General features: G+C 48.4%; 1 protein-coding gene across 1 annotated transcript; it reads left to right on the top strand.

Moving 5' to 3' along the window:
* Nucleotides 1–57,506: 57,506 nt before the first annotated feature.
* On the top strand, nucleotides 57,507–67,186 carry LOC134434141 (olfactory receptor 14J1-like; the record flags this gene model as incomplete). The annotated part of the gene is made up of 2 exons (XM_063182832.1): nucleotides 57,507–58,226; nucleotides 67,079–67,186. Coding segments are annotated over 2 exons (828 nt in total), but the record flags the coding sequence as incomplete, so codon positions are not given.
* Nucleotides 67,187–71,486: the final 4,300 nt, after the last annotated feature.

The following is a 71,486-nucleotide window of genomic DNA, read 5'->3' as shown; positions in this document are numbered from 1 at the left end:
AGTGTCGGAAGGCTCTTGTCTTGTTCCTGCCAGCAGAATTCTTGATGATCTTGTGCAATTTTCTTCAGATGTAACATGAGAGCTGACAGACATTAGAAATATCAGGTCTAAAACAGAAATGAAGGCACACCCTGAGCACACATGGAGATGAGCAAGCACATACCTACTCTACACACTGTGTATGAAGTATGGGGGACAATTCAGAACAATGTTCTCACCTCGCTGGTAACTGCCAAACAAACCTCACCAAGTCTGCAAAGCAGGACCTCTGAATGGGACCCAGTCAGGTGTCTGATGGTGAAGAGTCCCTCCTCCTTCAGCTCCCTGAAAGGCACAAGATTGATTTTTCTCTCCACCAAGGCAGCACCCTCTGAAATGACCAGGCTGGCAGCTCAGTTGAACAATGGGAGGTGCTTTTCAAGGAGTGCTTAATGAAATCATGGAATGCCTTGCCCCAGGATGCTGTGGCTGTCAAAAGCATTCACAAACCCAAGAGGCAAAGAGAGGGGTTTCAGAGTGGCCATTTGAGAAGACAGCCTTTCTGAAACCTCTGGCACATGAGGCCCCTCTGTCACTGCTTCCTAGGAGCTGTGAGACCGGGCCATGCTGCTGTTTGTTGTCACCTCCCTGTACCTGTCCCTGAGACACAGTGCCACCGGGCTGTTACTGGGGCATTTTCCTTCTTTGCCAGCCCCAGCAGGCATTCAGCAGGGAGAGTCTGCACTGGCTCTCTGGAGCTGAGTTTCCACTCTATGATCTCGGCCTCTCTGTCACCCCCTCCACTCCCCCTCACACATTCCCCAAAAAAGCAGCAGGATGTCTGCTGGGACCACCTCAGCCTGCAGAAAGGCCAAGTGGGTCCTGGCCTTTCCTGACCCACAGCACAGCTTTCTTTCATCCCAGCATGGAAATATAAAAACTGTATTATCACATCACACAGAGGGCAAGGAGCTTTTTATTTTGGCTGCAAGTGTCCACAGGGGATTGGGGAAGAGAAGAAAAAGAGTGCTTTGCAGCAAGCAACCCAGCTACTCAGGCAGGATGGTAGGAAAGTGTCTGGGAGCTGCTTTTTAGGACTTTGGTTGTTCTGCTGAAGCTTCTGACAGAGCTGGTGGGCAGATCCCAGAGCTGTGGAGAGTTCCTGGGAAATTTGTCCTTGGATATATCTACGAATGCTCTCCCAGCCATGAACTGCCATCTGTGTCCTGTCCATATGTTACTGCCTTGACTGTTGAGTGTGTGAGGTGCCTCTTGAGGCTGCTATGGACCTCCTTCACCAAGGAATGGATTGTGATACAACTTCCCTTTCTGCTTATGTTTTGGGCACTGACAGAGCCTGGACCACTCTGCCTCGAGCTTGGGCTCTGGCCAAGCAAGATTGCTGATGAGAGCAGCTCATGGTCCTCAGCTCTTCCCTGCTGCTGGGACAGACAGACATGGCCATGGGGACAGAATGGAGCTGCCCCATCTGCCAGGGCACTAAGAAGGATGTGAATTTTTCTCTGCCCTGTCACCACCAGTTCTGCCTGGGCTGCATCCTGCAGTGGGCAAAGAGAAATCCAGCGTGCCAACTCTGCAGAAGAATGATAGAAGCTGTCATGTTTTCTGAGTAGGATGAACAGGACTACATACAATTTGCCATCAGCTCCCCCAAACAATTGCTAGAGTCCAGCAGGGAGAGAGCCTGGCCACCTTGCTGAAAGCAGCCCCGCAGACCCTGTGATGGCTGCTCCATCTTCTTCACAGGGAACACTGTCCCCAGCTGAGCAGGGGGCTGCAGGGCCAGAGCCTGTGGATGGCCTCCTGCCCAAGGAGTGGGCCGAATTTTTCAAATAACAATGTCATCTGCTGGACCAAAGGTGGCCCTGGCTGCACCAGAAGCTGGAGGGAATATGCCAGCACCAGAGATGGCTGGTTAAGGAATTCATAGAGCAGCATCCTGCACGCCCTCTGTGCCTATGGTCAAGTTGCCAAAATCTTGGTGCCAGTACTGCAGCTTCTCCTCTGTAGCAGTCTGAATTGCTGCTAGCATAGCACAGGGTAAAGAAGCAAAAAGGACCTTTGCATGATCTCCACAGATGTTTCATTCAGCTGTGCAGGGAGATGTTCAGCTCCCAGCAGCCACACACAGAGGGTCTCACTTTGTCTCCACAGGGGCCTGGGGGCTGACCCTGATCTCGGGGCAGTACAAAGATAAGGAGGCCAATCAGGGAATAGGGAAGGTGTGGCTCAGGACCACAGGAACAGACATAGGAACAGGGGAAGGAGCCAATGGGGTCTAACAGCTTTTTGAGGGAAGCTTCTTGTGCCTTCCTAGACCAGGGAATGCCCCCCCAGGGTCTCCACAGTTCACCATGTTTTATATTATTAGGAAAGCTTCTCTGAAGGATCAACTGAATCAACACAAAATGACAAAAACCATCAAAAGCGCTCATAGGAAAATTGTTCAAAATGCAAACAATTCTGAGCTCCCAAAGTGCCAACAGATTTCTTGGAGTGTCTTAGATCTGGCAGGAGGGATGCAGGGTTTTCTTAGCACAGTTTATCAGGAAACTGAGTCATGCATACTGAACCTCTGGTCCATGGCCTCCTCACTGCCATCATGCAGCAAGGAGGCCCAGAGGCTGCTGTGCTCTGGTCCTGTCAGGGATGAACACAGCGGCTCTGTGGCCAGTGCCAGCTCCAGCAGCTCACAAGAGGAGACTCCTTCCAGAAGCTCTGCTGGCTCCAGTGTGGCAGACCAGCAGAGCCCACTGGAAGCCCCCCTCCATTGCAGCCACCCCCAGCTGCGCCCATCATCGCTGCAGAGCAGGAGCTGCCCCAGAGGAGCCGCGGCAGGAGCTCATGGCAGTGGCAGGTCCCTGTGCCCAGGGCAGAGCCACAGAACCTCTGCTCCTGGCTGGGACAGGGGCTGCTCACCCTGGTGTCCCACCGAGAGGAGGGATCCTGGGCCCCAAACTCTGCCCAGCCCTGCCAAAGGCCACCCCGCCAGCAGTGCCAGCAAGGTTCCTGCAGCCATTCAGCCAAATCAGTGGAAACAAATGTCTCTTCAGCTGACACAGTCTCTGCACACAGCTTTCTCCCCCTTCTCCTGGTGCCTTTCCCTGACTCCAGCAAGAGCTGCAGGAAATGCTGTGTGAGCCATGATGATGGAAGAGCTACTGATAAAAACACTGCGGTGATGCTTTCAGAGGAGTCATGAATGGAAGACTGACCAACCTTCCAGCCAATGGTATGCCAAAAGTTTCCATTCTTTAAATAATTGATTGTAATTAATGAGTAAAAAGAAAGATACGGAAACAAAATAAATCTCCCACAGCTTCTGGCTTTCCTCAGGCTCCATGGTCTATGTATTCCTAGACTTACTTCATCTAGGCAGAATATTAACTGCCCTGACTTGTTGGAGACTGACCACAAGGTCTCATCTGTGGTGGGCAGTCACTAAAATTAGCTCAGCAGAGGCATCTTCAGCTGTCCAAGTGTAGCAGAAATACATATTCTCTGCTTCATGGCTGTGTGGCAGCAGCTGCTGGTGTGGATTTGTCAGCGTTGCTTCATGGATTACTCCTGGGAAGGAATTGTGTGCACAGGCACAGTGTGATGGCTTCGATCTCCTCTAATTACTCCAACTGGATGATGGCCAGAACTTTTTGGCAAAAAGCATCATGACAGAATAATTTACAATATTCTCCAAACTACTCCTGTGGTTTTGATTTTCTTACTGGTTAGGTTCAGTGTCTGGCCTCAAGAAATCAGTCCAGAGAGAACAGGCAAACCTCAGCTTGCAAGTTAGAGTGCAAGTTTTTATTCTGCTGGTTTTGCAGCATGTACAAAAAACTCTTCAAGATATTTGCAAATAAATCTCTTAGTTTTTGCTATACCTATCCAGAACCTGACTCTCTCCTCGTTTTATTTTGATTTGAGATCCAAGCATTATTTTTTTTCTGGACAGGAAAGTAAGAACCAACTGCAAATACAGACTACAAGTGTGAATCTATACTGCAGGAACTGAGCTGTAGCTTGAAATTAAAGGCAAGAAGTGATGCTATGGTAAATGTGAACATTTAGTGCTGGCATAAGAGCCTTCTGCAATGCTCCACCAACCCATGGTTCACATTGCTACAAACTCTCATTCTGGTGTTACAAAGAGTGTTGAAGAGCTGACTGTAAGTAAAAATATAGCCAGAATGTTATTTTTGTTAATATGGCAAACAATGACTATCTAATAATTCAGAGCTCATGGAAGTGAGTATTCAGATTTCCACTTAGTATGTGATGGCAGTTTTAATTTGAAATCAACAGGTTTATCCAAATCAAGTTATCCATAGGAATTAGTTTGCTCTATGATCTACCTAAAAATGCCTCATTGTCTGATAAGTTTAGTAGAAATTTGCAAAGTCAACAGTCCACAGATTTTCATTTCTTGTTTAGTGGCTATTCTGCAGGAAAGCTTTTACAGTCTAATCAGTTTGGATGTAATTAAAATGCCAGTACATTTCATCTAGCCATTTTGGTATTAGAACAAAACTGTATGACTGCACAGCCTTTTAAAAATATTTTAAAATAAATTTTCAAATCAACAGTCTGAGTAGGACTCAGAATAAAAACTCTACCCAACCTCAACTCCACTGGAAGATTCCCTTGTCACACTGTGAATCAACTCTACATTCACAAGATTAACAGTCCCCCTTATGGTGGTTTTGGTAGGGTTAGGAATTGGGGAAGGGTCTTCTTCCTTCTCAGCTCCATGCTGCAGTGCCTTTGGGATGTGGCCTGCTGGCCGTTGTTTGTGCAGCCCTGGTGTTTCTCCATGGGGCAGAAAGTGCAATTGCATTTCCAGCCCAGAGCCCGTGAGGAGTGGGGCGTGCAGAGCTGTGCCAGACCCAGGCCAGCAGCTGTGCCGCCAGAGGGTTTTGGTTCCTGCCCAGTGCAGCTGGTGCCTCTCTGCCGTGAGTGCCTCCCCTTGCCAGGTGCCCATGGACAGCAGGTGCAGGGCTCTGCACGGGGAATGGAGCAGGGTGGGGATGTCTGCTGGCAACAGAGTGCAGCGGAGAGCAAACAGTCCAGGATGTTCCTGCAGTGTGTGACAGGGAACTCCTGACACAGCTGGTGACTGAGCCAGTGAGGGAAGGCACTGCTGGGCCTGCTGTTTGTGAGGAGAGAAGGGCTGCTGGGTGACAGGAGGGTTGGAGGCGGCCCTGGGCTCAGGGATCACAAAATGCTTGTGTTTGATTCCCAGAGAAGGAACGAGAGACATTGGGGAAGTGTTGACCTGCAACAAATTGTGAATTTGTTAAGCTTTAACAGGCAGTGCTTAGTTGTACCTTCCCTCACAGCAGTGGTTAATGTGTGCAAGTGGATGTCATAGCCTTGAGAATAAAGACAGTGGGCCTACTGAGGAGGTAGCTGCAATGCATTCAAGCAGAAGAAGGCTCTTAACCATGGAAGGAGAATTTGAGGAACAGGATGTTCACCCCATGACCACCAGAGACCCTCAAGAGACCCCTACTCTAAATGTCAGTAATTTTGGGGAAGTGATTTAAACATGTCAAACACTTTGTGAGAATGTTTAGCCTGTGAGTTTGAGCAAAGGAATGAATAAAAGTAATGAAAGTAATGTCTTAGTTCCGTGGATACTAACACGTGGGTGTGCATGTTTCAGGGAAGTGATTCCTCACGCACCCAGCACTGAAATAAAGTAATGCCTCTTTTCTCACACTGAGCTGGCAGTGTGGATTGGGCCCTGCTCGGTAACGTTCATTTTGGTCATTTCTATTGAAGCATAAGGAATGGTTGAAATGAAATCTTTTCCAGTTGTTTTCCTTTGGTTTACCTGTTTGAGGGTTAAAATTGTGTGCTGCAGCTGTGCTGGGTGTGTGCAGAGCAGTGCAGCCCCAGAAACCCCTTGGCTTGCCCACAGGTTGCCATGTCTTGTTGCCAGGTGTGCCCAGCTGTGGCAGGAGAAGGAGCCCGCAGCGCAGTGGGCACCGTGCCCTGCCCAGCCGGGGCTCTCTGGCACAGAGCAGCAGCAGCGCCAGCACCGTTCAACCCGCTCCTGCCTTGGCTTCCCCTGGCACACAGAAGCCTCTGGAAATCAGCACCGCCAGTGGCGTTCCCAGCTGGGAGCAGCTGCTGCTGGCGGGCAGATGCTGCCCATTCAACTGCTGCCAAAGGGGAAGAAAGGCAGAGATGTACCCGCACCGGAGCCCTGGGCATGTCCAATAAAGGTGCAAATATGTGGGGAGATTTGTTATGAAGCATTTCAGCTGTGATGCCAACAGTGGCTTCTCTCCTGGTTCTGTGTGTTCCAGACGAGTAATGCAATGGTTGGCTCTGACAATTAAGAAGCAGATGTTATGTGGATGTTCAAATGTGTAATGATGGCATTGTAATATATCCTCCCATAGTCCTCTTTCCAGTCCCCCTTGTAACAGCCTGGGTAGTCAGGGCATTTGGGGAGGGCTGGCTTGTGACCAGCAGGCAGGGTGTAACAACACCTGACCTCCAGTCAGGATGCAATAAAGTAATCTCCACCAATGGACAGCAGAGAAAGAGTTGACTGACAAAACTTTTGGAGGGGCTAAGGGTATAAAAGGCAGAGACCCCTTTTTGTAGATGAGAACGTGGCTGCTAGTCACAGAGACTCCCAATGCTGCAATTTTTCCTTATTCAGTCCTTTGTTAAGGTTTACTAAACCTTGAAAATGTTAAAAGTGAGAGTCATTTCTCACATGTGCAATGCTGTGGGCCATTGTCTTGGTCTGGTTTCATTTGCTTGGGTCCCATCTGAGTGCTCAGCTGGGGTACAGGCTGTAGGTGCTTGAGGCACTCTTGGAGTTCCTCTTGGATCCCCTGAACAACAGGGTTTTACACATGAGGGGAATTTGTGCTGCTTTGTGACAGAGAAGAACTTCCCAGGCTCTTTTGTGTTTGCTGTAGGGAAGGTTGATTATTGCTTTACATAAATTCACAGATCAACATGCTTTGTGATGCTTTTCTTTGTCATACTTTGCTTTGTGATGTCACGGCATGGTTGCCACATCGTTGTGGTGACATCAGAAGGTTGCCTTGGTGCACAGAAGGCCTGAGTGTCAGAGCAGCCTTGCTCACATCAGGAGAACCCTCCTGGTTGGAGCATTGGTCAGTGGGTAGTTGCACTCTGAGAGGCCATTTGTTTTTCTAGTGTTGGAGAAGACTGGCACAGCTCTGGGAATATGATCCACCATCTGGCCACAGCAGCTTTTGCTGCTTATGGTGTTTGTTTTTCCGCGTATTACGTTACACACTTTGCACGTAAGTAGAGTTTTCTATTCTACTTAGGTTAGGGTGTATCCTAACCTGGCTTTTGTATGTCTTCCTGCTGGTGGCTGAGTTTCTGATTTTGAAAGAGAAAGAGCATTAGGATGCCACTGGTTTGGTAAAGCTCCTGTCATGACATTCAGCTAAAAAGGGGGTGTCTGTAGCCACAGGGGCAGCATTTGCAGGGGAACCTGCAGGGCTTCCGTTCCCTCCAGGGGAGAGTCTGTGGCAGCAGAGTCTGTCATTTCCTCAGTTTGCTGGGACAAGCAAGACACCTTTGAGATTGTAGACTGGCAGAGCTTCTTGGAAGGCCTTCCAAAAACTCTGCAGTTGTTCCCAGAATTCAGAGAAAGCTTATTTCTTTTTAAATTTTATCATGAAAGGATTTTACTGTCTAACTTGACCTTTTTCAAAGTACTGAAATAGTGACTCCCTTTGCAAGGAAATGCAAACTCCAAAGCAGTGAGTGTCTGCCACAGCTCAGGGGGGTTTTAGGGAAGCTTTTCTGAGCAACTGTTTCAAGCAAGTTAATGAGAACCGGTGCATGCAACTGATTAAAAAAAAAAAAAAGAACCTCAAGGAGAGTATTTCAGAAGCTCTTTTATGTCTTTGGTAGAACAGGAGCACTGAGTGTTAAAGAACAATTTGCAATTTCTTGGTCATATTTGTATTCATTTACTGGCAAAACAGGCCAAATTGTACGCACAAGCAAGAATATTGTCCTGATCCCTTGCTGGCTGTGTGAATGAAATGTGTCTGCTGGAGGGATGTTGAGAAATGGGAAATCATCTCTGTTTGGGTTGACTTGTTCTGTGGGATTCAGCAGCCCAGGCAGTTTTCTGACAGCATCTGGTTCATTTTCCCTTCCCACTACAGGTCACCTGAAGCGTGTATTCAGCAGTGCTGAAGATCCTGAGGTGAGTGAAAAAGGAACATTTCAAGTTCCTGGTGTTTAAGAATTGTAGAACATGATGTGAGCTGGGCCAGTAGCAGTAGAGTGTAGAGGGCCAGCTAGGAAGGCCAAAAGAAAATCCATTTTCATGCCTGAAGAAAAATAACAAAGTGCGAAATGGATATTTTAAATTTCTATATCAGAGCTTTGAAGAACTACAAACCTAGTTTTGAAGAGAGAACCTTGCTTGCTGACGACAGATAGGGTGGAATATTTACATAGGAGCTATTTCCTGTACAGTTGAATTAGACCATTTTAATTTAGTCAGAGTCCCTTAGAATTCTATTCCTATCAAACTTTATGATATCTACTTCGAAGATGTCGTTGTAGAACAGGAAGGCCATCTTGCAATGGTGCCTGCTGTATCTGAAGTGCAATGGGCACCTTTGTGGCTGGGGAGCTGCGTGGGCCCAAAGGACGCAGGGCTGGCGGCCGTGAGCAGCTGAAGATGAGGCAGCGTGGGGCCAGGGGGCCCAGAAGGCCAAGGGCACGGTGGCTGTGCCAGCAGCAGTGGGGCAGCAGGAGCAGGGCAGGGAGCGTGGCCCTGTGCTGGGCAGCGCTGCGGCCACAGCTGGAGTGCTGTGTGCAGCTGTGGGCCCTGGGAAGCAGAAAGTCATGGAGGGGCTGCAGCGTGGGCACAGAGGGACAGGGGAGCTGGGCAAGGGGTGCAGCACAAGGCCAGGGAGGAGGTGCTGAGGGAGCTTTAGCCTGGACAATGGGGGCTCCTGAGGGACCTTCAGACAGACTTCCATAGATCCCTGCCTTAGATCCATAGAGCCAATGCTCAGCACAAGGGCTGTTTCCCTGCCAAACATCCCTTCACTGCATCCAAGTGCTTTAGACACTGGAGTAGGTAACACTTGCATATTTTGTTTATTTGTTCGTTTGCTAGAAGGAGAAGCCTTGTGCAATTTCTCCTTCTCCAGGGAGCAAGGGAGCTTTTTCTCAGTCTTTTCTGCCCTTTTCCAGCACTGGCAGAAACACATCACTTTCAGGTTAATAACTCCCGTGTCTTTTGGCAGCCCAGGGAATCAGTGTGTGTTGTGTTTGGGAATTGAGCAGGAAATCAATGCCCTTGCATTCCAGCTGGTGCTCAGAGATTAGAGGAGCTGGGAGGGGCTGGGCTGCATTTTTGATTCCAGATACTTTAGCACCATCAGTGTGGTCGAGTCCAAGAGAAGAACTTGCCCAAGCACAGATGCACAAAGAGTGCAGTTCCCAGTGCAATGCTCTGGGTCTGATTGCATTCCATAAGGACCCACATGCTCCAGATTCCCCAAGAGTGTGGGTTACTGAAGCAACAGGAGAGCAAGTTCAGGATGGCTGCTGACTGGGGCACTGCTACCGAGTGCTGATGTGTGTAGCGACAGAAAGGACAGGATTGATTCAGGGTGACCCCCACGTGGCAAAAAATGTGCTTTGACTCTATGATTTAGAAGGTTAAAGAAATGCTTTCTTAAGCTATGTTATATTACACTAGTACTATATTAAAACTACACTATAGAGATACTATACTAAAAAGCTACAAAAGAAAAACTCGTGACTGTCTCCAGACAGTCACAACACAGATTTTATCTAATTAGCTAATCAAGCTAAACAACTACCACTAAAATCCAATTAACAAATCACTTTCAGTAAACAATCACTATAACACATTCTACATGTAGTAAACAAAAAGAACAGCCAGTAGAGATAATTGTTTTCTCTTCTTCTCTAAGTTTCTCACTACCTTCCCTTAAAAAAAAACCTAGGAGAGAGAGAGGAACTATATCTCTCTGTATTCAAAGAATATAAATGCCACAGCACAGTAAAGAGAGATTTAAAAAGTGAGATCTGTCTATCTATCTTTCTATTGCATCTTCCTGGCTCAGCTCCAAACCAGTGGAAGATGCAAAGCTCACCTAAAGGCATCCCTTCAGGAGAGGAGCAGAGACAAGTTCCATTGACTGATCCTGAGCAGGCAGAGATGTTTTCCCCTCCAGAGATGGTTGTTTTTTCCCCTCATGTTTTCCTCCTCCAGCCTCTTGTGCCCTGAAGCCTTCTTTTTATCCTTTAAATTTTTGCATGTCCTGAGGGAGTGGAACTATCCCATGCTGTAGCTGGGGTCTGGTGACTTTGCTCATACATGACACATGGTTTGCATTACATGACACATGGTTTCCTTCGCTGGCATCCCCAGGGCTGTGTACGTGCATTTGTTAATGGGGCCTTATGAGAAACTCTGTTAGTGCTGGTCAGAATTCTCAGTTGACAAAAGAGGGAGAAGAAACACCTTGGTCCTCCTCCATATACTGAGGTGGCCATAGGGGTTCTCTGACTTCCATCAGAGATCTTTGCGTGCATCCTTATCTCCTGAAAGACCCGGTTTTCTAACGAGAGTGTGGATGTCAGGAGGGAGGAATGCTGGTGCAGGCCTGAAGAGAAGGTGAACTCCAGAAGTGTCTCTCACGAGGAGTGAGCTCAGCCAGGAAGCCCCTGCAGAGCCAGGATGGAGCTGTGGGACAGGGCGGGGAGTCAGTCACTACTGAGAGACAAACAGGACACGGCAGAAGCAGAGGGAGGCCCTCACCAGACACTTGAGAAATGCCACCCCTTCCCTGTCAGCTGCCTGAGAGGCTGCTGGAGCTTCAGTCCCAGATGGCCCCTGATTGTAGGGCCAGGGTCACTTTGGAATCTGTGCCTCCCCTCGGGCAGAGAACGACCCAGGAGAGCAGCAGCACAGTGCTTTGGGAATGTGTGAGCCCAGCAGCCTTTGAGTCTTGGCCCACAAAGGGCGTATGGGAAGTTGAAACCCATCTTCTCTTGCTTTCTGTGCAGGTGCTTCTAGAGAAAGAGCAGGAGCACACTGCCTCATCTGAGCTGCCATGCCAGACTCAGGGAGAGCTGTTCCCAGCCCGAGAGCAGGAAGAGCAGCTCAGGCAGCAGGTGGAAGAGCCACAGGAGAATGGCCAGGTAAGCCTGACTGGCCAGGGCACAGAGGGAAGGGCAGGGAGAGGGGCATAAACCAGAGCTCCTGGGACTGAGGAGGCCAGGAGTCCCACAGGCACTGGAAGCACAGAGCCTTGGAATCTGCAGAGATCAGCACCAGCACAGGAGGGTTACAGTGGAAGCAGAGCTGAGTGGAAAAGCAGAAAGAAGGGGCTGAATAAATGTGATTTTGAGGCTAAAAGAGGGAAAAGCTGAGCTTGATGGCAGCTCTCAGTCACTTGCTCTGCAGTTGTGTGCACAGAACATCAAGGCAGAGCCACAAACAGAGCTGCCTGAAGCTCAGAGTGCCATCATGGCAGCGAAGAGGAGGAATGAAGACATCCAAGAGGAGAAGAATCTCCCTATGCAGAGGGGCAATCAACAAAAACAGGTGAATGAAGGAATGGCAGCCACTCCACTCATGAAAGAGAGTCCTTTCCCTTGTTGTTTACAGAAAATTGACGAACAGATGGAGGCACAGCTGCAAGAAACTGAGACTAGGATAAAGACAAGGAAGAAGAGGCTAGATGAAAAAATTAAAATCATCAAAGAGAAAATGAATCACCTCCTTCAGGAGCAAAAGGCTCTAGGAAAGCAAGTGAAATAGCACTAGGCACTGCAGTCACCCAAGGGGTGGTTTCTGCCTGCCCTGCCTTTCCAGTGAAGAGCAGCAGGGGTGGGTGATGCCTCTGAGTGCCATCCTGATGAGGCCTCTGTCAGAGCTGCTCTCAAGGACACTTCCTGCTCTGCTGGATCTCAGCTGATGCTCTAGGCAGTGGCATTGCTCCTCTGGCCATTTAGCCAGCAGTCATCCGAATGAACTCCTGCTGGCTTCTTCCAGGTGGCCTTGTTTCTTGAGGTGTTTTTGCAGGTGAACATGGTCACTCACATAGATTTGGAATACGAGCTACAAGCTGTCTGTATTACTTGCTAATCTGCTCCTGTCCTTTACTTTCTTCCCAGTTGATGACTCCTGGCTGACGGGGACAAGCTGTAGTCTCTGACTGCTTTGTTCTGTTTGACTTGAGGTGGAAGTGTCGCCATCCTACCTGGCAGCCTGCAGAGAGTTCCAGCAAATGACGGGCAACCAAGAGCCCCGAGGCTGGCATGAGGCCCAGGAACTGAACCATCCAGAGATGCTGCAGGATAAGCACGTCCCGAGGAAGGTGCAGAAAAAGAGAAGTTCATGGCAGGAGGTAGAATATTAGAATGAGGAGCTGCAAATGTATCTGCAGACCTATGAGGGGGAAAGGAGTCTTTGGGAGAAGTGGAGCAGTCGTTGCTGCAGTCATCCTTCAGAACACGAAACCGGCTATGAACTCGAGTAAAACCAGCCTTTGGTTTTGACCATTTGGTTTCACAAGTGGACATCCAAAGCAATCCAGTTGATGAGCTCTGCATGTGGCTGACAGCAGCTTCCTAAGGGCTTGCATTTCAAATGGCAATCTCTCTTGCATTTCAGGGCAATCTCTGCCACACCTTCCTGACATCAACTCATTTCTTGTCTCAGATCTACACCGACTCTGACACTGAAGCTGCAGCAGAAGCAGCAGCGCTGTCCCAAGGAGCCTTTGCTCTCCAGCTGAAGAAGTGGAGCCTGAGCCCTTGGTTCACCTCCCGTGCTGACCCAGCTGCTGCTCAGCAACAGGAGACGGCGGGTGACTCCCTGGAGCAGCAGAGTACGTCTGGTATCTTTCTTATCTGAGGGACAGTGAGTTGTGTGCACGTGTCAGCACAGCTGTACCAAAGGGTTCTGCTCAGTTTCGTGTCACAGAAGTGCTGGCAGTGCTCCGAGGCAGCAAGAGAGAACTCTGGGTGTTCCTGCTGCCTCTGAGGGCAGCTTAGACTGGCTGGAGTTTGCCTGGGCTTCCCTTCTCTCTCCCGAAGGCAGAAGCAGGGATTGTTCCTGGATCAGCATAAGGCTGTGACTGCTTGAGTCCCAGCCACTGGCAGAAGCCCTGCTGAGATCAGTCTCTAGGAAAACACATCAAGCCCTTTGTGATTCTGCAGCACAACCCAATGAATCTGCTTCTTGCCCTTAACGGCTGCCAGTGCTGTGCTCTCAGATAAGATCTGGTAGGGTTGAGAAGAGAGCCCAGTGGATTCTGTGTCTACCATCACCTGTTGGGACAAAAAGGGCACTGATCTGCGCCTCGGCATGGCTGATCTCAAAGCCCATCCTGTTGTGTCCTGAATGGGGGCAACAGCTTGTCTGGGGCTCAGGCTCACTCTGGCTTCTTCCCACCAGTGCCTGTCAGTGCTAATGCTGGGGCTTTGCCAGCCTTGTTGTGGTCTCTGCCCTGCCCCTGAGGGCTGTGGGAATGCAGAGGCTGGAGCCTTCCTTAGCTGGGAGGGTCCCGCTGCTCCCCGGCTGCTGCAGCGCGGAACTGCCTGAGGCCGCAGCCCCTTCTCTGGGCCGGCTTCTGCCTCGCACGGCCTGGACTCACCAGAGGGTCAGCATCTCCTCTTGGCAGCTCTCTGTGTCACAGGGACGCCTGAGGAGCACTGCTGTCCTCTGTGCCCGTGCCCGCCGTGCCGAGTTGGGAAGATGGGGACGTGTGTGGTGCCGAGAGGGCGAGTGCAATGGGAGCGACTGATCCGCGCTGTCAGGGTGAAGAGAAGCGGCGCGGTTCTTCACGCGGGGCATGGGCAAGGGCGTCTTTGAGCTCAGCCTGCTCATAAAGGGTGAGGGTCCTGATGCTGAAAGCCCCGTGGGGATTGGTTCTAGCATGAGCTGCTCTGGTTTACAAACACAGAGGCATTCTTCTGGCAAACTGCTGCAAGGTGGAAAAGATGGGAACACTTGGCAATATTCCTCCTGTTCTGGACTCGACATCTGTTCAGAGGAATTGATTCTAGATGTCCAGGTGCATTTAATCTTAGCAAGTAGGAAACCTTTTCTAAATCTCACAGTGTTTATTCCCAAGAAAACAAAGGCACTCTTAGTTCCAGCTCTCCTTAATGTTTCTAGATGACAAACTTACTTGCCTTGCTAGGTATTCTCTTCTGGTCTCAGTGTCCTCTGAATGTATCTCCCTGTGCTTCCCTGTGTGTCTGCTGTCAAGAGGTCTCTCACTTCAAAGGATGCTAGAAATCAGTCTCTGTGCCAGCCACTTGTGCTGTGGGCCTGCTGTTCTTTTCTTGGTGTTCCAGTTGCTGTTCCTGTTGTTGTTAGCCAGCTGTCCACCAAGGGAGGCTCAGAGCCCCAGACAGTGGGGCTGCCTTTTGTATCTCCTGGAAGCTGGGATCTCTGCTTTAAAGTGAACATCTTGCATTTTGTTTCCCTCAGGGAGAATGGTGAAGATGGAAAGTCCTATTCTAAAATACATTGAACTGGAAAATATTGGCAGTGGGTGAGTCCAAGCAATGTTAATGGTACAAAACTATGCATCAGGTGTTTTGCTGGTGGAATAGGTATCAAGTGTGAAGTCAGACAAACTGCAAATGTGTTCAGGCACTGGGCTTAGATTGTCAGTGCTGATCAGAATTTCTAGGTGTGCTCAGAAGGCATTGTCAAAGACATCTTCATGCTTCCAGTGTCCTGCAGGCATTTACAGCAGAGATCTCCTGTGTGGGCTGGCTTTCACTGCAAGATCTAAATGGCTTCTCCTTTCTCTGCTTCTGTTTTGTTTCTAGGAGTTTTGGAGACGTTCATAGAGCACTCGACACTACCACAGGAGGAGAGGTAAATGTCAACAGCCCCTGCAGACTCTGCTGCACTCGAGGGCTTTCCCCTCTGGTGTGAGCTGTGGCTGGAGCTTTGGGCAGAGCTGTGCTGAAAAGGCACAAGAAGCACAGACTGGTGCCAGCCCACAGAACACATATGGGACTTTGTCCTACTCAGCTGCCGGAAGGAAGGCACGGAGGGCAGCGGTTCCTTTCAGAGAAGGACGCGCTCACTCGCTCTCCATTGCTAAAACAAAGGTGGTGCCTGCGAGCACCTCACTGCTCTTTGGGGCTACAGCTTCAGAGTCCTGAATTCTCATTTCTGGCTGCCAACAAATCCATCTGAAAGTTACTGGCAGATCCTTAGCCACCTGCCGTGCTGCACTTGGGAACTGCACGTAGGGAGAGATCTGCAAGGCGTCCCTGAAAGCCCTAAGCCCTGCCCATATCACAAGATGTATCCACAGAGTATTAAGGCATGGATTCCTTCGTCTGAATCCCAAACCAAGCAGCAGAGAGTGTGGTCAGAGGTTTGTGGTTGATAACTGAGACACCGTTGTTACCAAGTGGTCAAGGCAAAATGTCAGTGGCCCCATGTGTCCTGTAACTGGCTCCCAAAGGAGCAGAGAAATGGGCTGTTGGAATGTCAGCTCCTGATTACTGCAGTGCCTGATCACAAGGCAGTTTGGCACAGCTCAGCTGTGTCATTGCAAAATCACTCGCTCCACGTGCCTTGTGGTCTTGTGCCACCAACTTCTCAAGTTACTGATTATCAATGTCATTTTAGGTGGCCATAAAAAAAATACAGCTTCAAGGACTGAGGAAGGAGGAACTAAAAGTAAATGAACTCATGGTCATGAAGGTGAATAGAAATCCCAACCTGGTCAACTGTTTAGACAGGTGAGTTGTGCTTTTTTCCCATGAATGTTTGTTCACACATTGCAAACATGCAAGTTAAAATCCCACTTTGGTCACTGGCAGAAAATAGAGCTGTAATTATTGGCTAATTATTATTGCTCTTTTCATCTCCAGTGGGTGGGAAGAGATTGCATTTTGTCTGCATGAGTCTTCGCTGGCACATGGTATTTGAAAATTGTTCAAAAACCCGGATGAGTCGTGTCTTACTAAATCAATGATCTCTATATTCACAGCCACCACTTTGTTTTAGAGCTTGATTTTTTTAAAGTGTCTTCTTCTGTCCAGGTAAACTAACAAGGATTTCCCTTGGATTGTTGCCACTGGTTTTCATTGCCATGCATGCCAGGAAGACTAGGTGCTTTTTTCCAGAAACACCATGCCTGACACGTTTTTTATCTGGGCTGTTTCTAAACTGCACATTTTGCTTACTGCCCATCTAAGACATCTCCTTTTTTGCAGCTGTGCCTTTCTCCTTGAGACTGCACAGATGGCAAACAATGCACAGCCAAGAGGGAATGTCTCTTCCTTGTTTTTGTCTTTGTCTCAAAGGGACCTGAAAAGAAGAATCAACCCATGTTTTCCAAACAGCAACCTAGCCATGGACATTCATCTCCATGCCCTTGTTTGCTTCTTTTAGCTACCTTCTGGGTGAGGAACTGTCCCTGGTTATGCAGTACATGGATGGAGGCACTCTGAGCAATGTCATCAGCCAGACCTACCTGTCGGAAGATGAGATGGCAGCCATCAGTCGGGAGGTCAGCAATCCCATCTGTGTTTCCAGGGGCTTGGGCAGGATTGTCTGGGAAACAGGGACTCAGAGCTGGAGTGATTTCCTGTGCCAAGCTTTGTTTCTGTGTTGCTGGTATGCTATGGGCAAGTAAAAGCATCTCAAGGGAAAGGCCTGCCAGTGCCCCTTCACTCTCTGTACTCAGTGCCAGTACTCTTATCTCCTGCTGTTGTATTCTCAGTCTGTCTCTTGTATTTTTATTTGCTGTTCTCCACCTTGCCTCTCTAAATGTTTGCCTGGAGTCTGTCTTCACTGCATTCCTTGCCTGCAAAAGCAAAGGTGCTGGTGGCAGGATTTGAAATGACCAGCAAAGAAAAAAGACTCATTTCTCATAGTCCTCAGCTGAAAAGAATAGAAGTGCAGCCAAAAATGCTCTTTGATTCCACAAAGTGACTGGTGTGATACTTCCAAGCCTGTGCTGAGGCCAGCAAGAAAATCTTTTCCATGCAGCCTCCCACCCAAAAGTGATCCACTAAACACCAAAGGGAGGGACTTTTCCTTTCAAAACCCCTCCTTTGTCCTCTGCATGGAAAAAGCACGTCCACTGCAGCAGGAGTCGTCCTGGCTGGTTGGCAGGGGACAGCCTACAACAGCAGGTGCTGTTGCTCTTTCAAAAGCTGACGTGCCTTTCCTCAGAAAGGTCCTGCTCTGCAAGTGTTGGAGCAGCAAGCTCTTCCTCTCAGTGGCCATTACTGTTCTGCCCTTACTCCCCATTCCCCTGGAGAGGGAATCTTTTAGATTCTTTGTTTCCTTTCTTTTGTGATGAAATCACATCACTCATTTTTGCCCTCCTCTTTCTGTTTTCTCTCTCAGTGCCTGCAGGGACTGGATTTTCTTCATTCAAACCATGTCATCCACCAAGATGTGAAGAGCAGCAACATCCTTCTCAGAACTGACGGCTCTGTCAAGCTGGGTCAGTATATTCTTGGTCAGGTGCAGCGTTCCAGGGATGTGGGTGTGGGGCTGCTTGGAGTGACTGCCAGCTCCCCAGAAATGGTGCTGGTGGCAGTGCAGGGACCCCTGCTGCGAGCTGAGGGCACAGTTGGAATGGGCACAGAGGTATAAGGAACCACAAGCAGTCTAGAGTGGCTTTGCTCTGTGTGTGTCCCTTCTAGACAGAGGGAGCTACAATCTAAAGCTTCAGGGGAATGAAGTCCACTGCTGTGAGGAGCGTTAAGAAACCTGGGATTTTTTGGAAGTGGCCAATTCCATACTCCCTTGGCTAAAGCCCCAAGGAAATCGAGCGTGGACAGTTCTCCAGGAGATCCAACAGCACATTGTTAGCCTGAGAGTGGGGAATTCAGTTGCTTGGTTTCCTAATTGGAGCTGGCTTTCATGGTTTGTGGTTTTCTCCACAGCTGACTTTGGCCTCTTTGCTCAGCTCAGCCCTGAGCAGGACAGATGGAGCTCCGTGGCCGGCGCTGCTGGCTGGCTGGCGCCTGAAGTGGTGACAGGTCAACCATGTGGCCCCAAAGTGGACATATGGTCTTTGGGAATCGTGGGCATCGAAATGGTGGAACGAGAAGTTCCTTCCTGGAATGCAACTCCTGTCTTGGTAAGGTGCAAATACTCACTGATGCCACTGTCTTTCTCACCTGTCCCGTGTTCTGTGTGCCATTGGACAAAATCCCATTGCCATCTGCTGGCACCACTTCCACCAAGGTCCCCTTCTAAAAATGCCCCTGTAGCACAGCAGCATCTGCTGTAGCTGTGGTTGTATCAGAAAGGGAAGTGGCAGTTCAGAAACCTAACCAGTTCAGAAACATGCCATTTTGGCCTCCAGCCATGCCTGACATTTCCCACTTGTTTTGTGAACAATGTCGGAAGTCTGTTTCTGAAGGACAAGAATTTTTCAGTGGACAGGGTAGACATGTGATAAACATCCTGAGAAATGGAGGTTAGACCTTCCCAGTTTCAATTTTATAGAAAACATAGGAAAAAAGGAAAAAGAAAACTAAACAAAAAAGGAAAAGAGAAAAAAACCTACTACCAAAGCAATGCCCAAGCAGTTCTGCTTGCTTTTTCATTTTTTAAATGCAGCTCTTCTCTTCCATTCTGTAGCATCTTTTCCAAATCCCGTGGTCGTTGAAACTTTCAGGCTTTCAAGTCACCTGTACATTGTTCAGTCATGTGTGTGGGTGGCCTGGATAAGTGTAGGATGTGTTTTTCTCTGACTGCAGTTAGAATTGTTTGCCAAACCCTTGGCTGTTTCTGGGTACTTTAACAAGCTGATGAGCTCGCAGGCAGGTGCCTGGGCAGGGATCCAACATGGGCAGTTGACACCGGTGCTGTGTTTCTTTACCACAGGAGCAGGGCCATCCCTGGCCTGCACAGTTCTAATGACAGGGAGGGCTCCAGCTCCCCATCATGGCCAGTGGCTGAGCTCAGCTGAGAGTCAGGATAAAACCCTCTTTGTCACCTCTGGTGATGTGGGAAAAGAACAGAAAGCCGCATCAATTATTTGTACACAAGGGGAGTGCATTGCCATTTCTGGCTTTGAAATTCTCCTTTGGGTTAAAGAGGATAATAGCAAAGTCTCTTTGGTCACCATCTATTTCAGTGCCATGAGCACAGAGTTATCATTACAGTGGTGGGCATTTTTATGGAGACTCCAAGACCTCTTGCCACTGTTATTTTTGTCTATTTGAGATGGATTCTGCAAGTTGAGGTTTGAATAGTTCCAAGTCGGTGTCTTATGTTTCTAAATACCATCTTGCAAAAGCAGAATGAGCTCTCTCCCTCTGACTTGTCAGCGTGTTAAGGGCTTGGTTCCACATGAACCACACTGGATAAACATCAGCCAATGTCTTGCCAATATATACTGTAATTCCTTGGCCTGAGGAGTATCAGAAAGACCTGCTGAGCTCCACAGACACTGTCAGCTGCATGGAAGTTAGCATCCTTGGCCTTGCTAACTGGAGCTCAGTTTAGGTTAGATGCTCTTGAGCAGGAGAAAGGCTGGAATCGTCAAGTGTTTCCAGAGGCCTGCGTGCCCAGAGGGACTGAGTTCTGGGGAGCAGCTGGATGTTTCTGCACATCATGGAAGGGGACTGCCAGACAGCTCAAGCCTCACCACAGGCAAACACTCCCCAGCTCTTCTCAGGCAACATTTGCTTTGGGTTTCAAGTTTTCCCACTTGTCTGTCTGTGAAGATGCCCCTCAAACACAAGGCAAGCCTCTCAGAAGTGGTGTTACATTTCCAGAAATGAAGAAAAGAAGCCCAAACACAAGAAAGTTGCTAAGGCACTGGTTTTTAGAGAGGAACTTAACCCCCTGTGCAGTTTCTTCTCACTAAGAAATGTTCCTGAAACCTGGGCATGAGGGTGCAAAGGCCACAGAGTCTCTTCTGCTTCTTGTGCAGTGCTGCTGAAACACTCAGTGACCGTGTTTCTCTCCTAGCCCAAGCCACATTCTGCCCGTCGCCAAGCCAGAGCCTGGTGATGTGGAGAGCCTGCCAGAACCTCCCATTTGTTTCCTGGCACTTTCTGGGATGGACCTACCATTCATGCATTCACTTGAGTGGCCAAAGGAGTAGAGGGTGACCATAGGGATGGAACCTCTCCTTCTGATTTGACCATGAAAGGTTTTACTTTTCCATGTAAGGAAAGCAGAAATTTTCAGACTGCTGAGAGACAGAGCTGCAGGTGGCTCCTGTGTGTCCAAACAGGCATTTTCATCCCAGTACATTTGTGCATGGATCTTAATGTATCTGTGTTGAAGCTGAGATTCCAAAGATTTGTTTCCTTACCTGAGGAATACCTGGTGGATTTCCTTTCTTTTTTTCCAATTCCCATTCTTTTCAAGAACAAAGCAAAAAGATTGATTCGTTTTGTTTTATGGCAGCTGTGCTTAAGGGACAAGAAGCACTGCAGAAATACTTTTCATGTATTAACCCTTGGATAGAGTAGAGTTAGTATAGCAAAGTCCTTCTTCCAAAACACCTCTCAAGCTGATATGAATTGTCAGGGAATGAAATGTGCTTGTGCTGATGTAGTTCCCACTAACTAGGTCAGTATATGAAATCAGCTGCCAAGGCAAGATCTGTGGGATGTTGGAGAGGCTGTGCATCAGGGTTTGGGTTTTTGGTTGGTAAAGGAAAGTAATCTCTGGGTCTGTGCCAGGGCAGAAACTGCCACTGCAGAGTGGAGCTTAATCAATGGGATCTGGGAGAGCGGTTACAGGTGGGAAAGAAGCAGGTAGAGCCTGGTGTCTCCTTTTTCCCCAGCCCCAACTCCTGATAGCCACAGGAGGAAGACAAAAGCTGAAGCAGCCCAACCTATTTTCATCCTGCCTGCGTGACTTCCTGAGCTGCTGCCTGCAGAGAGACGAGGCGCGGCGCTGGTCTGCCAAGGAGCTCCTGCAGGTAAAATGTGAAGGGGCTGCAGGTGAAACAGGCTCTGAGGGATGGGCTCCTCCTCCACTCAAGCCCAAGGCAGCAGATGAGCCCCCTTCCTCCTCACCTCCACTCTTGCTGCTCTTCAAATGAAAATGGTGAGGAATCCTAGACTGGGCTGGGCTGGCAGGGTCCTGTAAAGGTCCTCTGGTGCAAGTGTCCTGCAATGAGCAGGGACATCTTTAAAGACATTAAGTTTCTCAGAGCCCTTTGCCACCTGACCTGGAATGGTTGCAGGGATGGGGCTCCTACAAGCTCTTGGGGCAACCTGTGCCAGGGTCACACCATGCTCCAAGTAAACAAGATCCTATTTGTGTTAAAAAATATTCACCCCCATCCTATTGTAACTGGCCCTGTTAAAAAAGATGTCCTCCACTTTCCTCAAAGCCACTCTGAAGTCTTGGAAATTGGCAATAAAGTCTCCCTGGGGCCTGTTCTTCACAAAACTGAATAACCTCACCTCTCTCTGCATTTCCTGAGTCAGAGAGGTCCTCTGGCTGTTTCTGTCACCCTCTTTTGTAATTTGGTGGGGTGTTCAATTTTATGTAATGGCAAAAGAATTGAAGTAGAGCAATGCAGGGTTCAGAGACATGAAATGGTGGTGGAGGAACCCAAGGAAGCCAGTCCCAGCCTAGGGGTCAGAGATTTGGCTGTGGGCAGGAGGGGCTGTGGGTGGCTCACTGTGAGCCTCTGAGGGGCCCTGGTTGGTGCCCCCCAGCCCACCCTCAGAGGTTTCTGCCACACAAACAGGGACAGCTGGGAGGGACTTGTCCCAGCCCCATCTGCTGCCTGGCACGCTCAAGCAGACGGGAACTGTGCCAGGGTTACTGCCAGGTTGTGTGGCAGAGAGGGAACTGCAGGGCCCAGTGCCACTGGGCTGGCCCTGCTGGGAAGGAAGGTGCCATCCAGCACATGAGGGGCAAGGCATGGAATGGTAGACACTGCCCTGTCTCCCAGTGGAAATCAGCACAGTGCCTGTCTGTGGGAGGGACCAGTGTGAGGCTTTGGAGTTTCCTGAAAAGTAGAAACTCCAAGGACAAAGAAAGCACCATTTCTAGAGCACTGGCAGGACAAAAATCTCAGCAAGATGAAGACACCTGGATAAATGGATGAGTGGGATTCTGGGCCAGGTTTGCCTGTGATGGCAAATTCCTGCACATAAAGTTGGAGGTGTAGATGGTCCTCTTCCTGTATCCTTCTAGGAGCCAGAGGAATCCTGTGAAGCACTGAGCTTGGAAAGTCATGGTCCATTGTTTTTTGTTGCTTTTTTTCCCTTTGGGCAGCATCCATTTGTAACATTTGCTGAGCCTGCGTCCAGCCTGGTGCCGCTGATTGTTTCAGTGAAGAAGAGGAGGGAGACAAGAACGTGACAATCACATCAGGACCATTTATTCCTCAACCAGTTTAGAGTAGAATTGTAGGTTAGGACTAGGATTAGGATTAGGATTAGGATTAGGATTAGGATTAGGATTAGGATTAGGATTAGGATTCAGGATAGGGTTAGGGTTAGGGTTAGAGTAGGATTGTCTAATAGGACTGCAGAGTAGGATTGGAAATGAATAAAGTTTCTGAAACCACACCTCACCTTGAAGATTCCCTTCCTTCTCACTCTGTGAATAAGCTCAAAAATTCCTTCTGAATTGTCTGTTGTTTCTTAAAGGTGGAAAGTGACACAGTGTCTTTGGCATGGTGTGAAAGTGGGGAAGGATGTTCTTCATTCATCCTCTCCAGACCACACTGCCTTTGGAATATGGCCCACTGGTCTGTTTTTGGCCAGCTTTGGTACTTCTATTTGAGGCAGAAAGGGCAATGGCATTTGAAGGCAAAACCAAAAGAAGAATGAGGCAGCCCAAACACCCTGTGCAGATGCAGGCCTTCAGCTGTGACTGGAGAGCATTTGGGCTCCTGCCACTTGGATTTGTATCCCTAAATGCAATAATCTCTTTGGCTGGAGGAAAGCCTTGCTCAAGTGAGAAAGCAGAAAGATCAGAGAGGGTGCTCGGGAAGGTCTCCTGTGGTGCAGAGCTGTCAGCGCCTGTGAGGTGAGAGCGGGCCCGGCCTTGCCTGGGCTGGAGCTCCAGCAGAGCCCCGGCAGAGGCCGGAGCAGCCTGAGCCCCGGCAGAGGCAGGCTGGAAGGAGGCCCTTGGAGCTGCAAGAGGCAGCAGCCGGGCCCTGGGTGCCTCTTGCTGGGAGCGGGTGAATCCTCCACTCTCAGAGCCCAGGTGGCAGCTGGCTGCTACTGAGGGGAAGCGCAGCCGTGCTGGGCACAGCCCGGCCTGGGGGCCATGGCCATCTGGAGTGTGCCCAGTGTGAAGGTCCGCCCAAAATGAACGGGTGACGAATGATTTTTGGGTGCAAAAATAACCAACACAAGGCACAGGGGTTTTGCAGTAACAAATCAACAAGGTGCAATTTTATTGATTATAACCACAGCTAAATATGCGTTTGGTTGAGGGATCCGGGGAAGAGAAGGGTAAGACAAGGAAAAAAGGGAGGAAAGAAGGTCAGGGAATGGGGTATAGCTACCAAAACGTGATGTCTTCGGGGTCCCGCCGCCGAAACTCGCTGGTACACGTCTTGGGGAGATCTCAAAGGACAGTCGGGCCGAACCCCAATATATATACTGTTCTTGGTTGGGGGAAGGTAGCTGAAATTAGGTTTCCATGGAGGGGAGAAGTCCATTGTTTTCATGGCCGAATGCTCACAGGTACGTTAGGTTTTTCCCCCTCCCTGAGTTGGGAGGGAGTACAGTGTCCCAGTCTCTGGAAGGAGGTTGCCAAGGGGGTGCCATGGAGGTGCCATGGGGGTGTCAATAGGGTGCCAGAGGGGTTCTTGGTTCCTTGATGAGGGGATTCGCATCTCTGTTGGTCCGTCACGGTGGTTGAAGACAGGCAAGAGGGGTCTTCTCATGGAGCGGAGGGGAACCACCCCAGAGCTCAGTCCAGCCAGCTCAGGAGTTTGGAAGAAAGTCCAGTTCAATTGTCCAGAAAAGAGCAGCATGCCCCCTTCGAGTACAGCATGGCATGTTCTGCAAACATCACTTGTGAACACACTAGATAAGCAGGAGACTTTCTTTCCCAACCGGCTCAGCAGCTTTAAGCCTTTGGTAGTCTTTTCTCATGACAATTGTGAGGCAAAAAATGAAGGATTTTCGGATGGACTTCTACACCCAGGAGCAGAGAAAGGCCAAGGTCAGCCGTGGGCTGCTGGTCTGGCTGAGGATTCCTCCTCTTCTGCCAGCTGCCCTGCAACTCCTGGCAAAGGCCAGCAGTGTGTGCAGCACTCTGGGCACCGGGGCAGGGAGCCGGGCTGCTCGGCAGGCTGGAGCACAGGGCAGCTCCTTCAGGCCCGGCACTTGTGCCAGGGAAGCGAGGCCAGTGTGAGGCAGGGACAGCTTGGCAGGGAACATCTGCAGGAGCCAGCGCCTCACGCAGCTCTGGGAGGAAGCGCCTGCAATCCTGCAGTTCTGCACTGAGCCAGAGCAAAGGTGTGAGATTGAGACAGAGTAGGAATTTATTTTGAATTAGGTGAAGTGTTTGGAAGAGGTGAGGGGTCTGTGGGGCTAAAGTTGAAAGAAAAGCTGAATTTTAGAGATAATAAAGAGATAGAGAAAGAAAAACAGAAATTACTACAAAGTTAATCTGTTTTAGACTTAGAAATTTTTTTGATAAAGAAGAACTGGTGCTAAATGTCACGCAGAATGAATATGTATGAACTTATTTTGAAACTGCATGCATATGCATTTAGAAGGGACATAAAAGAAGACCCGAGTCTTCAGAGGTATGCTTGCCTTTATGGGGGCTTGCGTCCAGCGTGCATCGTAATTAAAGCATACTGGGCTTTACAACTTTTACAAAGTTGTGAGGTTTCTTCTTTTCTCTGCAAAACATTCCTGGTGAGCCAGGCAGGAGAAAGAGATACTTTCCGTCTCCATCTCTGCCCCCACAGGGGCAGGGGGGGACCGACGGACTCCTAGGCGCGCCCCAAGATTTTCCTGGAGGAGGCTCCGCTCCTCTCGACTTGCCTCCTGCTGGGACAGACAAGGACCTGCTGGCCTGCGGAGGAAGATACGGTGTGTACTGAGGGGCCCCTGGGGGAGAGGAAGGAGAGCAAAGGAGTAAACCACTCAGAGACATCTGGGTTCAGCTGATAGAGCAGCTGTATTAGAGACGGGGTTCATCGTTCTGATAGAGCGGAACCGCCAGCAGCTCTGGGGGTGAGCTGGGTGAACCCGTGTATGCGTGTATTAAGGTTCATTGTTCTGATAGGGTAGAGCTGAACCCGCGTATGTTTTCTTTGTGTGTGTGTGAGTGGTGTCCAGACACTGTGTTGCTGTATGTTGCATTGAGTGATCGGCGCGCTGTATTTGTAATTGTGCAAGTGTATAAAGTGTATGTTGTATAAAAGAGAGTAGATCCATAGTGCTCTACTTCACAGGGGGGGGAAGTCCTACCCGCCGCTGAAGAAGCTGAGTAAACACAGGCCGAGGCAAGCTGTGGGGGCGGGGAGCGCCCGACAGAGAAGACAGAGTAAACTGTAGAAAAGCGTAGGTGAAGACGTTTCTTGAGTAAAAGTAGTAAATTGTAGTGTAAGTTGTGCATACTTTCACCGTGGCTAGACGAACCCGAGGGGTTCCTCTGCCTCAGTGGTTTAGACTCGACCCCTGAGAGTTTGTGAATCCAGTAGATTATTGGATAGATAGGGGAGATGAACAAATTCATTTAAAAAAACTCTACCAGACTTCAGCTAACACTCTTGTAAGTCTAGACTGAGAACAACTTGCCATAAAAGATTTAGAGCTCCCTGTAATAAATAGAATAGCTTGCCTTTGCGAAAAATTTCAAGTAGCCTTTGGTACATCAAGGGGCTGGCACGCTGTGCAAGTATTATTACAGTGTATAGTTTGTGAGAAACACTGGTATTGCTGTTCTAACAAACGACAGAGCACGTGCCCCAAGTGTAGATTAGAAGTTTCTGATCAAGCTGATTCAGAGGCTAAGATCTTAAAACTTGTGTGTGGGAAATCGCATCTGATACCTGCCACTTGGAATGTGTGGGAGGAAGATTGAGAAGCTACTGTGAAGTCCTCTGAAAAGAGGTTTGGGTGGGAGCGAAATAGGGCAAGAAGGAAATAATGAGAACTAACCAGAGCAAAGAAGTTCCACAGGCCAACCCCTTAGGGTGCATCTTAGCCCACTAGAAAGAAGTCACTAGCCGGGGGAGCTCTGAGAATAAAAAAATTCTAATCCAGTATTGCACACACTAATAACCCTTATACAAGTTAGAAGACAGAGCAAAGTGGCCACCCACTGGACCCCTAGACTATAATACTTTACTGCAGTTAATGTTGTTTTTAAGACGAGAAAGTAAATGACATGAGGTCTCATATGCTGATAAGTTTTTCTTTTAAGAAATCACCAAGAGTAGCAAAAAGACTGTGAGATTAAATCACCCTCAGACCTACTGGTCTTGGCCCTCAAAAAAGATAACAAGGCAAAGAGAGGGCAAATCAAACGCTGTTGTTCAGCATGCAGTATAGGACAACAGTGTATGAGATCAGATAAGGTCTATCGTTCTGAGGAGCAAGAACGAGACACATTTGAGTGAGTGAAAGCTCCTCCACCTCCTCCCTGAGGGGGGGAGGTTAGAGAAGTTGAAGCTGAAACTGAAGATGAAGAGGAAGAGTACTTCCCCAAAAAGGAGGAGGACTCAAGTAGAGAAAGCACATCTACTAGAACCCACCCCACCCGTGGGAGTCCAGTTGCATCTAGAACTAAGAAGCAAGTAGTGCTACAGGCCCCTCTGCGACAGGCAGTGGGACCAGAAGGAGCCAAATTAATGATTAAAGTGCCATTTACCACCCTTGATTTAGAAGCATGAGAAAAGATTGCGAAGAATTATTGTGTTGACCTGATACTCACTGCCAAACGCCTATGATATGTTATCAAACAACACAATCCAGACTGGGCTGACATCCAGCTACTACTAGATGCTTTCACTGAAACAGAGAAATAGCTGATCCTAAAGACAGCAGAGAATTTGGCAGAAGATTACTGTAAAGCCACACAGCTAGATGTGAAAGAACATTTCCCCCTCCAAGACCCAGAATGAGATCCTAATGTGTCGGCAGAGGTAAAGAAATTAGCAGAGTATCAAGAGTAGATAGCAACAGGAGTAGAAAGAGCTATTCCAAAAACCATAAACTGGTCTGCCTTATATTCCCTTAAGCAGAAGCGTTCTGAGACTCCATCTGAATTTCTAGAGCGTTTAAGGAATACTATGCGTTGTCATACATCATTAGATCTGGAGTCTGAGATAGGGACAAATCAACTAGTTAATTCATTTTTAAAGCAGTCTGCTAGAGATATCAGGCGTAAACTTCAGAAAATTCAGAGACCAGATGAGAAGAATCTTGAAGCCTTGTTAGAAGAAGCCTAGAGAGTATTTAGCAACCAAGAAGAAAGATATAAACAAAGAATGAAAAAGTTAGTGGCAGTAGTACAAGAAGAAAAGCAGAAGAAATACAACCAGAGACCGCCAAGACAAAGACCACCTCAGCTGAGCAAGAACCAGTGTGCAATCTGCAAAAGAATTAGTCACTAGAAAAGCCAATGCCCAGAACGAAGAAGGAGTGACCAACAGATAGCTGCACACGTACAAAACAACTGAAGAGGACCGGGGGATTCTACGCCAGCAGATCCATAACAATGAAGCTAAGAGAAGAAAAGAAAAGAGTAGGATTTTTAGTTGACACAAGAGCTACATATTCAGTCTTAAATAAAGCTTTAGTACCTGTAGAAAATGATTATGTTGTAGTGCAAAGAGCAACTAGCCAGTCTGAAAGGGCCTATTTTTGTAAACCTTTGAAGTATAAATTGAGAAAACAATAGAGTATTCATAAATTCTTGTACATGCCTAATTTGGTGAATTAAGCACTTTTAGGGAGAGATTTATTGGAACAATTACAAGCAACCATTACATTCAAAAATGGGGAAATTACTCTGGAGGTGAATGATCAAAAGTACATGGAGGTATTAAGTTTAACTCTGACAGCTATTGGCATTAAGGAAGAAATTGATGAAGAAATACTGAGTCAGGTATTTCCTGGGGTGTGGGCCTCTGATGTGCCAGGGAGGGTGAAAAATGCCTTCCCCATAGTAATCAAACTCAAGGAGGGGGTGCAACCAGTGAGAATCAAGCAGTACCTCCTAAAGAAAGAGGATAGGAAAGGAATCAGCCCAATAATCGAAAATTTTCTGCGGTTAGGATTACTGAAAGAATGCCAATCTGATTTCAATACTCCAATTTTACCTGTTTGGAAATCTGATGGGTCATACCGGATAGTACAGGATTTGAGGGCTGTCAATAAAATAACAGAAGATCTGTATCCGGTGGTAGCCAATCCATACACTTTATTAACTTGCCTAACACCTGAGCTAACCTGGTTTACTGTTTTAGATTTAAAGGATGCCTTCTTTTGCCTCCCCATCCATGAAGCCAGCCAAAAAATCTTTGCATTCAAATGGGAAAGCCCTAAAAGTGGGCACAAAACCCAGCTCACATGGACCAGACTACCCCAAGGCTAGAAAAATTCCCCTACTTTGTTCGGGGAGCAACTTGCAAAGGATCTGGAGTCCTGGGAAGCTCCACAGGAAGGAGGGAGGCTTTTGCAGTATGTGGATGACCTTCTAGTGGCCACTCGGATGAGGGAAGCATGTGTGGCCTGGACGGTAAGCCTTTTGAATTTCCTAGGACTCCAAGGATACAGAGTATCAAAGAAAAAGGCACAGGTAGTGAAACAGAAAGTTATCTACCTGGGGTACGAGGTGAGTGCTGGGCAACGCACTTTAGGGCAGGCTCGCAAGGAAGCCATATGCCAAACCCCAAAACCCCAGACCATAAAAGAGCTCCGAACCTTCTTAGGCATGGCAGGATGGTGCCGGCTGTGGGTTTATAACTATGGACTGCTTGTCAGACCCCTCTATGCTCTTATTGCCAATGGAAGCAGAGATCTCCAGTGGACAAAAGAAGCAACACGGGCCTTTCACCAGCTGAAGAATGCTCTCATGTCAGCTCCAGCTCTGGGACTTCCAGATGTGAGTAAACCATTCTTCCTGTTTTCCCATGAGAAACAGGGAATTGCCCTGGGAATACTGGCTCAGGACTTGGGTCCATACCGGAGGGCAGTAGCTTACCTCTCTAAGCAGCTAGATGCAACAGCCAAAGGATGGCCAGGTTGCCTCAGAGCTGTAGCAGCAGTTGTGCTGAACATTCAAGAGGCACGCAAGTTTACTCTGGGACAAAAATTGACTGTGCAAGTGTCCCACACAGTGTCCGCAGTACTGGAAGTAAAAGGTGGCCAGTGGCTTTCACCACAGAGGTTTCTGAAATACCAGGCCATCATGGTAGAGCAAGATGATGTAGAGATCGTGGTGACTAATATTGTCAACCCAGCTTCCTTTCTCAGTGGAAACCAAGGAGAAGCAGTACACCATGATTGCCTGGAGACCATTGAAGCTACCTACTCCAGCCGCCCAGACTTAAAGGATACCCCTCTGGATGATGCAGAGATCTGGTTCACTGATGGGAGCAGCTATGTTGCCAATGGGAAGCGACCTGCTGGGTATGCAGTGACTACCTGCAGAGAGGTAATCGAGTCTGGACCCTTACCAACAGGTACCTCCGCGCAGAAGGCTGAGATAATTGCCCTGACCCGTGCCTTGAAAAGGGCAAAAGGGAGGAGAATAAACATCTACACAGACTCGAGGTATGCATTTGGAGTTGTACATGCACATGGGGCCATCTAGAAGGAGAGGGGACTGCTTACCTCACAGGGAAAGAAGGAAAGAACATCAAACATGCACAAGAGATAATCCAGCTGCTGGAAGCAGTTCAGCTGCCTGAAAAGGTAGCAATTATGCACATTAAGGCACACCAAAATGTGAGCTCAGAATTGGAAGAAGGAAATGAGCTGGCGGATAGAGAGGCAAAAGAAGCAGCAAAAGGTGAGGTAGCTACTGAAGGAGTCCTTATTCCAGATGGACAAATCTCCCTTGAAGGTAAGCCAGAATACAACAAGAGAGATAGGAAATTAATTGAAGATCAAAAAGGGACGTATAACCAAAAAGGGTGGGCTACCAATGAAAAGAAACTGGTAATCCCTTCCCATCTATTGTGGTCACTAGTAAGGGAAGAACACCAGAAAACGCACTGGGGAATAAATGCCCTATACACATACCTGATTGAAAGAATTGTTGCTAGGAATTTATATGCCACTATTACTCAAGTGACCCGACAGTGTGATCTTTGCCTCCAGACTAACCCCAAAAATACCCCCAGACCGAAACTCGGTCACACTGGGAGAGGCCACGGGCCTGGACAACAGTGGCAAATTGACTTTTCAGAACTCCCAAGGAAAGGGGGGTATCGATATTTGCTGGTATTGACAGATACATTTTCAGGGTGGCCAGAAGTGTTCCCCACCAGAACTGTCAAAGCTAGAGAAGTGACCAGAGTATTGTTACAAGAAATAATACCACGCTTCGGAGTTCCAGCCACAATATCCTTAGATAGAGGATCACATTTCATTTCCAAAATAGTGCAACAGATTAGTAGCCACCTGGGCATAGACTGGGAACTTCACACCACATACCGCCCCAAATCAAGTGGCCAGGTGGAGAAAATGAATCATTTGATTAAACAGCAAATCATAAGATTGGGACAGGAAGCTAATCTACCCTGGCCCCAAGCTCTTCCACTACCACTATTGCGAATTCGAACGAAACCTCGAGCTAAAGAAAAGTTGAGCCCTTTTGAAATACTCTATGGAAGACCATATGGAATACAAAAGGGACTGTCCACCCATATTGGAGAGGTAACACTAGCCACCTACATGGTGGCTTAAACAAACAGCTCAAGGAAATCGAGAAACGTGGCTGGAACTCGGAGCTGGGAGTTAGATGGGCCAGTACATAACATACAACCTGGAGATTATGTATATGTTAAGTCTCTTGCAGAAAAGACCTTGGAACCACAGTGGGAGGGACCGTTCCAAGTGCTTCTCACCACCTTCACTGCAATCAGAATCAAGGAGCAGAACGCCTGGATTCATCACTCTCGGGTGAAGAAGGCCCAGAAACCCCTTGAGGAGTGACACCAGGAGACAATGAACTGAGACTAAAACTTACTCGGGCAAAATGAGTATACTGTGGTCGGGAGTAGCTCATATTTTAGTTTGTAGAATTGTTTTGTGTGTAATCATAACTGAAGTTTTAGAACTTGAGAGTACTTTTATTCAGAGCAATGCTGAATGGCCTTGGTCCCAGGTGTTTAATCAGTATACTGGATCCATGGGAAAACCTTCTGAGATAAAGGATTTAAACCTATCCACTGTGGTAATTCATGGAGATCAGGTATATGAGGAGCAGGAATGGCAGGAACAGAAGCTGTGGACACTTCAAGGGATTAGAGGAGAAGCAATCAAGGTAGGGTGCCGGATGATAAATGGGATGGCTTATGAGAGACCAAATGAAATTAGTGTCTCAGCCTCTCCTGGTGCATATGAACACCAGGAAATCTGTGATAGCCTAAATGAATCAGACTGCTGGTGTGATTTCACCTTAATACAGCCTGTAGAAATAACTTGCCTTTGGGCACAGGAAGATATGGGGCTTTCATTTAAATTCAAAATAGACACTGCACCTTTTACCACAGCAGAACCCTATACAGCCCACAGCAAGACTCAAATAGTTCAGACTCAACCCAAACTTGAACCTGAGGTGTATGGGGTAGGCCCCTATGTAGTAAGGAATGTGGGTGAGCAACAACTATTATTCAATCCAGAATGGTGTCTCAAACGTGTGGTGTTGATAATGCAAATTAACATCTCAAAAATCCAACCAGCCTGCTCCTCCTTCCTAAAAACTTCCTTTGAGGGCTGGACAACATGGTTGCAAAAACAGGCATACCTCAGGAGCAGAACAAGAAAGGATCTAACTGGCATATTAGGGACGGGATTAGGAGTTTTAAATGGAATTTATTCAGAAATACTGATGAATGAACTGGCCACTGCAGCAGGTAGCCTAACAAAATTGAAGCAACCCTTACAGTCATCTCTATTGGCATTAGGAACTAGCCAGTGGCAGATTTGAAAAGTTCTGTCAAAGTGGGAAATGGCCAGGGACCAAGACGACAAGCTGATAGTAGAAGCACTTAGTACAGTTAAAGATAATGTGTCTTTAGCTTTCAGTTGTATACAAGCACAGTTATGGGTGCAGACAACAGCAGCTCTGATCATACGGGAAGGGAGTGAAGGTAATTTTCAAGCTGAAATTCGGAAGATTGTGTGGGATAATGCAATTGATTTTGAAAGGAAGTTTCAATCTTGGTGGACTATGGTGAATTTCACCTATGATCCTGTTTCTAATGTAGCAACTGCCTTTGTGCTTACCATACGCAATGCCACTGTTTATGTTATCCATCCCATCATTGCCCTAGGATTAAACCATGAGAAAACAATACTCTATCCTTCAGAACATGGAGTGTGGGCACGAAAGATGAATGGAAAGTGGCAGACAGTAAACTTAGAATCCTGCATTACTAGAGAACAGATGGGATTCATTTGTGAAAGCAATACTATTAATGCTCAGGATGTGTGTTTGGATGCTGAGTATTTGTCACTTTGAAGTTCATCCAGTCACTGACCAGAAAACTGTGCTCGTATATACTTGAAAAGGGTGTCTGAGGACTGCCTGTGCTGCAGTAAAAATTGAGAGCAATGATGTTATTGTGTCTAGTAGAAATCATTCTAACTTCTGTATTTGTAATTTTGTTAAGATTATTGGGTGTGATTTTTCATACTTGGCCCCAGTGACATCCCACCAGCTGATTAAAGCTAATTACACAATGTATCACAGACTACCACCTACCCCTATTGGGATGAACCTTACATTAGTGAAACAATTAATTAAGCACCAAGACCTATTGGAAATCCTGAAGGAAATCCAAGAAAGTGGAAAGAAAACCTTAATTACTGTCCAACATGATACAAAGGAGATAACCAGGGTTCTACAAAGAATAAAACAAAATACGGATCATCACTGGTGTGATGTGATCTTTGGGCGGTCACCAACTGCGAATGGAATCTTTAATAAGTTATGCCACCCCATTGTAGTTTTACTAATATTAGTTGGGATAAATTTAGGATTATCTATTACATTGTTAATTTGGAACTGTAGAATGCTACAACAAATAGCTGTACTAACCTCTTTGTCAAACGTACATGGTGAAGTGTTAAAAGACACTTATTGTCGTGGAGGTTTTCCTTAAGTAAAAGAATTTACTTATTTCCTAAGAAAGGGAAGAATGAGACAGAGTAGGGATCCGTTCTGAATTAGGTGAAATGCCTGGAAAGGGTGAAAAGTCTGTGAGGCCGAAGCTGAAGGAAAAGCCACATTCCAGAGACAACAAGGAGACAGAGAAAGAAAAACAGAAATGACCACAAGGTCAATTTGCCCCCGACCTAGAAATTCCTTTGATAAAAAAGAACTGGTGCTAAATGTCACACGGAATGAATCTGTATGAACTTATTGTGAAACTGTATGCATATGCATTTGGAAGGGGGATAAAAGAAGACCCGAGGTCTTCAGAGGTACGCATGCCTTTTTGGGGGGGCTTGCGTCCGGCGCGCGTGGTAATAAAAGCATACCGGGCTTTACAACTTTTACAAAGTTGCGAGGTTTCTTCTTTTCTCCGCAAAACAGCTCCCTCCGTGGGAGACACGTCCCGAAACCTGGGAGCGGCTGCACGGGGTGCCCATGGTGGGGAAAGGACAGAGGGGGAGAGCAAGGCTGCCATGGATCCCTTCCCGCTGTTCCAGGCTCTGCTCTGACATGGAGGACCCTGGCTCACTCTAGGATCTCTCCCAGGTCTCCTCCCACAGCTTCATCCCACAGCTCAGCCCCAAGGGCCAGACAGGTATTAGGAATTTCACAGCCTACCATTGGTGACTCAGTCAGAATGCACAGGAAAACTCTAGCTGTGTTTCAAAATCCCAGATGCTGTGTTGTTTCCTTCCCACTGCAGATTTCCCATTGCCCCAGCCTCAGCCCCTGGCAGCCTGCCTGGATGTTCTCCCCACGCCGCTTCTGCAATCCCACTCGTCCAGGTCCTGCTGGTTCTGTGGGCAGCTCTTCAGGCCACTGAGGCCCTGTTCCTCCTTTGTTTGTGAGCATGTCCGAGTGAGAGATGACTCAGGGGCTCAGCACCAAGGCCTCCAGCAGCAGTGGTCAGTTCCTGAGCGCGCTCGGGGGCCACAGGCAGCTGCCCATGGCTCTGGCAGGGATGTGAAGGGGAGGCCGTGCAGGGGAGCAGCCCCCAGGGCCCAGCCCTGCCCATGGGGGCCTGCAGCCCGTGGGGATGGAGCAGCAGTTTCTGGGGTGACAGAGCCAGTGCTGGGCACTGCAGCACACACTGCACGCATCTACTGCAGCGATATGTTAGCAATATTGTGTATACATCCACTCCAAACTGAAAAAATTCAGGCAAAGTGTAGCTTAATTTCAGAGGCATTAGGGAAGAATTATTACCTCTGCTTTCCTGGCTGAGATTTGGAACATTATACTTTTTTTTAAATACTTTATAAAAACAATCTCTGAGTCTGGAAAGGGAGTATTTCAATCACAAGGGTTCTTGCTTCACTCCAGGAGAAGTATAATTCAGAGTACCAGGGAGATTTTCTCTTAACATATTGCTGAGTTCTCCTGCTGCCATTCATTAGGAGAGATGAAATAATTTCTCACTGTTTATGTTTGATATTTGTTTGGAAACAGTAGGGAAAAAATGTACCCACTTTCAAGATTTCGTTCATGTGGATCAGTTATTATTTCAGCTGCCTAAGTTGTGGGAGGAATTCACAGAGGTTATCCCAGGCAGAATCTGGTGCTGATGCTTGTTCCATTGGAGTCTGGAGTGGGCTCTTTCCTAGCACAACTCACCACACTGAGCTGCTGGGCATATCTCGTTTGTTTTCTGGTTTTTACTACTAAGAACAGCCAGCACAATTTATCAGTACCTAAAACAGATTTGTTGGTTCCTCTGAATCAACTCAAACTGTGAGTTTGAGTTTCTCCAGGTTTCAGCCTGGAGAAAAGGAGGCTCAGGGGGAGCCTCGTGGCTCTCCACAAGTCCCTGACAGGAGGGTGGAACCAGGTGGGGCTCTGCTCCCATGGGAACAGGGACAGGACAAGAGGAAAATGTCTCAACTTGCACCAGGAGAGGTTTAGATTGGAAATTAGGGAACATTTCTTCTTGGAAAATGTTGTAAAGCATTGGAACATGTTGCCCAGGGCACTGGTAGAATCACTATGCCCGGAAGAGCTCAGAAGACATATTGATGCGGGACTTGGGTGTGGTTTAGTGGTGAACATAGTGATGGTGGTGCTTGATGGTTGGAATTGATTTTTGTGAAGGTCTTTCCCAACCTTAAGGATTCTCTGATTCCATAATTCTAAACAACCCAGTGATAACATAATCTAATCTCTCTTGGTGTAAATGACTTGGTTCACTCTCTGATGTTTTCTCCACATCCATGTGCCAGCACATGGAAGGAACAAACCAGGTGTGAAGACTGGAGAAGGAAAATGAGCCCACATAACTTCCCTGGGAAGAGAAGAGAAGATCCGACAACTTCCAGAGGGGAGGAGAAACAGAAAAAAAGGTTTGAGAAGCTGAAGTAATGGCACAGGTACCAGGGAGAAGAAGTAAGAGGTGAGAGAAATGGTGGCTATGAATTGCAGGGCAGGCAGAGGACACCAGTGACCCAAACAGTTTGGCACCTCCTGGCCATTAGGCAGCTGACCCCAAAAGTTCATCTCTGCTCAAAGGGCATGCACAGCCTCACCCACCCAGTACAGGGCAGGAACAGCATGAGGAAATGGGAGGGGAGTGTCATAAACAACCTAAATACTGTCATGCATTTCCAGCAGGTTTTACAGCCTGTACTGTGCATCTCGGTCCTGGCAGCACTGTTCCCAGACACCATTAGATCACAGGGAGCTGATTTAATCAGTTGTTCTAATTTCAATTTGAAATCAAGTCATTTGAATGATAAGGACCATTTAAATTTTGCTGCTCAGAAGGCAGAAGACTGGGCTGAAGCCAGAGCTTTGAGGAGCAGCCAGATAGGGACAGGTAGAGCCAGGGAATGATAACATGGCACCCACTTCAGTTTGGGAAGAATCATTTGCCCAGCAGGAGCCCAGCTCCAAAGCAACATCCCTGGAAACTCTGCATCATAAATAGCAGGGAGTTCATTCATAGAGCAAAAGATTTCCTGGCCTTATTTACCCTTCCACATTTGCTGCAGCTCTTCATTTCAAAAGCCATGTGAGTACCCTGTGCAGGAAGGCTTGTCCTTCCCCTGCTCCTGGCGCTGCACCAAGATGTTCTCTGTTCTGCTGCTGAGCAATGCATCTCCTGGCTCCCTACCACTGAAGGAAAAGAAATCTATTTACAAGACACAAACAGCTTTGTGTAAAATCACAGCCATGGGCTGCCAATTGTGTGCTCTCCCAGCCCAGCAGTGCCTCCTTCCCCCAGCACATAGTGCTGCACTAGTGCAGCTCCAGGCACTTGTTGCTATTAGGTCATGTCACCAGGGACTGGAAAGCACCAGACTATGCTCTTTGTCTTAAAAATCCAGATGTGCGATGATTATCTCATGATAGCCATCATAGATCCTGTGGTAATGCTATTTCTAATCATTTAGCCTGCAGGAGTTCTTACACTGGGATGAGCCCATGCTCCGAGCTGGAGCAAACTGTGTGCTCAGGTCTACTGTGTGAAACAATCACTGTGGTCCTAGTGCTGCCTCCTCCCTGAAAAGATGGAGCTGTTACATTCTCCTGAGTCCACATGGTGGAACCAGATAATTTCTAGTTGGCACGGTGTACAGCAATGCTCAAACCACTAATATCACTAAATATAGTTGCATGAAATTAAAGAAGAATACTCTTACTTTCAATTACACTCCCCCTTTTTTACCACCTGATTACTTGATAATATGTTGTTACAGTTCTTTCCCTATATCTCTTCTTTCTCTATGTGGACCATCTCAGGGCTGCAGCAGGAGTGGAAGCACCCGGGCAAATGACTCATCTCCCTCAGGCCAGACGTGGATTTTGACCCAGCAAACCAGAGCAACACTGACATAAAGGTGGAGTTTTGTGTTATTCAGGGAACAAAACATCACAGCAAATGACTGCCTGGAGTTTGGTGTGTTTCCTAGAAGACTTGCAAAGTAAGTAGGTAGGAAATATCCTTACTGTTTATCACAAAAGGTCAAGTCTACAAACACCTGCAGCTGCAGACATCAGAAGGATGCTGTGTGTACAGCAGGCACTGCCCCATTCTGCTTCTGGGAGTCTCTAGCCCCAAAGAGAGCTCGTTCAGGCTGGGGGAGATTTCAAGAGACAGCAGGAGGCTCCCTTTTTCTCTATGCTCCCCTTTTCTTTATGCTTCTTAAAAATCCCTCCCCTCTTCCCACTGACTGTGCAGGCACTGTTGGATGCCGTTTCCTGCAGCAGATTTCTTCTTCCTGTGACAGTGCCAAGCTCGCAGGGCCCTGCAGGAGGGACCTCTGTGAGCAGTGGGATTTACACTCTTTAACAGCAGCCATGTCCCAGTGAAGCGGTCAAGCTGGGCAAGGACTGTCCTTCTCGGACGGCCCGGCCAGCTATCCAGCACCGCTAGAAGCAGGGCAGCACTGTCCCGATCCCCGTGGCTGGGGACAGCGCCTGAGGCAAACGCCCTGTGCTGTGACAGCAGCCACACCTTGCGGCGGGACGTGGCACGGCTTATGGCTGCAGCCAGCAGAAAAAAGAGAGCGCTCTCCAGCTGTGGGGAATCCAGGCTCACTGGGTCCCAGGGAAATCGACAGCCGGACAGGGAAAGGGAGAGACGCTTGCAACAGCTTCTAAGGAGGGAGGGAGACAGGGGAGGAGTCGACCCTCTGGCGAATAGAGTTTCAGAGGGGAGCGGGATACAAAAGATTGACTTAGGGAGAACCCCAATGGGGATAACTTGAAGGTGGGGCCCTGGTCCCTGAACCAATCACTCAACGCTCTGGCTGGAAGTTTCTAGAGAGAAGGGTGCGAGCGCCGAGTGACGGACAGGGCACCGGGGAGGGATTTGAGAAAGGATACATTAGTGTCCAAGGCAACTGGGAAGGAGTTGGGATAACTGGCAGCACAAGGGAAGGAGAAGATAGCCAGCGCAGAACCATTACATGATAGGGGGAACAGAAAAGTCCAACTTCTACAGAAACAACACAATATCCCGGGACAGTCCTGGCACTGCAAACATGTTTTCCTTCTGCAGTTTGCAGTAACAGTCAAGGAGCATCCAAACTCTTGCAAAGCAAAGCTTGTTTAAAGGATGGGTTTAGTGCCGGTGAGCTTCCAAGGACTCCTCCTTTGAAGCAGCCTATGCAGGGGGACTCTGAAGTGTCCCTGTACCCTCCAAGTTTCAGACAGAGCTGGGAAAACATGTGACCCTCCACTACCCATCCCCAAGAGCAGACAAGATGCCGTCCCCCTTTCCCGGAGCTGGGGGAGGGAAAGGAGGCTGGAATGGCAGTGATGGGTGGGTTTGTGGCCGTCCCATTTCCAGCAGTCTCTGCCTTCCCCCACTGGCCTGGTGGGTGCTCTGCAGCTTCTCCCCGTGAGAATACCCTCTGCCCCTGTGCAGAATTCAGGAGTAATGCACAGTCTCTCCCCTTCGCAGAAATCAGGCTGTGTGAGTGTGTTTGCATATGTGGACATGCCAAGTTTTAGCCCAAAGAGAATTTTATAGGTGACTTACAACCCCCTGAAATAATTTTATTATGGAAGCAGTGACATACCTTGATAGTAATGCACATGCACCACTCCAGTGCCGGGGGTTTATGGGGCGTTTATGAGGTGTGTGTGCAGGAGGTGACATCCCCAGCACACGCAGAGCTGGCAGTACCTGGCTGGAACCCTCCCAACGAGGGGCTGGTGGCCCCAGGGTGTCTGGCAGCACTGTGGAGGTGGCTCCTCACACAGCAGATCTGGGAAAGGGACAAGGACATGAGTTCAAATAGCTCATGGCAATGGTTGGCAGGAGCTCCTGAGAAATTCTTCTCCTTAGTTCTGATGGGCAACAACAAAACAAATTTGGTGGGTGCAGCTATTGATCATCTTGAGGTGAGCTCAAAGCAGAACTCTTCCTCCAACCCCTGCTGGAGATCATCTGCTCTGTAGTGTGGCCCACTGGTCTCAGAGCCTTGTAGCAGTGTGTTTCTGCTGCCACAGGCCATGAAATGAGATGTCCTGGCTAGTGCAGTTGTGTTTGGGGGAGCTGGGACACCTCTGAACAGCTAGGATACTCAGGAGCGTCAATGGGGACCAAGTATTAATTAGAATGTAAAATTTCATCTGCAGTCATCTTGCATTACTGCTGTTAAGAGGACAAATCTTCCATTGCCCTGTGATTTCTGAGTGTGCAGAGTCACGGCTAAAGCTGGGCTGGAGACAAGAAAGAGAAGTTTTGGCCAATTGGCCACTAATTCATGTGTGAGTGGTATTCAGCACCCAATTGACTTTGCAGAACCGGTAAAGTTGAGAGGCTATTGTGAACCTTAAAAAACATATTTGTGCTACAGCACTTGATTCCAAAATTGTCCTAGAAAAGAACAAATACACCTTTGTAAAAAACATTGTGTGGTTTCTATTGCCCATCCCTCTACTGTGTGAGAAGCTGCCTGGAGAGCAATACTTGTTCAGCTGATGTTCTGAAGGGATTGATTCAGAAGCTATGACAAAAATGCAGAATGAGCAAAAGACCAGCTTCAGTTTATAGAGTCAGGCATCACAAAAGCTGGAAAGAATCTCCAAGGCAAGTGAGTCCAGTCTTTGACCTGATATCTGCACTTAGCTGATCTGCAGGGATCTCTGTGATGCCATTTTTAGCGAGTTCACCTATGGAGTTTATGGGGTGAGCACAGGAAACAGAGCCCAGATTTGACACATGAATAAAACATGTGGGATTTCAAACTCCCCACAGCCCTCGGGTCACCTGTGCAGCTGCTCAGCTCTTGCCTGGCACCAGCTGCTGTGAGCACCAAAGAGACGCAGGATTTTAGCCTCCAAAGACCTCTGTGGTTTGACTCCCTTATCTGTGTGTCACAGGGCCCAGAAGATCAGCTCTCTGCTGCAGGGAGCTGGCAATTCATCTATTTAGCACTTTCCTGGCAGTGCAAGAGGTAAGAATGGGAGAGGTGGACAGCAAAGTACAGCTTCATCGTTTCTGGTAAGATCAGATGAAAATACTGAGGAGTCATTTTAACGTGGAGAATAGGGCATAGTCTTAATATTCAATATGATTAATTTACAACAAATTCTAAGTAGATTAGCTGTACGTACACCATGTTTCTTTCCCCAGATGATCATTTATCCACATAACATTGCAAAAGAACAATTAGAGCAGCATTCTCTGTGCTCTGATAATACTCTCTGGTGTTCCCAGGCTCAGGCTGCTCAAGTGAACAATGCATGGGCTGTGCAGCAGCTGAGCGTGGCTGTAACAGCATCGTGGAGTCACGAAGCATCATGCAGGAAAGCCTGGGGCTCCTGTGCCAATAGAGTTTCAGGGCAAAACTTGTAGTAAGCTGGTGTTTTCTTGCTTCCAGTCTTTTCCTCCTGGCTCTTAGATAGTGGCCAGAGGATGAGGTTGGTTGTGGCCTGGTTTATCTGCAGTTCCAAAGCAATGCATCACTCTGCAGTCCTGTGAGGGAAGCCTTTGGTATCTTTCCAGTCTTTAGTTTTCCTCAATTATTCATCTGAGGGTTGCTTAATTGCTAAGTCTCCTACTTTTAGATAATATGGGGAGGCGTGAAGGAATGCTGTTCAGACACAAACTGGTCCCTTCTCAGCTTCAAAGGGCAAATAGAAATTCTCTCCCTGATCTGTCTCTCGGGCTGCAGTGACACCGATGGCTCTTGCTGAGCTCTTGCCAAGGCTGTAGCCAGAACACAGCCCTTTCCCATCTCCTCCTGGGCAGCAGGAGCACTCTGGGACTGGTTGTGAGAGCTGTGTCCTGAGAGGAGTGCAGGCAATGCGTGCAGGCGGAACCTGGGGTGGATTCTGTGCATCATATTTCAGCAGACATTCACTGCAGCCTGCTGCAGAGTGAGACAGTCCCTGGTGTCTGTGTAACCAGGTACTTGGTCAGATGTTAAGAAGAAATTCCTGCCTGTGAGGGTGGGCAGGCCCTGGCACAGGGTGCCCAGAGCAGCTGTGGCTGCCCCTGGATCCCTGGTGGTGCCCCAGGCCAGGCTGGACACTGGGGCTTGGAGAAGCCTGGGACAGTGGGAGGTGTCCCTGCCATGGCAGGGGTGGCACTGGGTGGGCTTTGAGGTCCCTCCAGCCCAAACCAGTCTGGGATTCTGTGATTATTCTGTCTTTATTTTCACTTGTGAATTGATTCCAAGTTTACAGTGGTTTCAATGCCTGAAACCACTCACTGGGGCTGCTCCATTCCTGTGAGCACCTGGAGGAGGAGATGGTGAGCACGCAGCTTACAGTCCTGCTGCCCTTTCTCCCAAAACTATAAACACCAGGCTTTTCTCAAGTTTTCTATTTTCATTCCACTCTCACCCCTCAAAGTCTTGCCTATTTGTCAGTCCTTGAATAAGCCCCATTTCTCTCTGGCATGGTGGGAATGTGCAGGATTTCTGCTGGGTGCCTTGATGCCTATAGGTTTTGGGGTCAATGAGCTTCTGCAGAGCTGTGCTCATGCTGGAAGTTAAACCTTGTCTTTAAAGAGTCTGGAAGAGCAGTAAGGAGGATTTTAAGTTCCTCACATCAGAAGCTGTGTCCACTTGGCACCTACAGCCATTCCAAGGCAGACTGTGAAGTCTCCAGAACAGTTTGATGATGCAGTGTTAAAACAACTTTCTGCCAGTGCTGGTAAACTGCCATGGCTTGGCTGGACTACCTATAGCTAAAGAACCACATATGAATTTGCATTTTCAGAGGGAATTTTCTGTGAAGTTTGAATGCGCTTTTTTAGTGACAGCAGCCTATTCAACACTGCCTTGGCTCACCTGAAGCACTCTTGGCTTTCACTGAGTGTCCATGTTCACATTGTGGCTGTTGAATGATCAGAGAAGCTGTTCCTTGTTTTCCAAGAAACTGTTCTGAATTCTCCACTAAATGCTAAGCAGAGCTCTCTTGTGCTGCCATTTTTGGTGAGGTTTCAAATGGTTTATTTTTGTGCTATGATGAATTTTAATAATTGCTATAAGTATGCTATTAGTCAAAATGAGGGAGAAAGAAATCCAATTATTAAACTAGACTGCTGTGACTGGAATCTACAGCTGATACATTAAAGCCCAGCTGTCATGCTTAATAATTAACTCAACACGCGGGCAATACTGGAAGAGAAAATTAACATTATTAATGAAATAACTGATCATTATTTCTTTTCCCTCCTACCATTTGAAAAATATGTTGCAGTGTATCAATAACCAATAATTTTACATCATGTACAATGCCTGCTTTCAGCAGCACTTTGCTATCTCCTGCTTTCCCAACACCACTTTTATGGAATCAATGCTTTTTTCCAAGTCTTCCTTTGCTGCCTCGGGCTATGTAAGGCCTGAGGGAGCCAGTACAGGTTGCAAATGTTACTCAAAATGCCCTGTTTGCACCTGAACCCAAGAGGAATGATCCACATCCCCACTGACAGGTACGTATTTGTGAGGACTTTCCGAGCACTCTGAAGCTTCTGATTCAGCTTCTCACTCAGCACAGCTTCTCCTCCTGCTGTAGCCGAAATCTTGGCATTGTGGTAGAGTAAATGCCCCTCAGGCCCAGTGGGTTGGGAGACAGTTCTCTGTGCAGTAAGGCACCTGCCCACCCTGAAAGGTGTGCTGATATCACCTGGAAAGCCCCACCTTTGGTGGAGAAGCTTCATGACCAAGCTTTTCCCCAAATTATTTCAGAAAATGGTGTCTTTCAGTGATAAATGTTTTTGCAGAGGATGGAAAGGTTCTGCTTAAGCAGTGCCCTCAGTCACATGTGGGAGCAACGTCACAGGCTGTGCCACCCAACAAAGCCCAGCAGGCCGGGAGGAGAGCCCGGGGCCAGCAGGAAGCTGAGAGAAGGCCCTGCTCTAGAACTGAGGGAGTTCCACCAGAAGCAAACAAAGATGGTAACTTGAAGAGATTCCCTCTGTGCTCAAAGTTTGTCTGAGAAGACTAAGACGTGAGCTTGTCAAAAATCCCAGGAAATATCTGGGAAAGGGTTTTATGTATGTTGGTTGTGACTAGGTACAAAGCTCCTGCGGGAAAAGAGCCTCTGCAGCAGGCTGGCTGGCTGAAGGGGTCTTACTTCTTCCTAGAATAAAGATTACCACTGAAATGCAATTTTATTTTTATTGTAAAAGGGGGAAATATTTTCCAGAACTCTAAAACTAGTTTCAGAAATAGAGATGTGTTGTGGAAACATAAACGAAATATTTGGGGATTTCTCTCTACAAAAGATATTTCTAAATATTTCTAAAAATGAAAAGTGAAGACAAAATGTGGTCACTTGTTCTCTCGATTCTAAAACTACTTACAAAAATCTTTAAACACTATAGTAATTGGGAAGATATATTTGGGGATGTCTCTCTACAGAAAATATATTTTGAAATATTTCTACAAATTTCTAATTTCTAAAACTGAAAAACTAAGCAAATGGGGTTTCTTTTTCTCGGGGGCCCCATGCTGCTGCCTGCCCCCTGGGCTCCCCCAGCCCTCTGGACCCCACCGCTGGTCACAGCAGCCCCTGCCTGACTCCTGCCTGCCCACACCCTGGGCATCCACAGCTGCTCCTGGCCATGGAGCTCAGCCAGTGCTGCTGCCAGCTGGGCTTTGCTGCTGCTGCCACCCAAACACTGGGTGTCAGCTCCATCTCTTTATTGCAGTAGAAGAAGGGGCCATCAGCTACTCCTGCAGAGGTGTTGTTTAGAGGGCATGGCCAGGGGTCTTGGGGGCAGAGGAAAGGACGTGTTGGACTCAGGAGGGGCTGGATGGTGCTGGGCTGCTCCTTGAGTCTCTAAAAGAACTCGGGAGTGGATTGGGACGGGACAGAGGAAGATCAAAAAAGAGATAAAGGCAGCTCAGGGATACGCATGGGCAGAGGAGGTGGCAGTTGTGCGGAATGAAATCATGGGGATGAGAGCTCTTTTTCACAGTAGTAATTGGTAGTTGATGTTAATGAAGTTGATAAGGTCTTAATTTGAAGTGTTGGTCTGTTGTTAAACATTGAATGTTAGAGTTCTAGGACTTGCCTTCAGTTGCCGTTGCTAACTGTTACTGTTTTACCCTGTATTTGTATCTCTCCTCGTCATACTCTGTATTTGTACCCCTTGTTAGTCTTTTGTTAAACTTTGAATGTTAGTATTCGAAGACTTGCCTTTAGTTGCTGCTGTTCAATGTTGCTATTTTACCCTGTATTTGTATCTTTCCCCGTTGTACTCTGCATTTGTTCCCCTTTCCATCTCACCTCGGATTTGTATCCATTCCCCTCGGGAACCACTTCCCCTACTCCCCTGTTCCCAGGAGGACTTGCACCCGGACTGAATTTAAATGAGAGGCTGTGGGAACTCTATGAACCCTCTCAAAACAATGAACTAGCACACAAACTTTGATTTTAGCCCATCAGAACCACACTAAGTCACCCGCTCTTGGCCAGAGCCAGATTTCGTCCTGTCCCCATAATTTTGATAGTGCCCAGCTTGGAAGATACCCCTCGGCTGTGAGCCAATATTTGCCTTCCTAAGGACTCTCGTGAGGGTGGAAGCCCCAGCTCTGCCGAGAGACAAAGCTGCACTCCTCCTCCTCCTCAGCGTCGTCCAGTGGGAGCAGTGGCGGTGTGCGCAACCCCTCGGGTTCCCCAGCCAGAGCTGTCTTTAATAAAGGCCTTTTTAAAGGAGCTGCTCCCCTGGCCCTATTTATCACAGCTTGGGGACTCCTCCTGGATAGTCACATCCGAAGAGGACCGAGGACAGGAGAGCCGCCTACCCTTTTGGGCCTCCAAGGAACAGCTGGCTACGCCGCCGGACCTGGGAAGACAGCCTGGGACTGGCGACGCAGAGGAGCGCTGGGACCTGGGAAGAACCGGTGGCGGGAGTTGGAGGCGAGGGAGTGGCGAGTGAGTGAGACGGGGGCCGGCAGCTCGGACCCCCAACGTCACTGAGGACCCCTAGTACCTCGTTTCTGGACTCCCCCAAGGGGACCAGCCGGGAATGGGGGAAAGTGAGTGGAATTGGTGGTTGAGGCGCCTCCAAAAGGGGTAGGACCCCCCCTCCTGGTTAGGAGGGGTGCAAGGGAGGGGCCAGAGGGAGCCCCATTGGGACCTAATCCCAGACCCAGCCTAGGGGTACAAGGGAGGGGCCAGAGGGAGCCCCGTTGGGACCTAACCCCTGGGAAGTGAAAGGTCAAGCCCATGAGTGTGGGTGAGGTTCCCCTCCTTTTCCCGAGTATGTGGGTAAATTCCCCATACTTACCAGTGTGAAAGTGAATGACTGCTTGAGCAGTAAAAGAATATTAAGTGTTGTTTTGCCCATCTGTAGTTTTCGTTTGGATTGGGGCACCTTAAGATTTCAGTTAAGAACCAAATTAGAGTCAGTATGGGAAAGTGTTTGAGTAAAAGAAGAAGATTTGGAAGGGAAGATGAGAAAAAAGAGAAGAATATTCCCCCTGATAGTCCTCTTGGACAGATGCTAGATCAATGGGACACTCAGGAGGCCACAAAAGGCTTAGAAAAAATAAAAATGATTCACTATTGTATGGAAGTCTGGCGTAAGTTAAACCTGCAGGGGGAGTGGCTGTGTGTCCTGGGTTGACTATATGATGCTTCTATACCCAATTGTCTCATTCTGTTTATGTTGAATAATAAGTTTTGTACCTTTAAGAGTGTTCCAGAGAGTGAAGGGGGGGGAGAGAAGAAGTGCACAGTTTGTTTTCAGACACTGCACTCCTCCTCCACATTCCTGCTCCTGACTGTGTTGTCTGCGGACGGACAGACAGCAGGACAGAGCTCTTCTTTTGCTTTTTTAGTTAGTGTTAGCTAGCTGAGGCAGAGAAGTTCCCTGGACTTTTTTTTTTTTTCCTTTTTCTTTGGGCCTCTTGAAACCTGCTCTGGACTGAACACCAGCAGAGCACCGGCAGCTGCACCTGTGGCCCACTGGGCCGGGCCTGGCCTGAGACAATTCCAGCACTGGAGGGACTGATCAGAGACTGAGTGAGCTGAGCTTCAACCCAGGGTTTTCTCAGTTTGTCATCTCTTTTAGAGTGGCAAGGGGTCTCATTGTTTGATATCGTTTTGGGTTTACTGTTTAATAAACAGTTTTTTTCCACCTTTCTCCGAGGAGGTATTTTTTCCCTCCCGGACCAGTTCAGGGGGGCGGCCGATTGGATCTGCTTTTCCCACCAGAGAAATACCTGAATTGGCACCCAACGTGCAGCTGGAAAAGGTGGAAAAAAGCCCTATTAATTGTGTGTTTGTTGTTGTTAAAGCAGTTAGTAGCCATGCTGCTTGAACCCCTGATGTCTCTGGTTGTGAAAGCCTTAGTGTGGCTCTGGGCTCTAGACCTTTTTGAGGTTTCAATACCTTTCTGGTCACTAGGATTATTGTCCTTAACAAGTAATTTTTATGGTAGAGGGGTACAGATTGGAATACCTGTTGTGCTGGCCTTGGTGATAATGATTTATAAAGCGTTTACAAAGATACTGGCCTCTGTTTACGATATGTATAGTTTATGGTTTCTTCATCCTACCCTGCATCCCAATTCCAGTAGTAGGTTTTGGGAATTTATTAGTAATTACACTCAGTCTGTTAGAGGAGGAGCCAAGAATGAGACTTTCCAGCCTCCCCTTTCCTTCTTCTCCTTTGGATATGTTATGTCACTTTTTGAGAATGTTCAGTTTCCCCTGAATGTTAAAGAGACCATCTTTCTGATATTTAATTGGGTAAGCTTCCTCTATATGGTCTGCAGCTTCTCTAGAATGAGGGCTGAGATATCCAGAGGAGCTGGCGAAACCCCTGGCCCAGAAGCAGATGCAGGCATGAAAAATCCTGAGTGATGTGGAGAATAGGAAAATATAGGCCAAACCCTGAAGGAATTTTCTGATCCTGTAGACTGGGATTTTCCATGGGACCAAATTCAGAACTTAGCAGAAGTGGGGAAATACCTAAAAGAGAAGTGCCATGACGATTCTAAGGAGAAAAGGCTAATTGCAATAAGCTGGGCCCTGGCCTATGCTTATCACACTTTGTTCGATAGTGTCGGGCAGCAGACGGAGGCAGGGGGGCAGGGAGATAAATCAGATATCCCAGTCACTCAAGCTGTAGCCTAACCAGATAGTGAGCCTAAGCCAGCATCTAAACCCATGGCTGTTGCTACCAGTACTAGAAGTGGGAAATGCACGGAAAAAACTAATCGACCAGTGGATGATGATGGTGATACAGGAGAAGAAACCTCGATGCCTCCTGATGTAAAATCAGGAGTCAAAGGAGCAGGTGAAAGATCAGACACAAATATTGAGTCTTATTCCCTGAAGGACCTTTGTGGCCTAAGGAAGGATTACACCAGGTGACCTGATGAATCCATAATTAGTTGGCTGGTCCATTTCTGGGATGCTGCAGGTGAGGCTACAATTCTGGATGGCACTGAAGCCAGGCATTTGGGACCCCCGTCACAGGATCCTGTCATCGACCAAGGAATGATGAGTGGGGCTAACCCTCACAGCCTCTGGGAACGGGTCCTTAGAAGTGTAGCACAAAGATACCTGTGCGCAGACAATCTCTATATGCAGCAAACCCAGTGGAAAACCATAGAGCAAGGGATTCAACACTTGAGGGAAATGGCAGTGGCTGAGATTGTCTTCTCAGATGATGGAAACACTGTAAATCCAGACTTGGTACCATGCACATCTGTGATGTGGAGAAAACTTGTACGACTTGGGCCACGAGAAAACGCTTCTGCTTTAGCCATAATGAAGCGGGACGATGGTGAGGAGACTGTGCTGGATATGGCAAAGAAGCTCCGAGCATATGCAGACACTGTGAATGGCCCAACACATGCCAGAATTGCAGCAGTGGAAACATGTCTGCAAAAATTAGAAGATAAGATGGAGGAGGGTCACAAGAAACTGAGGGAGGAGATTAAAGAGGGCTTTCTCCAAATCTCGGCAGTGCAGATCAGAGGTTCTGGTACCCAATGCAGACGTTCCCCAGATGGTGAGAGAAGGTACATCCCATGAGCTGAGCTGTGGTTCTACCTGCGTGATTGTGAAGAAGACATGGGGAGATGGCATAGAAAACCTACCACTGCTCTGGCACAACGGGTGCGTGAACTGAAGACTCAGAGAGGAAGTTCCAAAAGGGAAGCAGCTCCAGTGGCCAGTAACCGAACTGTCACGTATGATGATAATGACAATATTTTTGCTCCCCTTGAAGGAACCTCCAAGACATATGCCCAGGGAAAAAAGGATAACCAGGCTTAGAGGGGCCCTGCCTCTAGCCAGGTAGAGGCTGGGGAAAACTGTGTTTTTTGGACTGTGTGGAATTATTGGCCTGGCACATCTGAATTACAAGAATACAAAGCTTTGGTTGACACTGGTGCACAATGTACATTAATCCCATTGAGACATGTGGGGACAGAGTCCATTTCTATTGCTGGTGTGACAGGGGGATCACAGGATTTTACTTTGGTGGAAGCTGAGGTGAGCCTGACTGGAAATGAGTGGAAGAAACACCCTATTGTGACTGGCCCAGAGGCCCCATGTATTTTGGGCATAGACTGCCTTCGAAGTGGGTATTTCAAAGACCCAAAGGGACTCAGATGGGCATTTGGAATAGCTGCTGTAGAGACAGAGGGTGTCAAGCAGTTGAGCAGCTTGCCTGGACTGTCACAAAGCCCATCTGCAGTAGGACTCCTGAAGGTGGAAGAGCAACAAGTGCCAATTGCCACCTCAACAGTGCACCGCCGACAGTACCGAACGAATCAAGATGCTGTGATCCCCATGCACAAAATGATCCGAGAGCCGGAGAGCCAAAGGGTGGTCAGCAAAACCCACTCACCCTTCAACAGTCCCATTTTGCCTGTGAGAAAATCTGAAGGAGAATGGAGATTGACAGTGGACTATTGTGCATTGAATGAAGTGACTCCACCCCTGAGCGCTGCTGTGCCGGACATGCTGGAACTCCAGTACGAGCTGGAGTCCAAGGCAGCAAGGTGGTATGCCTCTATAGACATTGCCAATGCATTTTTCTCCATTCCCCTGGCAGCAGAACGCAGGCCTCAGTTTGCCTTCACCTGGAGAGGCGTGCAGTACACCTGGAACCGACAGCCCCAGGGGTGGAAGCACAGCCCCACCATCTGCCATGGACTGATCGAGGCTGCACTGGAAAAGGGTGAGGCTCCAGAACATCTGCAATATATTGATGACATCATTGTGTGGGGGAAGACAGCAGCAGAGGTGTTTGAGAAAGGGGAAAAAATCATCCAGATTCTCCTAAAAGCTGGCTTCACCATCAAGAAGAGCAAAGTCAAGGGACCTGCTCAAGAGATCCATTTCCTGGGAGTGAAGTGGCAAGATGGACGGCATCAGATTCCCACCAATGTCATCAACAAGATCACAGCAATGTCTCCACCCAACAATAAGAAGGAGACACAAGCTTTCCTAGGCGCCATAGGTTTTTGGAGGATGCATATTCCCGAATACAGTCGGATCGTGAGCGCTCTCTACCTGGTCACCCGTAAGAAGAACAGTTTCCATGGGGCCCTGAGCAGCAACAAGCCTTTGCACAGATCAAGCAGGAGATTGCTCATGCAGTAGCCCTTGGCCCAGTCAGGACAGGACCAGAGGTGAAGAACATGCTCTACTCTGCAGCTGGGAACCATGGCTTGTCATGGAGCCTTTGGCAGAAGGTGCCTGGGGAGACTCAAAGCCGACCACTGGGATTTTGGAGTTGTAGCTACAGAGGGTCTGAAGCCAACTATACTCCAACAGAGAAAGCAATCTTGGCTGCCTATGAAGGAGTCCAGGCTGCCTCAGAGGTAATAGGTACTGAAGCACAACTCCTGGCACCCCGACTACCAGTATTGGCGTGGATGTTTAAAGCAAATGTTCCCTCTACGCACCATGTCACCAGTGCTACATGGAGCAAATGGATTGCTGTTATCACACAGCGCGCCCGTATTGGAAAACTGAATCACCCTGGGATTCTGGAAATAATTACAAACTGACCGGAAGGTGAAAACTTTGGTCTCGCTGATGAAGGGGAACAAGAAGTGACACGGGCTGAAGAAGCTCCTCCATACAACCAACTGCCAGCAGAAGATACACGATACGCTCTCTTTACTGATGGTTGGTGCCGCATTGTGGGAATGAACCGGAAGTGGAAGCAGCCGCATGGAGCCCCACACGACAGGTGGCAGAGGCCACTGAAGGAAAAGGTGGATCAAGCCAACTTGCTGAACTCAAAGCTGTTCAACTGGCCCTGGACATTGCTGAGAAAGAGAAGTGGCCAAAGCTCTACCTCTACACTGATTCATGGATGGTAGCCAATGCTCTGTGGGGATGGCTGGAGAGGTGGAAAGAGGCCAACTGGCAGCATAGAGGAAAACCAATTCGGGCTGCTGAAGATTGGAAAGACATTGCTACCAGGGCAGGGAAGCTGCCTGTGAAAGTCCACCATGTGGATGCTCATGTTCCCAAGAGTAGAGCTAATGAGGAGCACCAAAACAATGAGCAAGTAGACCAAGCTGCAAAGATAGGGGTGTCCAAAATAGACCTAGATTGGGAACATAAGGGAGAGTTATTCCTAGCTCGATGGGCCCATGATGCCTCAGGCCAGCAGGGCAGAGATGCCACCTATAAGTGGGCACGAGACCGAGGGGTGGATCTAACAATGGACAGTATTTCTCGGGTTATCCATGACTGTGAGACATGTGCTGCCATCAAGCAGGCCAAGCGAGTGAAGCCCCTGTGGTACGGTGGGCGATGGTCCAAGTACAAGTATGGGGAGGCTTGGCAGATTGACTACATCACACTGCCCCAGACACGCCAGGGCAAGCGCTATGTGCTGACCATGCTGGAAGCCACCACTGGATGGTTGGAAACCTACCCTCCCTGTGTCTCATGCTACTGCCCTGAACACCATCCTGGGCTTTCAAAAGCAGGTCCTGTGGAGACATGATACCCCTGAGAGGACTGAGTCACACAACGGGACTCATTTCAGCCTTATCAACACCTGGGCTAGGGAACATGGCACTGAGTGGGTGTACCATATCCCCTACCATGCACCAGCTGCAGGCAAAGTGGAGAGGTACAACGGACTGTTAAAAACCACACTGAAAGCATTAGGTGGGGGATCTTTCAAAAACTGAGAGCAGCATCTGGCTAAAGCCACCTGGTTAGTTAACATCAGAGGCTCTACTAACCAAGTGGGCCCTGCCCAATCTGAGCCTTTGCAGAGAGTAGATGGAGACAAAGTCCCAGTGGTACATGTCAGAGGTTTGTTAGGGAAGACAGTTTGGATTAATCCTGCCTGGAATACAGACAAACCCATTCGTGGGGTTGTTTTTGCTCAGGGACCAGGTTGCACATGGTGGATAATACAAAAAGATGGAAGAACATGATGTGTACCTCAGGGAGATCTGATTGTTGGATAAAACCTGTGTAAATATCACTGTTTGCTGAATGTTATTACCATTGTCTGTGTATAGCTATATAATGGATGTATCATGTATGTACTTGTAGAGTTAGAATTTATATTAGTTTTAGTTGTAAGCAAATGATATGGGGATAAGGGGTGGAATGTCCTGGGTTGACTATATCATGCTTTGATCCCCAATCGTCTCATTCTGTTTATGTTGAATAATAAGTTTTGTACCTTTAAGAGTGTTCCAGAGAGTGAAGGGGAGGAGAGAAGAAGCGCACAGTTTGTTTTCAGGCACTGTACTCCACTCCCCCACATTCCTCTGCTGGACTGTGGCTGTCTGCGGACAGACAGTGGGACAGAGCTCTTCTTTGGCTTTTTAGTTAGTGTTAGCTAGCTGAGGCAAAGAAGTTCCCTGGACTGTTTTTTTTCCTTTTTCTTTGGACCTCTTGAAACTGCTCTGGACTGAACACCCAGGAGAGCACTGGCAGCTGCAGCTGTGGCCCACCGGGCCGGGCCTGGCCTGCGACAATTCCAGCACTGGAGGGACTGATCAGAGACTGAGTGAGCTGCAACCCGGGAACAGGATTTTCTCAGTTTGTCATCTCTTTTAGAGTGGCAAGGGGTCTCATTGTTTGATATTGTTTTGGTTTTACTGTTTAATAACCAGTTTTTTTCCACCTTTCTCCAAGGAGGTATTTTTTCCTCCCGGACCAGTTGGGGGGAGGGGCCGATTGGATCTGCTTTTCCCACTGGAGCTCCTTTGGGGAATTCTTCTCTAAATTTGCTCTAAACCTGGACATGATATATGTTAAAGTGCAACAAAAAAGGATGACGCAAGAGACATATGGGAACAGTTTAGCCAATTTAGAAGCTAAAAAGGCAACTGAATCGGGGACAAAAGGACTAATAATAGTATTAACCCCCATGAGAGAAATGCATAATGTCCCCCTATTCAGTGGGACAGAAGAGGAAAAACTCCTTAAAATAGGAGCCAAGAAAGATAATGAAGGGAAGTGGAGATTAGCAGATGGGAGGCAAATGTTGAATAAACCCCTTGCCAAGAAAATGCTAGAAGGCATACATGGAACAACACATTGGGGTACACAAGTGCTAAGTGATCAATTTCTAAGTGACTAGGGATGCATAGGAATTTTCAGGATACCTAAGCAAGTAACTGAACGATGTGTGATATGTCAATAACTGAATAGGAAAATCATGAGGAAAACACACAGAGGAGGGTGAGAACTAGCCTTATGGCCCTTCCAAAGCATCCAAGTAGACTTTACTGAGCTTCTCAGGTTCAATGGTTGAAGTTTTTGCCAGAGATAGTAGATCATTTGACTCATTGGGTAGAAGTGGTACCCACTGCTAAAGCCAATGCCAATGTTGTGAGTAAAACACTTCTAGAATTAATCATTCCCCAATATGCGATGGCAAACAGGATTGATTCAGACCGGGGAACTCATGTTATATCGAGAATATTGCAAAAAGTTGTTCAGGCCCCGACAGTAAAATAGGAATTACACACTCCATGGCATCCACAGAGTTCTGGTTGGTAGAGAGAATGAATCAAACTCTTAAAAGAGCTCTAGCTAAGCTAATGATCGAGACCCAAATGTCATGGACAAAATGTCTCCCTTTGACTTTATTAAGAATTAGAACCCAACCCCAGTCAGATCTGGGGGTGTCACCCCATGAAATTATGTTTGGATTACCCTTCCTGACCTCACCCTAGAAGGTTGCCACCTATCAGGAAAGGGAAACCAATGCCAAGAAATAAGTTATGTCTGTAGCACAAACCTTAGAAGGGCTAAGACATAAAGTGGCAATTCCTCAAACTACCACCCTGGATTTCAGAATCCATAATATTAATCCCAGGGATTGGGTGATGATTAAGTCATAGAGAGATCAGCCTCTAACTCCTCAGTGGGAAGTTCCCTTTCAGGTACTGCTCACCACCAAATCGGCCGTGCGAACTGCAGAGTGGGGATGGAGTCATGCCAACAGAGGCAAAGGCCCACTAGAAGAACCCAAAGAGTGGACTATAACATCCAGGCTGGGTGAAAGAAGATTGACTCTCAAGCAGAGACTGAAAGACAACTAGTAAAACACCAACACACCAAGAAGTGGAGTCAAGCTTCCACCAACCAGCTCAAGAACTGTCTTCCTGTTTTCATTGGTGAGAACTACCAGCATCTGTTGAGGAGAAGTACACAAGGGACTGTAAAAGTAATGGGACAGCTTCTTTGAGAAAATAAGACAAAGGAAGGATGGCAAGACTTGGTTGGCCCCTTTGTTTGCTGCCAAGAAGGCTCCATAGCCCTGCTGCGAGCAGCAACCCCGTAGGCATGGTAAGGTTGGCACAAAAGGCCATACCAGACCTCTGTCATTCCTCAGAGGTCTTTTTGTCCCCTGTTGTCTTTTAATTCAACAAGGACTGGAGGTCAGGACTGAGTTGGCCTCTGTACTGACCCCTAAGATACACTGACTATGGGTAACAGCCACATAGGCACAGTAGATGGGAGTCAAAGCCCTCCTGGACCTTTGTGATGCCCTTTTGTCCATTCCAAATAAGTGTGTCTAAGGAAAACCTGAGATTTTTTCTGCTGTTCCCACTGTCCTTGCCCACATCAACAGGTGCTGGTATCACTCATTCAAGAGAGAGAGAAAATTTTTTACCTAATTTTTCAAGCAAGTGACTTCTAGAAAAAGAAAAGGGGGTTTGTTATAGATGAGTAATCCTACAATTGACTCTCACAACTAAGGGGTGAATATTAAATATATGTTAAGAGAAGTTTTGTAGATGTATAGTTATCCCTCCCCTCCCCCTTGCATCGTTATCACAGGATGGCCTCAGTAGTCGGGGCATTTGGGTAGGTTGGCTTGTTACTATGGCAGCACCTGACCTCCAATCAAGGTGTAAGACAGTGATCTCCACCACTGGACAGAGAAGGAGTCGATTGACAAGACTTTGGGAGGGGGCAGAAGTATAAAAGACAGAACATCCATTTTGTGGATGAGCACACAGTGACTGAATTCTTTGCCCGTGGTGTTGTATTCTTTCCTTTATTCAGTCTTCCGTCGTATTTTCACAAGGTTTTAATAAAGCATTTCAATTTTTGAAAGTAAAAGTCGTTTCTCACGTGGGGTTGGGGAATGTGGAGCAAGGTTGTAAACAATGGATCAGCTCTCAAGGTAAACAACTTCTCTGATCTGGCCAGACCTCCTTAGGAGCGGCCCTACATCAATATCAATCACGGAATGATGCAATCAGCTCTTCTCCAAAGAGAACAGTAATAAAATACACTCTTTAAAAGAGGATTACATGTTTCTTAGAAGCATTTTGAAATATTTCTCCCTAACTGTAAAAGGAAAATCTTCCTAATGAACTCCATTGGAGCAGAGGGAAACCAAGGCAGAGCCATGGTTTGTCAGGACTTGCCTGATCCTAATAAGCCTTGTGGTGCATTTAGAGTTAAGCTCTGGAAGTTCAGGTACTGAGAGGAGATTGCAGAAACCTTTCCAAGAGTCAAAGTCAGAGGAAAATGCAGAAGTGTCTCAAAGCATGAATGGGTCCCACTGAGGTCCATCCCAAACACAGGCTCTTCATGGACTCCTGCAGGAGAGAATTGGAGGCCAGGATGGCACAAAAACCTCTCCGAGATTCAGAGTGTAGGAAGAAAAATTCTAAGTACCTTAAAAACCTTGAGTATATTAAAGCATTAATGAGCCCCACTGACTATTAATACAAAGATTTCAAGGGACTCATTAAAGCAGATAATTGGGGCCATGATTGCACAAAACTCTCACAGAGTCTGCATCAAAAGGGAAACAAGTACCCTAAAGAACTGAAGTACCTTGAACTATTAATGCATCCTACTGAATGTTGCTACTGACAAAGAATCTCAAGGGACTAATTAAAGGAGATAATTGGATGATGTGATTGCACAAACCTCTCAGAGACTCCAAAGCAAAAGCCAAACCCAAAGTCCTTTGAAAAGCCATAGGAGTGTTAAGGACCCCCAGGGCCATTGCTGAGCAAGGCTCCCCAGAGACTCCTTCCAGCAGATCCTTGAGGCCACTGGGATGTGGGCTAGGGGGGATGATGAGGGCAAGACAAGGGGGTGACGGTGCCCAGCCTGGCTAGGGCTGTGCCAGGAGGCCCCTGGGCCTCAGGACAAGGTGTCTCCTCATAGCCCTTGGTGGCACAGACCCTGCTGTGCCCCAGGGCACCAAGACTTGGCTTCTCTTTGTCCCCACTTGTCATCACTGCCTCCAGTTCTCTGCTCTGCCTGGGGCCTGGGGGCACGTTCTCTGTCATGTCCCTCAGTGGGACCCATTAAAAGTACAAGAAAGTTTGGAGTTGGATTCTGCCTTGGAGTTCTGGAGAGGTTTCTTCAGTCCTCTCAGGGACTGATGTTCAGGGCCTGAGCACAAAGCCCCAGAGGCTCATTAACGTCCTTGTGCTTTGTCTGTGCTGCTGAGCTGGGCTGGGCTCTGGGAACAGACGCAGCTCCTGGTAACCAGGAAGAGCTTCAAAAGCACATTTCTCTTGATGAGCAGCTCTTCTGCCAGCCCAGCAGGGCTGAGGCACTGCCTGCAGCCACCCCAGGCACAGCACAGAGGCACAGAGAGCTTCAATCAGTCAGGGCTGGGAAGGTGCTGAGAAGTGCCTGGGGCAGAATCACTGCCAGCCCTTGGCACAGGAACCTCTGGCTGCAGGACAGTGCAGCTGCAGCTCCTGGAGTGATTTCTAAAAGCTGGAACATCCCAACATCCCTACAGACGCTGTGAGTACATTCTCTGATTGTCTCTTGTGCAGAGCAGCCAGGGGTGCCCGGGGCTGTCCTGCAGAGCAGGGTCCTGCAGCCCAGGGTGCTGGGCTGGGGCTGGGACTCTGCTGCCTGCCAGGGACAGCTCTCAGCCAGTCCTGGCAGCTGCTCCCAGTACTGGGGGACAAGGTCTGGGTTGGGGAAGACAGCCGGTAAGGCTTGGAAGTGTTGTCCTTGTGTGGAGAGGATGCTGCATTGTTCAGGACTGCTCCCAGCATGGCATTTAACTGCACAATATTTCTAAGTTCATTATGCAGGGAGCACAACAAGGCCAGGGGCTTCATAAAAAGGAAAATCATGCTTTTTTAGCTTACTGCTCTAGGTTGCCTGAATGGGAAATTCCACATAGATATTCATTTTCCAATTCAGGTGGAGCAAAAAAAAAAAAAAAATTTTCTCTTAAACCTAAAAAAACCAGGCTGTGACACGAATCACCACAGGACCCCTTGGAGGCAGCATCAGTGTCACATTTCCAGCCTCCTCAGGGTTGCTCTGACTTTACCATCAGAGCTTGAAGAGCCAGAGCTGCCCCTGGGTAGTGCCAGGGCTGGGAGGGGTCTGCAAGGCAGAGCTGAGCCCACAGGGCTGGGCTGGGCTCTGGCAGCACTGGCAGGGCCCAGCCCTGGGCACAGGGAAGCAGCTGCTGGCAGGGACAGCTCCAGGCAGCAGAGCCCTGGGCAGGCAGGGGAAAAGTGCCCCCAAGCTGTACTGGGATGTTTAAAGTCCTCTCCAAACACAACTATTCCATGATTACTTTTTTTACAGATCCCCTAGCTAAGGCAACACAAATGTCCAACAGCAGCTCCATCAGGCACTTCCTCCTGCTGGCATTGGCAGACACGCGGCAGCTGCAGCTCCTGCACTTCTGCCTCTTGCTGGGCATCTCCCTGGCTGCCCTCCTGGGCAACGGCCTCATCATCAGTGCCGTAGCCTGCGGCCACCACCTGCACACACCCATGTTCTTCTTCCTGCTCAACCTGGCCCTCAGCGACCTGGGCTCCATCTGCACCACTGTTCCCAAAGCCATGCACAATTCCCTCTGGGACACCAGAACCATCTCCTACACTGGATGTGCTGCACAAGTCTTCTTTTTTGTTTTCTGCGCGACTACAGAGTTTTTCCTCCTGACCATCATGTGCTACGACCGCTACGTGTCCATCTGCAAACCCCTGCACTACGGGACCCTCCTGGGCAGCAGAGCTTGTGCCCACATGGCAGCAGCTGCCTGGGCCAGTGGCTTTCTCTATTCACTGCTGCACACAGCCAATACATTTTCCCTGCCCCTGTGCCATGGCAATGTCTTGGGCCAGTTCTTCTGTGAAATCCCACAGATCCTCAAGCTCTCCTGCTCAAATTCCTACCTCAGGGAACATGGGCTAATTGCTGTTAGTGCCTGTTTGCTATTTGTTTGTTTTCTTTTTGTCATTTTCTCCTATGTGCAGATCTTCAGGGCTGTGCTGAGGATCCCCTCTGAGCAGGGACAGCACAAAGCCTTTTCCACCTGCCTCCCTCACCTGGCCGTGGTCTCCTTGTTTATCAGCACTGGCACATTTTCACACCTGAAACCCCCCTCCATCTCCTCCCCATCCCTAGATCTGGTCCTGTCAATTCTGTACTCGGTGGTGCCTCCAGCCCTGAACCCCCTCATCTACAGCCTGAGGAACCAGGAGCTCAAGGCTGCAGTGTGGAGAGTGATGACTGGATGGTTTCAGAAGCATTAAACTGCTGGCCAGGGTTTGCAAATCACATACAATAAAAGTAATCTTTCATACTTCTTTTTGATTTCATCTTTGAAGGTCTTGTTTTTGGTTTAACTTTTTTCATAATGTCCATAAAAAAATATCATTGTTTGTGCCATTTCTCATTGTGTTTCTCTCCACCTTCCCTGTGGCCACAGACTGTGTCAATGAGGAGCTGTGCTCTTGGTGGCTTTAAAGGAACAAAAGCATCTCCCAGCAGAGTTTTAAAGCATCTTCCAGCGGAGTTTTCTGCAGAGATGTCCTTTTGTTGCCTTCTCTGGAGCTGCAGCATCAATGTCTGTGTGTAGAGCTAGGGGCAGAGCAGTGCTGGCCCAGCAACTGTGCCCAGCAGCAGCAGCACTTGGTGCTGCCAGTGCTGCTGTCGTGGCCCTGCCCCGCTGCCCTGGTGGCCCTGGTGTTGCTGTAGGGCCTGAGTGCTCTCGGGGCCGGGCACAGCCCTGGAGGTGGCAGTGCCGGGGCTGCAGCAGGGACAGGCCAGGTAATATAAATCAGCTTTGGTAATTCTTTTGGGTTTGGTTGTGGATTTGTTCTTTTTTACCCCATGTTTCAGTTTTTTAATATTGTCCACAAAAATAAGCCATTGGTTTTGCCTTTTCTCATTTTGTTTCTCTCAATCTTCCCTGTGGCCACAGAATGTGTCTGTGAGGGGCTTTTGGTGACTTTAAAAGAACTAAAGGATCTCCCAGCAAAGTTTTTTCCAGAGATCCCCTTGTGTTCCCTTCTCTGAAGCTGCAGCAGCAATGTCCATGTGCAGAGCTGCAGGGCAGATCAGTGCTGGCACACTAGAAGCTCTTCTCCTGCTGGCCACACCATTCCGGATCCAGGCCAGGAGCCATTGGCTTCCTTGTCCACCTGGGCACACTGCTACCTCATGTCCAGCCTGCTGTGCTTCAGTCCCTGCAGGTCCCTTTCTGCATGGCCTCTGTCCAGCCACTCTGTCCCCAGCCTGTAGTGCTGCAGGGGTTGTTGTGGCCAAAGTGCAGGACCATGCACTTGGACTTGTTAAACCTTGTTGGATTTGGGCCCTGGATCCAGCCTGCCCAGGGCCCTGTGCAGGGCCCTCCTACCCTCTAGCAGATCAACACTCCCAGCCAACTTGGTGTCACCATGGTTCCATGAGGCCCCAGAGTGTCCCAATTGTCTCCATGATTGCATGAGGCCTCCCAGTGTCACAATGTCCCTTTGGTTCCATGGGACCCCTGGGTGTCACAAAGTCCCTGGGATCCTTGGGCCCTGCAGTGTCACAATGGCCCCTTGGTGCCCCAAGGCCCTGCAGTGTCACAGTGAATCCTTGATTCCGTGAGGTCTGGCAGTGCAGCAATGCTCTCCTTAGTTCCACAGTGTCACAATGGCCTCTTGGTCCCAAGGGCCACCATGGTGTCAAACATGTTTTCTTCATTCCAGGAGTCCCTGAGGAGCAGCACTGGCCCTTTGGTTCCATGGGGCCCTTCAGTGTCACAATGGCCCCATCATGACAGCAGGTCCTGCTCTGTCACAATGCTCTGCATGGTCCCACAAGGCCCTGCAGGGTCACAGTGGCTTCTGTGGTTCCATGAGGCCTCAGATTACCACAATGAATTCCTTGGTGCTGCAGTGTCACAATGCAGCCCTGGTGACACAAGATCCGACAGTGTCACCAGGGAGCCTTGGTTACATGGGGCACCACAGTGTCACAATTGTTCCCTCAGTTCCCAGAGTCCTTGCAATGGAGCAATGGCCCCTTGATTCCACTGTCCCCAGGCTCTCCCAAGGGTCTCCTTGGTTCCGCAGTGGCACAATGGCCCCTTGGTTCCACAAGGCCCCACAGTGTCACAGTGGCCTCAGTGGTTGCAGCAGGACCCAGACTGTCACCATGGACTCCTTGCTTCCATTCAGCCCCACAGTGTCACAATGGCCCCTTGGCTCTGTGCTGCCATGTCTTACACAGTGTCACCATGGTCCTCTTAGTGCCACTAGGCCCTGCAGTGTCACAATGGCCCCTTGCTTCCCAAGGGCCCTGCAGTGCCACAATCATCCAGGCTTTCCACCAGGCTGGAAAAGACCTTGGAGAGCATCAAGTCCAACCTGGGACCCAACACCACCTTGTCACCCAGACCATGGCACTGAGTGCCACATCCAGTCTTTCCTTAAACACTTCTAGGGATGGTGACTCACCCATCTCCCTGGGCAGCTCATTCCAATGCCCAATCACCCTTCGTGTGAAGAATATTTCCTTATGTCCAGCCTAAACATCTCCTGGTGCAGATGAAGGCTGTGTCCTCTTGTCCTGTCAATGGTCCCTGGAAAAAGAGCCCGACCACTACCTGGCTGCACCCTCCTGTCAGGGAGGTGTAGAGAGTGATGAGGTCTTCCCTAAGCCACCTCTTCTCCAGGATAAACAACCCCAGCTCCCTCAGCTACTCCTCACAGGATTTCTGCTCCAGACCCCTCCCCAGCCTTGTTGCCCTTCTCTGGACACACTCCAGCCCCTCCATGTCCTTCCTAAATTGGGAGCCCAGAACTGGACACAGCACTCGAGATGCTACCCAACCTGTGCTGAGCACAGGGAAAGAATCACTGCCCTGGTCCTGCTGGCCACACCATTCCTGATCCATAGGAGTGCCAGGGGTTGGAGGGAAATGGTGGGGAAGGGGAACAAAGTGATATTGTTTGACAGCCAGTTAGAGGGCCTTGATTTTCATATCTTTTCAGACTGCATTTGAAAATGCTGGGGATAAATATAATTTGGACGTTGCTGATATCAATCTATAAACAGGAAACAAAAGCAGGACAAAACAGTTCGGTCTATGTTGAGTTTGTGAGGGTCCCAAGGAGGAGGTGAGGGATGAGAATCTGACTCCATGTTCTCAGAAGGCTGATATTATATTATATTATATTATATTATATTATATTATATTATATTATATTATATTATATTATATTATATTATATTATATTATATTATATTATATTATATTATATTATATTATATTATATTATATTATATTATATTATATTATATTATATTATATTATATTATATTATATTATATTATATTATATTATATTATATTATATTATATTATATTATATTATATTATATTATATTATATTATATTATATTATATTATATTATATTATATTATATATCATATCATATCATATCATATCATATCATATCATATCATATCATATCATATCATATCATATCATATCATATCATATGTTACTGAAAAACTCGTGACTGACTCCTTAGAGTCTGAAACATCTGATGGTGATTGGTCATTAAGTAAAAACAATTAACAGGAAACCAATCAAACATGCAACTGTTGGTAAACAATCTCCAGACCATATTCCAAAGTATCAAACACCGAGAAGCAATCAGATAATTATTGTTTTCGTTCTTTTCTGATACATCTCAGCTTCCCAGGGGAAGAAATCCTGACAAAGTGATTTTCCAGAAAATGTGGCAGTGGAACATCTGCATTGTTTTCAAAAAAGTATATTCACTTTGAAAACATTTCTGAAATCTTTCTACGTAACCACAGAGGAATTGAACATTTAAGATATTCTCAGGGCCTTTTCTTGTTTGGGTGTTTTGAACAAATATTTATGAGCTTTTGTCACTGAATTCCTGAACAGGAAAGCTCAGCAAAGAAGAGGCCTCTGGAGTAACAAAATTCAGCAGCAACCTCCAAGAGGCTGAGGATCCATCCCCATGCGAGCAGCAATGAACAGAAATGGGCACAGCTTTGTGCCTGCCCCAGCTTTGGCATGAGCCCTGGGCCTGGAGCAGGAGCAGCTCTTGAGGGCCCCAAGGCCACGGCTCTTGTGCTGCCCTGGGCAGATGGGATGGCAGCAGGGGCTGCAGAGCTCTCAGCCCCTCAGCCCGAGGGGAGCAGGGCAGCAAGGGAGCCTCCTTTGAATGACCAGCCTTGGCCGAGCACCTTCCCCCATGGCTGGGGCTGAGTCCTGTGGCAGCTGCTGCTGTGCCCTTGCCAGGGGCTGAGGCCGTGGGGCAGTGCCCAGAGCAGCCTGGCCTGAGCAGAGCTGTGGGGCCAGAGCCGGCTGGGCTGGGCTGGGGAGAGGCCCTTGGTGCTGCCCAGAGCTCAGGGCAGCTGGCAGAGCTTGCAGGGAGCTGGGCTCCGAGAGCCTGGCCCAGAAACCATCAGAGTCCATCTCAGCCTGGCTGAGCGAGCAGGGGCAGGACTCAGGCCAGGCCTTGTGGGGCAGGGCCAGCACCTGTACAAGGCATTGCAAGCAGGCAAGTGGCCCAGAGAGGAGGCTGCTCTGTGCCCTGGGTGGCATGGACAGAGCAGGGAGGGGGCCCAGGACATTTGTCAGTGCCAGCCTCTGTGCCCATATGTTGGCAGCCCTGGCTGCTGAGCACAGCTTTGGCCTGGGTTGAGTTTGGCTGTGGCCCAGCCCCATCCTCCTGCGTGGCTCAGGGCCTGTTCCCAGCCATGGCCAGCCCTGGCTGCCTCTCTGCTGGCCCAGAGGCTGGCACAGCCTGGGGCAGGGCTCTCTGTGCAGCCCCACAGGTGCCACGGGTTCTGCAGGAGCTGGCAGAGGCTGCCCAGCAGGGAGGCCATGGGGCACAGAGCCCCAAGGCTGCTGTGGGCACCACGGCACTGGGGCCGTTCCCAGCCGCAATGCTCTTGGCCTGGGCTGGGCCTGCACAGGGGCTGGGCCACCATGGCTGGGCCAGCACAGGGCCACAAAGGGGCCACGCAGCCGCTGCCGGGGCTGACAGCAAGGCCAGGCACACACAAGCAATTGCTGAGCATGGCCTGTGCTGGCCTGGCCTGACTGTGCCAAAGGCAGAGCTCAGCTGCCCTTGGGGGCTGCAGGAACAGTCCAGAGCCCAAAGAGTCTCCATGGCTGTGCTGGAGACCAAGGCTGCAGGAGGGAAATGCAGGGCTGCTGTGGATGGGGAGGGCATTGAATTCCAGCACACACCTCAGCTCTCTGATGATCCCGGCACCATTCTGGGCCCTGTTTCAGACTGGAGCAGAGCAGATGTTGATGGGACAGGAGCCCTGCGGGGCTGTACAGGACCTGCAGCTTGCAAGGTGCTCTGCTCTCCCTCAGGTGCTCTCGGAGAGATCCAATCCCAGCTTGGCACCTCAGGGCACAAGTAGCACTGCCTGTTCATGGGCACACAACTGATGCCTGCCTGGAAAAGGGGCAAAGGTGTTAATACATGTTAGTTTCATAATATAACAGCAAATCTTTATTATCGGGATCATTTGAGTACTTTTAAGAAATGGCACAATTTTCCCACCAGAAACAGGAATTTCCTGGAGGTATACTGATGGCAGGAAGAGAAATACTGACCTACCCTTTGACTGGTGTCACCAATATTCTGTTTATTACTTCCTTTTCCTTCAGGTGTTTTCAGCTCTTCTGTTGAAATGGCAATGTCTAACGACTTCTCTTCTTTTACAGTAGGTGGATCTATGTACTGCTACTGCTCTCTCATTTCCTCCTCTAGATGCTCTCTGGTCATTCAAGTGCCTCTCAACTGACTGGCTTCATGCTTTGAGCTGGAAGAAATTGCCCAATATTTCTGAAGTTCAAATAAATATATAATAAATATAATTTTAACTGTGTTTTTATCTATCAGAGAATTACCTTATGTCTTTGTCTAAAACTGCTCATGTACAGAAATCCCTTGGGGATGGGGGACATGTCAGATGCTGCTGGGACATCACAGAGAGCTGATGGAAGAGCTGTGATGGTTATTAAACTGCTCAAATGTTCAGCTTGTGTTTGTTGGCAAGAAACCTTTCTGTGCCTCTGAGTGTCACCAGGCCCTGACCCCAAAGGACACAAACCTGATGAGTTGTGGTTCCCACTGCAGGGGCACTCGGACCCTGGCTCTGCACAGGAGAGTTCTTCATCCCCTTTCTCTGTTTTCCTGCCTCTGGTCATGGAGGGACCTCTTGACTTCAGCCTGGGACTCGTGTGTGCAAAGAGCAAATCTGGGCAGAATTGGGGCAGGAAGGGTTTGGGGGGACCTTGGGACCAGTCCTGGGCACAGAAGGTGTTTTCCATTGCTCTGAGACTGTCTGCTGTGGAAAGTGGATTTAATATCCAGCAGAGAAATGACTTTTGCATTTGATGGAGCAGTGCCTTCCCTTGGCTTTGTGTGGAGAGTTTAGTTCAGGCATGGCTTGAAGAAAAAGGCCATGAAGCCATGAAACTGAGAGAAAAGTAACAGGTAGCTGTGAAGCAGTTCCCAGCCTGACTTCTATAAACAATTAGACTCTTTCAGGCATCATTGTATAAACAATAAAGTTCTCAGGCAGTCTTCTCATAACAAGTGTAACACTCTCTCTGGGAAAAGATGGCACCCTGAGGACAGATGTGGAAGTTTTGGGAACCGTTCGTATCACAGTAAGAACACTGGTTTTGTTTTGTGTAAACAATCAACGGTGTAGTAAAACAAAAGGTGTGGTTAGAGTTTTCTCTGTTAGCCTATCATAAACCTGTATTTCGGAATATGCATGAAGTTCGTTAACACTATTATTTAAGCTGACTGATCGATCAATAAATCGAGTTCGATGCATCACAGGATGGTCGTTCTCCCCTCACTTCAACAAATGGTGACCACCAGGACGTGATAGCGGACGACGATTGCGACCACCACGGGGATTGCGAACACCACGAGAAGTGAGGACTGGTTCAGGCTCCGAAGCAGCGGGAGCGGCAAATAAGCGCGAAACCAAAGCGGAGAAAAAAAAGCCGCCGATACGCGCCGTGCCCTGGCGACCATATAGATGGGTCCAGCTGATACGTGTGGCCAATGCCTGGAAATCGCTGCTAGGTAAAAGTGCGCACTTAAAAAGAGGTATGGAAAGGCAAGCCGCATATGAACTTTTTATTACTTTTTTGCAAAAAAGGCAAATTAAGGGAATAGATTTACAGAAGGAATTGCAAGGTCTTTTGGCTTATGGTCTGGAACGGGGAGTCTTTGTGAATCCCCACACGATTCACGAGTTGTCTGAGTGGCGTAAATTTGGTGATATATTATGGCAGGCTACGTTAGACGATGATAAAACTGCTAGGAAAATGGGTAAATTATGGCGGGTCATTAACACCGAACTGTTGCAGTTTCAGGCGGAAAAGAGGGCTGCCCATCAGGCTACTGCCGCTCACGATCGTAATAAAGAATACGATCGAGACAGGGAGTTTGATAAAGAGTCGGGGACCCCTCTCGGCCCCGCAATGAGGACGGTTTTATTACCAGCCTCGCCACCTCCCTCGGCAACCCCGGCTGCGAGCCAGGCTGCGAGCCAGGCTGTGAGCCAAGCGCCGAGCCAGGCTGCGAGCCCGGCTACAAGCCAGGTTCCGAGCCAAGCTCCACAGGCCGCTTTACTACCCACCGCGCCGCTTCCAGCGCCGCTTCCACCGCCTCCTTTAGCCGCGCCGCTTCCAGCGCCGCTTCCACCACCTCCTTTAACAAACCAGCCCCCTCTAACGAGCCAAGCTCCGCAGGGTGCTCCGCAGGGTGCTTTATTGCCTGCTTTGCCGCAGGCTATCCGTAGCACTTCTGAGCCTCCCATATCGCTCACATCGCAGCAGCCAGAGCCAAAAACGTGTGTTCCGTTCCCGAAAAGTAATCAGAGCCCTGGGTTGGAAAACGATCGAGCGGCGATGATTGCACGGGAAAGACGGGATGCGTGGGCAGCTCTGGCCAAAGATGCAGTGGAAAAGGGAGACCAGGAGTTGATTAGCTTAGCGAGCGAACTGGCTTGTCCGGTTATTTTCACCCCTCAGGCTGGTGGAGGCATGCAAGCGACAATTAGCGCTTTAGATTGGAAGATGTTATCTCAGTTGCGAGCCACTGTTAGTCAGTTTGGCTTTAAAAGCGAACCAGCCAAGCAAATGCTCGACTATATTTTTGATACCAGTATTCTTCTTATTAATGATTGTCGTGGCATAGTCAAATTAATCTTTACCCAACATCAGCAATTGCTTTTTAACGCCCATTGGCAAGCTTTAGTAAATGAGTGCGTGGCAGTACAAAGACAGCAGGGTGACCCCCTCCATGGCATCACTGTTAATGAGCTTATGGGTCTGGGACCTTTCCTTCGCACTGAGGCGCAAGCTTTAATAGGTCAGGAGAAGTGCCGGGAGGCAATGAGGTTAGTCAGACTCGCAATAGAAAGGGTAAAGGAACCAGGAGGGATACCAGTATATATGGGAATTAAGCAAGGTAGAGAGGAATCATTTGGCGCTTTTATTGATAGAGCTGCGGCTGCAATTGAGAGGGCTGGAGTAGCCGAATTTATGCGCGGGGCCCTTCTCAAGCAGTGTGCAATCCAAAATTGTAATTCTGCCACTAGAAACATACTTAATACCTTAGGAGCAAATTGGACTATTGAGGAGGCATTGGAGAGGATGGCTCTTGTGCCAACCGGGCAGCAGGCTTTAGTGGTAGACGCAATTAAACAGCTAGGAGTAGGGTTGCAAGAACAGGCAAAATCTTCTCAGAGTCAGGTTTTAGCCGCGCTTGCACCTCTTCAAGCGTCAGCCGCATTTGCAGCGTCAAGTAAAAAGGGCCGCATAAAATGTTTTCACTGCGGAGGCTTTGGACATACGCGCCAGGAGTGCCAGGCTACTGGAGTCTGGTGCCAGAAATGCCGTATGGATAATCATCATACAAGCGCTTGTAAGCAGAGGTCGGGAAACTTCTCCAGGAGCGCGTATTCCCGCAGCAGCCGCGCCCAGACACAAGTTGCCGCTGCAGAGATAACACCCCCCCACGCTTTCAACCCTCCACAGCAGGGAGCCTCCAACCCGCCGCAGCAGGCAGTCTCCAACCCGCCGCAGCCGGGAGTCTCCAACCCGCCACCGCAGGGAGCCTCGGCATGGACCTGGCAGCCGCAGTAGACGTAACGCTGATGACTCTGCACCCGCAAAAAGTCCCTACGGGGGTTCAAGGACCTATTATTATACAAAACAAAGCGATGGGTGCGCTACTATTTGGGAGATCTTCCGCATCTATGTTAGGACTGTTTGTTTTACCTGGCGTTATTGACGCGGATTACACGGGAGAAATTATGGTCATGGTTTATACTCCTTTTCCTCCTCTCCAAATTAACAAAGGACAAAGAATTGCTCAGCTGGTACCGCTTGAGCAAATGACGAAAGGAATACAACCCATAAAAACCCAAGAGAGGAGAGACAGCGCTTTTGGTTCTACAGGAGGACTTACTTTGTTAACTTTAAATCTTACCGAGAGACCGAAGAAAAAAGTTGAGATAGAATATAACGGACAGAAAAGGTCATATTCAGGTCTGCTGGATACTGGGGCAGATTCCAGCATTATTAGTCCTAGCTGCTGGCCTCATCACTGGCCCTTGCAGCCGGCAGCCACTGCCGTATCCGGGGTGGGAGGATTTACCTTGGCAAGCCGTTCACCCCCCCTTCAAGTTCACATCGACGGCAAGCAGCTGACGGCGACTTTCTCAGTGGTGCAGTTACCACCTACTGTTCAATGCCTTATAGGCCGGGACATTATGGCTCAGCTAGGGGTTGTTCTAACAAATGAACACCCTTTGGAGTAAAAGCCATTGCTTGGACTTTCCCAATTCCCATCACCTGGGTCGATGACACCCCGGTATGGGTTAAGCAATGGCCTTTGAAAGGGGAAAGTTTACAACACGCACATCAGCTCGTTTCAGAACAGTTTCAACAGGGACATTTAGAACAGTTTCAACAGGACCAGCCCCTGGAATACTCCAATTTTTGTAATCAAAAAGAAATCAGGAAAATACAGACTGCTTCATGACTTGCGTGCTGTCAATGATCAGATGGAACCTATGGGTTCATTACAACCTGGATTACCTAACCCAGCCATGATCCCGATGGATTGGCCTTTGCTGATTATTGATCTCAAGGACTGCTTTTTTACTATTGCCCTTCACCCGCACGATATGCGACGATTTGCATTCACATTGCCCGCGATTAACAAAGAAGCACCCGATCAGAGGTTTGAATGGACTGTTCTTCCGCAGGGCATGCGGAACAGCCCCACCTTGTGTCAGCTTTATGTAAGTGCAGCTTTGCAACCTCTCAGAAAGCAATGGTCTAATACAGTGATATATCATTACATGGATGATGTTTTGTTTGCTCAGCCGATGCCTTTCACACAACAACAAGTCCAGGAAATAAGAACAACACTGGCACAATATTCTTTAGTAGTAGCTCCTGAGAAAATTCAAACAACTGCTCCCTGGAAATATCTGGGATGGTCTATGACAGAACAAATTGTTGAACCTCAAAAGCTGCAATTAAAAACAAAAATAACTACCTTAAATGAAGCTCAGAGATTCTTAGGTGATTTACAGTGGTTAAAACCAATGGTGGGAATACCTAATGAACTGCTTGATGAGCTGCATCCGCTGTTAAAAGGAACCGATCCAGCTCATCCGGTGTGCATCACTGATAAGCAACAGCAGGCCATTCAGCAAATTATGGACTGTGTTATGCATGGACATGTTTATCGAAGGGATCCAGAAGTACCCATAGATCTTACCATCTGGAAAGGCCCACAATATCTTTTGGGTGCACTTACGCAATGTAAAAAAGAAACAGGGGAAACACGGATATTAGAATGGATCTCCCCCCCACTACAGCAAAGCAAGACTCTTCTTCAAAAAAATTGAAATGTTAGCAAATTTGATAAAGAAGGGCAGAGAAAGGATGTTGCAGGTAGCTGGGTCAGAACCAGCTGCCATCAAGATTCCAATGAAGAAGGATACCTTGGACTGGTATTTGACTAATTCAGAGGAAATGCAGGAAGCCCTTTTGGGTGCATGTTGCCCTATTGAAACACACCAGCTTCGACCAGCATCTATTCAATGGATAGGGGACTGGGACTGGATAACTCGTCCAAAGCGAGAAAATTCTCCTATCTCAGGTGCTATTACTGCATTTACAGACGCTGGCAGGAAATCAAGAACTGCTGCAATAACCTGGCAAGAAAAGAGAGTATGGAAGCATCATATTTTGCAAGCAGAAGCAGTGGACAGCCTACAAACCATGGAACTGTTAGCAGTGGTATGGGCAATGGTACAATTTAAGGAACCTTTGAATGTTGTTACAGACTCTCTGTATGTAGCAGGAGTTGTAGCAAGAATTGAAGATGCTTCCATAAAAGAGGTGCAAAATCAAAGACTATATGAACTACTATTGCAGCTAAAAAGAGCTACAAGATCCAGGGAACATGCTTATGCTGTAATACATATTAGAAGTCATAAATGGAAGGTTGGTTTAGGTGAAGGAAATGATAGGGCAGATAGATTGGTTACTATTACCCAAAGTACACCTCTGTCAAGTCACCAATTGGCTCGAGAAGCTCACTCAATGTTTCACCAGAATGCAAAAGGCTTAAGCAGAGAATTTAAAATAACACTCTCAGAAGCTAAAGCCATTGTGAGGGCTTGCCCTATTTGTAGTCACCATAATGGGGGAAGTGGTTTAGGCCTAGGAGTAAATCCACGAGGACTGCAAACAAATGAATTGTGGCAAATGGACGTTACACATGTCCCTAGTTTTGGCAACCTAAAGTATGTAAATGTGTCCGTTGATACTTATAGCAAATATATATGGGCAACAGCTCAGTCAGGAGTGTGGTGGTTTGACCAGGAAGAAGTGGGAATTCTGGGATGTTGTGGTCAAACCAATGGGTGCTTGGATTTTGATATTGGCACCTGGGGTAGCCAGTGGGTTTTAGGACACACCTCCGAGAACACCCAGGGGTTAAAAGCAGAGCTTCGGCCCCGGGAGGCTCTCTTGGGACTTCAAGGGACGCAGGTCGGAGCTCTCCCCTGTCCAGCCGCTGCTGCTGGGCGGGGGAGGGGCAGCCATGCGGTACGCCTGGGCCTGGACAGAGATGGGAGTGAGGAGGCCTTGGAGGATGGAAGGGTGGAGAGCAACAAGATACATCGGGCAGCCATTCCCCCCCCCCGCTTTTTTGAGACAGACAGAGAGAGAGAGAGAGTGCAGCCTGTGTTACCTTGAAACTCAGTAAATATGTCCTGGCAGCAGGCAGCCCAGCTGAGGAGATGGGGGGGGGTGCAGCCAGGAGTCCAGCCGCCTGGAGGAGTTTTTTAACCCTTTTTTGGACAATGAAGGCCTTACAGAACATTAACCCTTCCTAGACGAGTGATAAGAGAGGAGGAGGGGGAAGTGTTTCTGTGTAGTTTTCATTCTCCTTGTGATTTTTTTTTTTTCTTTGTGTATGTGTAGTTTAGTGTTTGTTTGTAGTTTAGTAATTGTTTGTATGTAGCTTAGTTAATAAACTTTTCTGTATGTTGAAGTTGGAGCCTGCTTTGTTTATTCCTGGTCACATCTCGCAGCAGACACCGGGGAGAAGGTATCCTCATGGGGGCTCTGGCTTTGCCAGGCCCAAACCATAACATTATTTGGTTCCCTGACCGGGAAATCGAGTTTTAAGAGAGTGATGGGATGAAGCTGTGAGATGGGACCAAAAAGGAATAAGAACAAAGCATGTATTAAGTTGGTTTATGGTGTAGAAGTGTTTTGTAATTTTGTTGATAATTTTAGAAAGGGTGTTCTCGGAGGTGAAGGGTGGAATGTGGTGGTTTGACCAGGAAGAAGTGGGAATTCTGGGATGTTGTGGTCAAACCAATGGGTGCTTGGATTTTGATATTGGCACCTGGGGTAGCCAGTGGGTTTTAGGACACACCTCCGAGAACACCCAGGGGTTAAAAGCAGAGCTTCGGCCCCGGGAGGCTCTCTTGGGACTTCAAGGGACGCAGGTCGGAGCTCTCCCCTGTCCAGCCGCTGCTGCTGGGCGGGGGAGGGGCAGCCACGCGGTAGGCCTGGGCCTGGACAGAGATGGGAGTGAGGAGGCCTTGGAGGATGGAAGGGTGGAGAGCAACAAGATACATCGGGCAGCCATTCCCCCCCCCCCCCTTTTTTGAGACAGACAGAGAGAGAGAGAGAGTGCAGCCTGTGTTACCTTGAAACTCAGTAAATATGTCCTGGCAGCAGGCAGCCCAGCTGAGGAGATGGGGGGGGTGCAGCCAGGAGTCCAGCCACCTGGAGGAGTTTTTTAACCCTTTTTTGGACAATGAAGGCCTTACAGAACATTAACCCTTCCTAGACGAGTGATAAGAGAGGAGGAGGGGGAAGTGTTTCTGTGTAGTTTTCATTCTCCTTG

The sequence above is a fragment of the Melospiza melodia genome, unplaced genomic scaffold (genome assembly GCF_035770615.1).
Source record: "Melospiza melodia melodia isolate bMelMel2 unplaced genomic scaffold, bMelMel2.pri scaffold_32, whole genome shotgun sequence".
Lineage (NCBI taxonomy): Eukaryota > Metazoa > Chordata > Aves > Passeriformes > Passerellidae > Melospiza > Melospiza melodia.
This window is presented reverse-complemented; position numbering and strand designations above follow the sequence as displayed.